This window comes from Rhinoderma darwinii, chromosome 8, assembly GCF_050947455.1.
Source record: "Rhinoderma darwinii isolate aRhiDar2 chromosome 8, aRhiDar2.hap1, whole genome shotgun sequence".
NCBI classification, from domain to species: Eukaryota; Metazoa; Chordata; class Amphibia; order Anura; family Rhinodermatidae; genus Rhinoderma; species Rhinoderma darwinii.
The window spans coordinates 25,583,590-25,655,678 of NC_134694.1; positions in this window are offsets into that span (position 1 = coordinate 25,583,590).

Below are 72,089 nucleotides of genomic sequence, written 5' to 3' on the forward strand. Positions count from 1 at the left end.
TCACAGGTACAGGGGGTAGACCATTATATATACAATATCTACGTAGACATTACTCTGCAATCCATTTATGTTCATTTACAGATAAATAATTAAATCAAGTGAAGTGGAGCTAGAATACTTTGTCAGATTTGGGTGAAACATTTTGGGATGAGGACCATAGCGGACCCTAGGACTCATTGAACTAGAAAACAATAATAGTACCTTACTTTTACTTACATACATAATAAGCACAAAATAATAGTAGAAGACTTATGAGTAACCATTAATGGATGTTTTTTTTGTTTTTTTTTTAAGTGAGACGGCTGACTGACTGGGAAAGTCAGTCGCCCTTCTCACTTAAAAAACAAACAAGCCATCCATTAAATGTACTGTTTTTTTTGAGTGGTCGGAGGTCTATCTTTATGTTGATTAATTTCTTAGAAAATATGCACTCTTTAGCCATAACATTAATACCACTGAGAGATTAAGTGAATAACGTTGGTTATCTTGTTGCAATGGCGCCTGTCAAGGGTGGGATATAAAAGACAAGTGAATGGTCAGTCCTTGACGTTGATGTGTTGGAAGCAGGGAAATGGGTAAGTGTAAGGATCTGAGCGGCTCTGACAAGGGACAAATTGTGATGGCTAGATGACTGGGTCAGAGCATCTCCAAAACGGCAGGTCTTGTGGGGTGTTTTCTGGTATGCAGTGATAGGTACCTACCAAAAACGGTCCAAAGAAGGACAACCGGTGAACCGGTGACAGGGTCATGGGTGCCTAAGGCTCATTTATGCACGTGGGGAGCAAAGTCTATCTCGCCTTGTCTAATCCCACTGCAGCATTAATTAGCTGAAAAAGTTAATGCTGGCTATGATAGATAGGCATTCGTACACACAGTGCATCAAAGCTTGCTGCATACGGGGCTGCGTAGATGCGTAGTGCACACTATTAGGCAGTTGATTTTAATGTTATGGCTGATCGGTTAATATAAATTGAGTGTATACTGAGGAAGGAATTATTCTATAGATAAATTAAGATGTCCCCCACTTTCCTGGTGTCTGTCCACAATCCATCCACCAATTCACCTACACTCCATCCAACTTGTAACACTTTTGGCACATGGCAGTGGAAGGGGCCAATGTTAAAATATACTCATCCAATTGCGGATTCAAGAATTTGAGGATGCTGCTGATCCTGCCACATCTCTCATTGGCATGGCCTAGTTCATTGGTACAATTTGAAGAAAGGAACTGCAGCACTCAAGATGATCCAAATAAGTGTATTTGTTTTTATTCACCAAGCATAAAAACACTTGCAACATTTCTACCCAAGATGGGTCTTTCTCAAATATACTTATTTGGATGATGTTGAGTGCTGCAGTTCCTTTCTTCGAATTGTGTACTATTTGTTTCCCTTGGACCTGGGATACCTTCTAGCCAGGATTGGGGAGTTGTCCTTTCCTGCTGGTAAAACCTACTTGGCCGTGCTGCTGATTTCTTGAATATCTAGTTCATTGGCAGCCGCACCACTGGCTGCAGACATGCTTACACATAGTGTATGTAGCATATACCTGCAGACAGCATAAGACCTAAAAACTCCCAATACAATAAAACCCAATATAACACCTGAAAACATTGATGTTCTTTTAAAGCACCTGCATATTCAAGAAGCAAAATAAATGACACTGTCACTAGAAATAATACAGATTAGTACTAGAATAGAACTAGATGGAAAATTTTTAACAATTTGGCCTAGAGGCTCTGGGTTGCTTCAGGCATCTTTTGCTGTTGATGTATGTATGACATTGTAAGCTCTAATAGTCCCTAGGCTGTCCGTTTTATGTTTTCATATATTATTTAAGACATACATAACTCTATATTAGAAAATGTTGTCCTCTTTAGTAAGTAAACTTTTGTTATTTTGTTGTTAATCATTATAACAAGACTAACGTACGGAGGCCTGCCCACACTTGCGAATAAGCAACTCAAAAGTAAATGGGTATCATGCATGCTGGTGGCATAAATTTAAAGCACAAGGTAGCTGAACAAATGTACTTGTCTAGTAGTCTCTTTTGTAGACACATGAAAATGACCACCCTGTTAAGGGGGGCTTTGGATCCTGACCAAATCTAGAGATTATATTTTTACCTGCGATTTTCATTTATTTTGTTTTTTAATTTTTGTGCAATTTGGAAAATATTACCATTATGCATATAGGGGAACCACCACTACTTTCTTCTTGTAAAGCTGCCCATACGCTTCAAAAAGAAATGGCAATATAGAAAAATGCGCATAATGGGGAATGGACTTCTAGGTATCTTGATTCCTGTAAATGCATTTGCCTTTATGCCCATTTCTATATATTAGAAATACTACACAAGTTGTGGGTCTCTCTCTTTTATTCCCCCGATTCAAGATATACCGACACACCGGGCAGTCGTAAACTGCTATCTGTGCCTCTCAAGGTCAATTAAGTCTTATTCTAGCACAGATCCCCCTACTTTATTATTGTTTCGGACAGATGTTGACTTTTTATCTGGTGTTCAGTAGTACATTCAGGGGCCTTGTTCATGGTGTGTCAGGTCTTGGGGAACGCTGGTGGTGAAGTGCTATAGTCAGCATCTGTTATCTAGAAGTAAGTGATATAGTCAACATATGCTAAGTGGGTCATCCAGTGGTCATCGTCATTGTTCCCTCTAAGCATTGTGCTCTGGAAGTGATAGAGTTAAAAATATCACACCTTAGGCCCCATTCACACGAGCGTGAATCACGTCCGTGTGCTGTGCATTGAAACAACGCACAGCACACAGACCCATTGATTTCAATTGGGCCATTCACACATGCGTGATTTTTCACACAACGAGAGTCCGCTGCGTGAAACTCACTGCAAGTCCTATATTGGTGCGTTATCATTCACCTACGTGCCCATTGAAGTTAATTGGTGCGTGAAAACCACGAACCGCACAGGGATGCACATGCGCGTGCGGTGCGTGATTTTCCCATCAATTCAGTTGAAAAAAATAAAAAAAAGATGTGCTTTGCGAGCACGTGAATAACGGATGCAACACACACGGACCCGATTCACGCGCTTTTTTCACGTGTGTAAATCAGACACGCTCGTCTAGATGGGGCCTTACAGAAGGGTAGAGCTCTTATTTTGCAAAGCTTAGAGGGAACACTGGTTTTGGTCTTTGACATATTGACACTGTCAAACACTCAAGTGTTATTCCCTTTAAGCTTCCATTTTTTTATTTTAATGAAAACATTTTTATAGTATATATAATATATGATGTGTTATCTAATTCATTAATTCATTATATGCCATTTCTGTTGCATGCTCCTAAATTGTATGTGTGTTTTCTTCTTGAACAGAACTTGACCTTAAAACAGTAAAAGAAAAGAAAAATGACATCCACTAAGAATTCTGTATAAAAAAACCCCCAAAAAACGACTTCATCTGGAAAGCATTTATTATATTGACATACCCCAGATATAAATGTCAGCCTAGGGCACGACAAGAAGTGACTACTCAAAATGTGCGGCTACAAAGGTTACAATTGCAACAGTGTTCTTAAATACCTACATTATACCTATGATGGGCACATGATAGAAAAGTGTCAACACTAATCTCCTAGTGACTGCGGCATCCTGGGAGTCTGAAGTTAGTGCTGTGAACCAGAAAATCAGTTGCTGACTCTTTATGGTCTAGAAACTGCATTTATACTTCTTAGAACTGCATCCTAAAAAATGTAAAATAAAATAAAGTGAGATAGTAATACAATCCTTAGTTTAACCTAGTTTGACATGGAAGCATAGCCTGGATTGAAGGGGTTATAAAAAGAATGCTGAAATTGCTGTTATCCCCCCCTCCCCCCCCCCCCCAATTTTTTTTAATAAAAGTTATTTAATACATTATATGTACTCCAGAATGGTGCTATTAAAAAACTATACTCATACGGCTATGGCGAAGAGGGGGGAAAAAAAAGATGACCTTTGGAATGCGGAGATGAAAAAGCAAAAGAAAATTGCTGCGTTCTTTTTTTTTTTAAATATCCTTTTTATTGTCAGTTTTCACATTTTCTTACAAACATTTCACGTAAGAGTTACATCATGAGTGCGCAGCACTCAACTGTCATGGGATTAACTTTTAAATTAAATTCAACATAACATATAAACACACCAACATAGAAACATGGCATAATTGTCGATCTTCAGATGGACCAAACAAACATGACTCCCCCAACTCCAACACCACCTAGATCATCAATGAGTTTCCACTCATCCTTTCTCCCCCAGCTGGTTCACAGTTGCATCCTCCCTAAAACGCCTGCCAAGAGCTGCGTGCAGTACCACTTTGTGTACTGGAAAGGCCTAACAATTTCCGCTATTTCGGCTGTTGTACATTGCGTTTCTATAAATACTTGCCACTTATCAAATAGCTTCTTGGTTCCCGTTTCCTTCCGCCTTTCCACCTCCACCCTCTCAAGAACCAATAACTGTTTCAGCCGTGACACAATCAATTCTAACCCCGGCGTGTCTGCCTCTAACCAGTGACTCAGGAGGCATCTCAAAGCTACCAGTAGAATCGTGTGCACCAACACGGGAGGTGATCTTACTCCTCGAGCACCCTCTTCCTCTGGCGGCCGCGCTTGATGGAATAGTAGCGCTTGAGGCGTCATTGGGAGATTCGTTTTCCAATGGTCCTTAATATATTTCTGTACCATCCCCCAAAATCGTTTCGTATGTACACACCCCCACACTCCATGCCACAAATTCGTCAGTGGTCTATTGCACTTGGGACAACTTGTAATGCGATCAGGGAAAGATTGTGAGGGCAAGATATTAAAGCCATATATAGCTGCATGCATCAACTTAAAATATGTTTCCCTCCAGCTCTCATTTATCACACTCTTCCGTACCGTCTCCCAACCTCCCAGTATGGTCTCTCCTATATCTGGATCCTGAGTCCACCGTTCCCAGCTTTTAAAACTAATCCTTAATTGCGGACGAACAAAACCCTCTCTCAATGCTCTATACATTCCTGAAATGGTCGCCCGCCCAGTTGTTGGACCTATGACCTCATCCAGAGTGTGCGTAGTAGCTTCCTTACTCAAATCCCTGAGCCTGGAGGTACAAAATGTTCGTACCTGAAGTACTTGCAAAAAATTGACTCTATCTACTATGGGTCTGAGTTTAGCGGTGATTTCCTCCCCAGTTAACCACCTCTTTTCCTCTGTATGCATAAGATCCCCTGCGCTACCAATGCCTACCCTCCCCCATGAGGCAATTCCGTCCACCTTGTCCATTCCCGGTAAAAACTCCGGATGACCGCTCAACGGCATATACTTCGATACCAGGTGGGGTAACCCAAACTGCTTACGTACCACTTTCCAAGCTAGAACTGTATCTCTCAATACAATGGAGGTTTTGAGACGGCACGGAAGAGAAGCGATTCTACAATGTAACAAAGCTTTCAGGTTCCAAGGTGAAGCATACTCCCCTTCCAGATCTAAATTGGAATAATTACTTGTTTCATGAAGCCAATCTACTACATGACGCATAAGACAGACCACGTTATAACCCCTGACATTCGGAAAGTTCACACCCCCTTCTTGTTTGCCCATCATGAACTTGGTGAGTGCTATGCACGGCCTTTTTCCTGCCCATATAAATTTAGTGAATGAAGCCGGCAATTTCGAGACATCCACATGCTTCAATAAGAGAGGTAGCGTTTGAAAGGGGTATAGCAATTTAGGAAAACTAACCATCTTGATCAGATGACATCTTCCCAAGAGGGACAACGGCAATTGGCCCCATCTAGTGAGTTCCGCTTGTATTTTTTTTAATTAACGGGGGATAATTTAAGCCATACAGAGTGTCTGGTACCCTCCCTATTTTGATACCCAGATAGGTAATGCAGTGTTCCACCGGTGATATCCCGCAACCCAAGGATTGCCAAAAGGTCTTTGGCAATGGCCTGCCCAACTCCAGCAGTTCGCTCTTAGCTATATTGACTTTGTATCCCGAGCATTGCCCAAATTCCTTCAAAAATTGAAAAACCTTCCCTAAATGCTCCTGAGGGTTTGACATAAAAAGTATGACATCATCAGCGAACAGGGCTAATTTCACTGCACAAGATCCCACTTGAATGCCTCTGAACATATCCGATTCCTCCAAGAATCTGGCCATAGGTTCCAGTGCTAGATTGAATAGCAGGGGCGACAAGGGGCAACCCTGTCGTGTTCCTTTATGTAATTGGAAGGGATCTGATAGGAACCCCGAGGAATGAACGCGTGCTTGCGGGCTAGTGTAGACTCCCTTCAGGAAGACCCGGAAATCTCCCTGAATGTTCATTTTGTCTAGCACCATCCCCAGCCATTCCCATTGTATGTTATCAAAGGCTTTCTCTGCGTCTAGCGCTAAAAGTGCTGGCCTGGTACCTGGCTGGGGATCGTGCCTGACTGTTTCTAGCACCGTCAATACCTTACGTAAATTTGTCACTGCAGCCCTGCCCTTTACAAAGCCTACCTGAGATTTTCCCACCAGTATGGGTAGATACATAGCCAGTCGATTGGCCAAAATTTTTGTGAGCAATTTCTGATCTTGATCTATCAGCGAGATGGGGCGGTACGACCCCGGGTCAAGAGGATTCTTCCCCTTCTTGGGTAACACCTTTATATGCGCTACCTTGGCCTCTGCTGGTAGAGCTCCCGTTCCTAGTAAAGTATTATAATATGCCACCAAGGTAGGGCTGATTTCTTCTCTCAGAGATTTGAAAAACTCCCCTGTGAATCCATCCGGACCCGGGGCCTTCCCGTTAGATAATGTTTTAATGGCGCTCCAAACTTCCTCTAGTGTAATCTCCGCGCTCAAATGACCATTCTGCTCCTGGGTGAGCCCTGGCAACTTCACCTTCTCCAAAAATTCCCTCCCTTTTTGGAGATCTATGGGTGTTTCTGAGTAAAGGGCTTGGTAATATTTACTTAATATGGTATTGATTTTTTTGGGGTCCGAGGTAGGAGTTCCGTTTGATTCTTTAAGTGTTGAAATATGTGCCGGTGCATACCTCCCCTTTGCTAACCGCGCTAATAATTTGCCCGCCTTATTGCCGAAACGCATTAAATCAGCATCAAATTGGGACCGGTAAATACTCTCTCTTTTGTCTAACCATTGATCAAACTGTCGCTTGGCTTCCTTCCATTCCTCCCCCAATAGCATTGATGGCGAATGTAGGAATGCTGTGTACGCACGCCGTAATCTGTCGCTCGCTGCCTTGTATCCTTCGGTCGTCTTACGTTTAAGATTAGACATATACTGCATGATTTTCACTCTTATTACCGCCTTGGCTGTACGCCAATACAATGACGGTTCCGAACGATGCGCTACATTATCCCCATCGAATTCCATCCACCACCCCTTAAGCTTCTGTGTAAAGCCCTCATCCTTTGCCAGAAAAGCGGGAAACCTCCAGATAAAATCCGTTCCTCTAGCTACTGTGTCAGCCAATGTAATGGTAACCGGAGCATGGTCCGAAATAACGAAATCTTCAATTGCCGCTTCACGTAAACGTCGCGCCATTGCGTCACTAACTAACAAATAATCAATACGCGACCATGACTGATGAACATGAGAGAAATGTGTATATTCCCGCGCATCTGGGTGTAAACTCCTCCACGCATCTATTAGGGCCGTGTGTCTTAAAAAGTCGGGCAAGATCTTATCTCTATTTCTCTGAGAAATAGTCCCTGCGCTCCTATCCTCCTTTGAAGACCTTACAGTGTTAAGGTCTCCCCCTAAAATCAAAAACCTAGTGCGATCCTGCTGGAGTTGGGTTTCCAAGTGACCAAAAAAACCAGTGTTAACCATATTTGGGCCATACACATTATGAATACTGATGGTTTCCCCTGCATGCTCCATCACTAGATGGATCCAACGGCCCTCGTCATCCCGCTCCTGGGACACCAGCGTAAACACAAAGTTTTTATGTACCAGAATTATAACTCCCGCCTTACCCTCCCTTGCCGACGAGCCAAAAACCTGACCCACCCAGAACTTTTGCAAATACTTAAACTCCGGCTCGGTTAGGTGAGTTTCCTGCAATAGGGCCACATCAGGATGCAATCGTTTCATGTGCCTTAAACGTTTGGTCCGTTTCTGTGGGGATCTCAGCCCTTTAACGTTCCAAGAAACTATTTTCATGTTATTGGACCGTGTTTAAGATGAGCTAAAGTGCCTAAAAGTCGTGTGGAGTCCAGGGAGTCAGATCCGTCTTTTCCCAAGAGCCATGTACAAACATTAACATTATCATTAACATCATAACCAAACCCTGGCTTGTAAGCCAGAACCAACAAGGCCAACCATCCCTTACCTAACAAAATCATAAAATCACCTGCGGCAAGGGTTAGCAGTCCCTTAATACCCACTGGTGTATGCGACTTCACTTTTTTCTGTTATGCCAGAACGCGCACCTCCCTCCCCCTCCCCCCCAGCCTGCCTATATGGCTCCTTCCATGAGGAAGTAATACCTGCCCTTGCCCCCTCAGTACCTCTTTGTCGCCTGCGCACCCTTGTGTACCTTCCCTTATCATTACTTTAACAGCCTAGAGTCCGTTAGGATTGCATCCTCACATTTCCCTATGAACCTTGCTTCGCTTCAAGGTTTCCCTACCTCCGTGCCCCCTATCTCCTACCACAATTTCCCTCAGTCTGCCATTGTAACAGATAACACTAATCCCTTGCGTGGGGGAGGCATTGTATAACTCCCGTTCAATCCCGCCCACCAGGGACAATCTCAGATCCTGATCTAACTCCCTCACAAATATCTTGCATTGAAAAAGCAGGGAAATATCAGAATGCATATACTTCAACCTTGATAACATTGTAGCATTGTAACAATAGGTCAACTATTGACCGATACATAGTGCTGTATAAGACCGCAAAATATCCCCCTCAATAACTTTCAGATTATCTGTAAACTTATCTGTATCTGGTCGGAATCTGCAATTGGTCTACAGCGTCCACAAAATCACATCAGCTTAAATAAAATGCGCCAAAAAGGACTTCGTCCGTCAATCAGGAGACGTGGATCGGGTGCGGTCCCGTGTTCGCCTCTGCGGCTTCGGAGAGTCCCCTTTATTTCCGGCTCGACCCCCCCGGGATCTTCCAGGTGTGGGCATTAAGGCTTCTGCCCAGGTACGCTCCATATTTAGCCGGTTCCTTTTGTCTTCTCTTGACTTGCGCTGCGGACTATGTACTGGACTGTGACGCTCCTCTTGCTGTGATCTGTTCCCACAAAGCTCCGCAAGTGCGTCCTCCGCTTCCTGTGGAGTGGTGAAAACCTTGTTCCGCCCGTTCTCTTGAAACACCCGCAGGGTGGCTGGGTACTGCAGGCTAAAGCGTATTCTCGCTTGGAACAGCGCGGTGCAGATCTTGCTGAAAGCCCGCCTTCGTTTTGCAACCTCCGCCGAGAAATCCTCAAATAGTAGCACTTTCATGCCCATTATTTCCAAAGGACGCGATCTGCTGCGGAAAGCTTTCATGAGTGCCACCTTGTCATTGTAATCCAACAGTTTGAAGATCACTTGTCTGGGACGATGTGAATTATGGTCAGCTGTTGCTGGGAGGTTTCTGGGGTCCGGCCCCACTCTATGCGCCCTCTCCACCCGGCAGGGACGGGGGAGACCTAAGGCTTCTGGCAATGTCCTCTCACACACTCGCTGCAAATCGTCAGATATCACCGCTTCTTTCAGCCCCACCAGTCGCAGGTTGCTCCTCCTGGAGCGGTTTTCCAGATCCTCCACCTTGTCCCCCAACTGCGCAGTAACAGACAGCACCCCTTTGAGTTTGGATTGCAGGCGTTCATTTTCATCCTCCAGCAGCGTCATACGCTGTTCTAACTCATCAGCTCTGATAGTGACTTGTGCCAGCTCCGCATGCACGTGGTTTAGAGAATCTTGCACCGTTTTTTCCAGCGCCTTTTGCAGGTTTGGCGCTATCTGTTTGGCTACTTCACGGGCCAGGGTTACATAGTCAATGGCTACTGGAAGAGCGGACAGTACATGCTCTGCCGGGCTTGAAAGCTGGGACTGATGGTGCTGCAGCTCATCTTCCTGTGTGTATAGCAGGGTCGCAGTGGCGGGAAGCGCCGCCATCTTACCTCCCTTTACCACGGCCGCGGCTGATTCCTCCATGGCTGGCTTCTGCGCGCTTCTGAGGAGGTACCTGTCCATACAGGCACCACCGATGATGTTGCCGTGTGCAAGGCTGGTGACTTCCCCGCTGATTATCGTCGCCGTAGCGACTATTGCGAGCTTACAGGCTGGACGGGAGCGGGAGCTCAGTCACTCGCGTCCTGCATCCCCAGCGCCGGAACCGGAAGTCCTTGCTGCGTTCTTAAAGAGTTATTCCCAACACAGTCATTTATGGCATTATCAGTTGAATATGACCAGGGGCGTAGATTCATATGAATGGAGCATAGTGCAGAAATATTCTTAATGAAATCCTGATCCAGAGTGCTCTGGACTTCAGACTGGGCTGAAGGTTCACCTTCCAACAGTACAATGACCCTAAGCACACAGCCAAGACAACACAGGAGTGGCTTAAAGAGGATACATCACTAGCTTATTAATTCCCTATCTCCTAACTAATCTAATCGGTGCTATGATGCTGATAACTACAGTGTGATTTTCATTCAAAAACATTTATTATTTGCAAAGTTATGAGCACTTTTCTGAATATGCTAATTTGGTTATACTTGCCAAATAGGAGGTGACTCCATTTTCACTCTGGACTGTTGAATGTTTTCTGTATGACGCTGTCCAATCATCATACAGTTCTCCCCCTTCCCTGCCCAGCAACACAGTGTGATCTTATAGTACAAGGTGGGCCATTTATATGGATACACCTAAATAAAATGGGAATGGTTGGTGATATTAACTTCCTGTTTGTGGCACATTAGTATATGGGAGGGGGGAAACTTTTCAATCTGGGTGTTGACCATGGCGGCCATTTTGAAGTCGGCCATTTTGTATCCAACTTTAGTTTTTTCAATGGGAAGAGGGTCATGTGACACATCAAACTTATCGAGAATTTCACAAGAAAAACAATGGTGTGCTTGGTTTTAACGTTACTTTATTCTTTCATGAGTTATTTACAAGTTTCTGACCACTTATAAAATGTGTTCAAAGTGCTGCCCATTGTGTTGGATTGTCAATGCAACCCTCTTCTCCCACTCTTCACACACTGATAGCAACACCGCAGAAGAAATGCTAGCACAGGCTTCCAGTATCCGTAGTTTCAGTTGCTGCACATCTCGTATCTTCACAGCATAAACAATTGCCTTCAGATGACTCCAAAGATAAAAGTCTAAGGGGGTCAGATCGGGAGACCTAGGGGGCCATTCAACTGGCCCACGACGACCAATCCACTTTCCAGGAAACTGTTCATCTAGGAATGCTCGGGCCTGACACCCATAATGACATAAATAACTCATGAAAGAATAAAGTAACGTTAAAACCAAGCGCACCATTGTTTTTCTTGTGAAATTCTCGATAAGTTTGATGTGTCACATGACCCTCTTCCCATTGAAAAAACTAAAGTTGGATACAAAATGGCTGACTTCAAAACGGCCGCCATGGTCAACACCCAGCTTGAAAAGTTTCCCCACTCCCATATTCCCATATACTAATGTGCCACAAACAGGAAGTTAATATCACCAACCATTCCCATTTTATTTAGGTGTATCCATATAAATGGCCCACCCTGTATACAGCTTCCATTTCCGACTGTGTTTTCAACTGGTAATATCTCTGGTTGTTTCACAGCTAGAACTGAACTAGAATCCTGGTGCCATATGAAAGATTAGAATATCATCTTTCATATGACACCAGAACCACTGTTCTAGTTGGTCCACAGCCCGAGATATGGCTGTTTTAAGTGATCCCCCTTCCCTCCAGCCCCCGTCTCTCACACTGTGTGAAGCAGCTTCATGCTAATAGGACAGCGTCAGAGGCTGTGAGGAAGCTCCACCTCAGTAGAATCGCTGCTGTTGAAACCCATTTGTCAAGTATAGGCTCATTTACATATTTAGAAAAAAGATCATAACTTTTAAAATAATAACAATTTTGGGACACAATTTTCACTGGGATTATCAGTGTGACAGCGCCTATTAGATTATGTAGGAGATAAGGCATTACTGAACTAGTGACAGCCTTTTTAAGAACAGCTTTGTGAACGTCCTTGACTGGCCCAGCCAGAGCCCTGACTTGAACCCAATCGAACATCTCTGGAGAGACCTGAAACTGGCTGTCCGCCGATGGTCTCCATCCAACCTGACAGAGCTTGAGAGGATCAGCAGAGCAGAATGGCAGAAAATCCCCAAATCCAGGAGTACAAACCTTGTGGCATCATCCCCAAAAGACTGGAGGCTGTTATCACTGCCAAAGGTGCTGCAACTAAGTCCTGAGTAAAGGGTCTGAACACTTATGTCAATGTAATATTTTAGTTTTTCCTTTTCAATAAATTAGCAAAGATTACTAACATTCTGTTTTCACTTTGTCATTATGGGGTATTGAGTGCAAAATGATTGGGGGAAAAACTTGATTTTGTTTTTATTTTAGCGAAAGACCTAAACATAACAAAATGTGAAAAAAGTGGAAGGGTCTGAAGACTTTCCGAATAAATTATATATTAAGACCGGGGGTCACCACACCCCTATTTTTCCTGGGGAAGCGGCCGCTGACTGCCGATTCCAGACGGGCACTGAGTGGAGAGGTGGCTCTCTCCATTATGTTCTATGGCAGTTACGGAAACAGCCGAGCAGCGCTACTCTGGATAAACATATTTTATGCTTGTCAAGCCGGGGATGAGCTAGACAGGAGTCCAACTGGAAATATAGGCCTACATACACCTGGAGCTGGACCTGACTGTGACATAACCATTATTCCAGTGCGGTTACTTCCCTGTGGTCATCATCCCTCTGCTGTGACAATATCTTTATTATGACTGTGCAGATATATCAGTGTTTACTCTCTATGCACTGTGACATCACTGAATTTATTATACCATAACTGTGACATCTCCGTGTTTATTATACCTGTACTCTGACCAAGGCCTCATGCACACGGCCGTGCCTGTAATCGTGGTCCACTATAACGGGCACAGCCGGCCGCGGACAGCCACCCGTGAAAAGCAAAAAATAGGACATGTCCTATCTTTTGCGGAGGCTTTCTATGGCCCGGACACCTTCCCGTAAATATAGGAGGTGTCCATGGTCAATAGAAATGAATGGGTCCGTAATTGCGGACCATAAATACAGTCCGCAATTATGGACAAATTCTACGGTCGTTCGCATAGGGCCTTAACTGCGAATTTATCATGTGCATTATCCAGGTTCTTTGACATAACTAAGAATTACTCCTGTGCCCGTTACATCACCGTGTGCATTTTCTTGGCCATGAGTGTATAAGGTGCAAGAGTGGTAGTGGTACCAGGAAACATAAAAGGAGACCAGTACTATAAATTACTTGTAAAATTGTTACAGGCTTAGGAACATCAAGTATCTTTTTCCCATGCACAACTCTTCATAAATAACATTCACTTTACATTATATTGATTTTATTACTGTTTGTCTATCTGGTGAAGGACAATCTTAAATGGAATAGGAGAGGACTATTAGAACCCATCCCTTGTAATAGCAAATCCTGATATATTTTAACGTCTCTGATTTTATGTGTTAGGAGTAGGACATTGCCATAGCTAGTTATTACTAACACCACTTAATGTCACTGTGATTTGTAAAAAACTGCAATACTCACAGCCAGAGCTTATACATTTCTTCTTAGCAGCAGCAGCAGCAGCAGCCATCCAATCACTATTATTGACACAATGAAATAAGTATTGTTTTTTTTTTAAACTCCTGGCGGAGAACTAGTGGGCACAGTAATTCAAGGTCTGCAGAAGGGTTAACCACTATAATCATTATAAAAGTTGAGTTCTGCTTTAAATATGACAACAGGTTTTGGTTGCAACCATTAGGACTGTTGGTACAACTAGTAAAATGTTTTTGTTTTTTTTAAATATATAAAAGCACTTCTTGCTCTGTGTACTCTTTTGTATAATACTAGTATAAACTAGGCGGGATGTATGGAAGAATTATGAATTGAGGCAAAAGAGAAAACTGAGTCAATAAGTGGTTCCTTTCATGATCTGTCCAGTTAAACTTTTTCTTTAATAAAGATTGTCTAGTCTGTGGAGTTGCGTTTACTCAGAAACAGCCAGTGATCATAGTATAAAGAATATATATATATATATATATATATATATATATATATATATATATTTCGTGACAACTTGGGGACCACTTAGCTAAGAGGATCGCCATCTCCCGGGTGAGATGGTTGGCCACACATAGAAAGTTCACTCCAACTCATGGAATAAGAGTTTAAACCAGCCGCAGCTAGTATTTAGCTTTATTGTCTTCACCACAGCAAGCAGTGTTACAACAAAAACATACAAAATAAACCCTAGGCCGTCCAGCAACGAACACATTCAGTGTTCCTCACTATGAGACACTGAGCCTTGTGCCCAGCACCTCACAACATAGGCAGCTTTACCTTACACGTTGGTGACTCTCACAGGCTAGCATGCCTGTCTTCCCCAGAATGAGAGGCCTGTGTGAACAGCACACACCTCAATTACAGAGCCACCTCAGGTGAAGCCTAACTAAGCTCATCAGACAGCCCATGACATGGACTGTCTGTATGGAGTGGAAGCCCACCCTTCTTCTTCACACTCCAGCAAACCAGGCCCTATTCTGGGCTTTACACCCAAGCAACAGCAGAGAAAACCCTCTCTGCTCTACATGTTCCCTGGTTGCTTAAAACCTGACAGTTTCTGCACTGTCCATTAACTGCACTGCTACAATATATATATATATATATATATCCAAGAAAAAGAGACTGGAAGCAGCACTCAGCAAAAAAAATGTGAATTTATTCACCCAACACAGCAACGTTTCACTTCCTCCATGGAAGCATTTTCAAGCAATAAATGAAAACCACACATTGACATATATAGACAGAGCCGCAGCCCAATTAACAGGTGTAATGAATCGTAGTAGTTATACAATGTATCAAAAAATACGATATATTATAAAAGTGTAGCAAAATTTCTGGACAGAGGTTACCCGGATAGACTTTTAAAAAAACATATCCAGAGAGTACAACAAACTGATAGGATCCAATTGAGACAGGATAGTAGGAGGGATCGACAGACTGCTGTCAGATTCCCTATGACCTCTACATTCAGTATCTATAGTTCTAATGTTGCAGGCATCATTAGGAGACATTGGAGGATTTTGTCCAATTACTATGATGGAGTGGTAGAATTTCAGTCACCCCCCCTCTTCTCATATAGAAGACCTCGGAACTTGAGCGATAAACTTGTGAAGACAGATGTCTGTGCAGTTAACAGTCGGGCTAGAGGTGGACTACATGATGTGACACGCCATGGGTGTTTCCCTTGTCTGTCGTGTGACAGTTGCGCTATCATGTTAAAGGGTAGTTCTTTCATACATCCCACCACTGGTAGAGCGTACAGAATCACTTCACATTACACATGTCGAAGTGATTTTGTCATTTACATTTTACAATGCCCGTGTAATCTGATTTATGTGGGTGAAACTACAACTGAATGCCGGTTGCGACTGAATAACCATAAATCTAGCATTCGGACGAAGAAAGTTGAACTTCCTGTACCTAGACACTTCGTAGAGTTGGGACATAGCGTGCAACAGCTTAGATTCTGTATTATTGATAGGGTTCCCCCCCTTAAACGTGGGGGCAATAGGGAACTGGTCCTCAAACAACGGGAGGTTCAATGGATTCATAAACTTAACTCCCTTCATCCCAATGGTCTTAACATGGATTATCCTTTGAATGTATTCAAACGCTGATTGTATGTGTACAGTTAGAACTTTTGGATGTGGTTAAACTTTTGGATGTCTGTCCTTCTCTTTTTAGGGCATTTGTTTGATGTACCTTTGTGGACCCTGGGGTTCTCTTGCCTGATGGTACCATTCATTATTTAGTTGTTACTCTGAAAAATGTTATATTTTTGATGTATGGAATAGGAGTAATTATATTATAAATTGATTTTAATGTGTTTACTAATTTGATTCTCTTTTGTCTTGTAGATTGAAGACTTTGAGATGTTGAGATTAACACTGAAGGACACTTACCAACTGGTATTAGGAAGGCTACTTTTATATGTTTTGTACTTTATTCTGCCTACGAGAATGTTCAAGAGTTTCAAGAAAGGTCTCTACTGTGTAGAAGATGCTACAGCGCTGACCTGCACGGATGATATATATTGTGTACCAGAATTAATAGGGGGGTAGTTGATAGGGGAATAAGCTCTTTTTTTCTCATAACTTGAAACACGAAGTAACCTAAAATGTATCCGGGATGAGGATCTGACATATTTGCATGTCGAGATTCTTCATATGACGGTATTCCCTTGATTGATTCATTTGGGGGATACCTTGTCTTTTGGGTTTTAATAAAACTTCATTGTGATGTTATTTACTATCTTTATCTACCTACATTCTTACCACATATTTTGTGAATACTGATGTGATATATATCTCTCCGTGCAGGGTTCTTTTTCAGCCATTGCTGCGCATACATCCCGAGAATGGTATCGCATTACTGGCAAGTTTTCCAGTTTTCACTATGGCGTGGCTAAAGCGTTTTATCGCATTGCGCCTGCGCGGGACTGCGGCCCCTCTATGATGTTGTAATCAGATTGCGATGTACAGGGTCATAGTGCTTTGTTTTGCACGTGTTGGCAGCAGCCAATAGACGGTGTGAGTTGGGGCATGCGCAATATGGCGATTATGGCGCCGAAATTCTTTTTCTTTTTTCTTTTTTCACTGACTTCTCGTGGACAGATGGTCCTTGTTTACCTAGATTGGTGAGTGCCAGCTTCTGTGTATCATACTGTGATTGTTGATTAATCTGTGATTAATATGTTTTCACTATTATATGCACATACATGTCACTTAATACAGTTGTGATTATCTACATCTAAATGTCAGTGATTGACTCATATGTTTCTGCACTATACTTTTTGCTACACTTTTATAATATATCGTATTTTTTGATACATTGTATAACTACTACGATTCATTACACCTGTTAATTGGGCTGCGGCTCTGTCTATATATGTCAATGTGTGGTTTTCATTTATTGCTTGAAAATGCTTCCATGGAGGAAGTGAAACGTTGCTGTGTTGGGTGAATAAATTCACATTTTTTTGCTGAGTGCTGCTTCCAGTCTCTTTTTCTTGGATATATGCATGAGGAGCTCGTCACTCCTTGATATTTTGAAGCTAGCACCAACCGTTTCTGGCTATTGACACAGTGCTGCTCCTATGTTTGGATCTTCTATATATATATATATATAGATACACATATATGCACACACACACACACACACACACACACACGTATATATCTTCAGTTACAGAACCCACTTCTTTCCCTTTATGAAAGACTCAAGTTAGTCTTATTCCTTAAAGGGACAGACCTTATTGTCACGGTTTGTGGGTATGTGGACCCACTAGTTCGCACCGCCGTAGCGGGGAGGCAGCTGGCCAAACAACAGAGCACCCAAGTAATAAAAAGTCCCGCACTAGGATACCTGGATAGTCCAGACAGTGGGTGCAGCAGGTAACGGCAGATGTGGCGGATGACAGCAGGTGCCGCAGGTTGCGCCAGACGTGGCGAATAACACTGGAAGTGGAAGATGACACAGGACGTGGCAAACAACAGCAGGTGCAGTAGACACGACTCCAATACTAGTAGGCACAGGTACAAGAACACAGCACGTGATACAGGAACCGGTAACAGGGTACGGGTAACAGCAGGAACGGGAGACACTAAGCGACCATTTGCAAGAATAACTTGGGATACACGAACAACGCTCAGGCAAGGATCAGAAGGGCAGGGACCTTCTTATAGTCCAGGTAATCATGTGAGTTGATGATGATTGTTTTCATGTGCGCGCACTGGCCCTTTAAGAGCGGGCACGAGTGTGCGCACGCACCCTACGGGACACAGCGGACCGGAGCGGAAGTGAACGCTGGCGTCTCCTAGGAAGGTGATGGGGACCAGAGCTCACTGATCCATGGCTGCGGGCGTCAGGAGGTGAGTAAACCCGACGGCCCACGGCCATGGACGCTACTCTTATATTAATCTTAAACGAATGTTATAGAAAAACCTCGTTCACTACCTGCACTTATTTGGATGTTGTCTAAGGCCTCATGCCCACTTCAGTTTTTTTCGTCAGGGTACTATCCGGTTTTTTAACTGATAGCACCCTGACACATTCATTTCAATGGTGCCATGCACACTTCCGTTGTTTTAACGGAACCGTGTGGCCGTTCTGTCAAAAATAGGACAGGTCCTACTCCTGTCCGTTTTTGACGGAACAGTCTCGGCCATTTCATTGATTTGGTCCGTGAAACAACGGACTACACACAGAAACCATCCGTGTGCGGTCTGTGCTTCACGGACCCGTCATTAGCGGCCGTACAACGGCCGACGGAAGTATGCATGAGGCCTTAATCTTTGTGCTGCCAGGGGTTTCTGCATTTTGCACCTCTGTTAAGTGGGAAAATTTCCACTCTTAATACAAACAAAACCAGAATTATAAAAATGCTAAATTCATTATTTTCCACAATAGGAATATATTTTTTGAGCATTTTACACTAAGGGTATGTTCACACGCAAAGTCAAAAACGGCTTTTGAAGATAAAAACTTTTTCTAGGCGGTTTTTGGAGCCGTTCTTTTATTGACACAATAAAAAACAGCTCCAAAAAAGTCTCAAGAAGTGACATGCTCCTTTTTATGCAGCATTATTTTATGCGCCGTTTTTTAAAATGGCGGCGTAAAAAAATTCCCTGTCTGAACGAAACACAGTTTTTTTCCATTGAATTCAATGGGCAGATGTTTGTAGGCATTTAGTTACCGATTTTTCAGGCGTATTTCGAGGCGTTTATGCCTCGAAATATGCCAGAAAGCACAGCGTGTGAACATACCCTTACACTGCCCTATTATTGTACTTTTTTTGCTTACACTCACAATGTCTTCATGAAGTTATTGTACTTTTTGTAACACCTAGCAATGTCTAAACCACAACACATCTTAAAAACAAAATTTAAAACAAAGTGTACAGTTCATTGTATAATCTTGAAAATGAAATATTTTCAAAAGCTCAAACTCTATATACTTTCTGAAATCAGACAACCTATAGAATGTAAAAGTCCTACCAAGTAGTTTACATTCATGAAAATAATAATGCAACTTTCAAGTGTCTGAATAAAAAAGCTAATAAACAGGGGTTGAAAGATGGGTAGGGGGCGGTATCGCTATGGATAATAGTAATGACTAGTTGCCATATGTCCACTGCCCCACATACCCCTGAAGACACTGTATCTACGGTGAAATATGTCAGGGGCATTAAAAGTTTTTTGAATAATTGCCAAGTTGGCTCAGGCTTAGGGTATGTTCACACGCTTAGCAAAAAACATCTGAAATTACGGAGCTGTTTTCAGGCGAAAACAGCTCCTGAATTTCAGACGTTTTTGCAAGTACTCACGTTTTTTGCGGCGTCTTTTACGGACGTTATTGGAGCTGTTTTTCAATGGAGTCAATGAAAAACGGCTCCAAAAACGTCCCAAGAAGTGACATGCACTTCTTTGACGCGGGCGTTTTTTTACGCACCGTCTTTTGACAGCGACGCGTAAAATTACACCTCGTCTGAACAGAGCATCGTAAAACCCATTGCAAGCAATGGGCAGATGTTTGTAGGCGTAATGGAGCCATTTTTTCAGGCATAATTCGAGGCGTAAAACGCCCGAATTACGTCTGAAAACACTGAGTGTGAACATACCCTCATATGGTGGGCTGCGATCTGCAGACACATCCAGAATAAATATTCACCTTATGACAGGCAACAGTCATAATGTCCTATTGCCCTAGTGCAAGGATTGACTCATCTACTGTAGAGCCTATTGGCAACTCATTTTAAATGTGTTTTTATTCCAATATAAATAATAAAGTTTATAATTTCTCAATGGGATATAGAGAATTACTCTTTTAGTAGAGTGGGAAAATGTTTTTTTTTTTTTGCTATATAGCAATAAAAATTTGACCCAAGCAGACCTTTTATCAAAAGGCCAACATTGTTTAAAGTAATATACAGGTCAAATAATGCGAAAATCATAGGAATGCAATGTTTGATTTTAAGGGAAAAATTTGGGTGAAGTAATAATAATTATATCCAGGGCCGCCATCAGGGGGGTACTGGGGGTACTGCAGTGAGGGGCCCGGGCATAAATTTAAAAAAAAAGGGGCCCGCACTCTGCCGCTGGAATTAATAGACTCACGGCAGTGTGGCTCTTACGATTTCATTTCAGTGAAAGGAACAGGTCCCATCACGAAGCAGGGGCCCATTCCTTACATCAGAATAAAACCGTAAGGGCCCGCTGGAGAGTGAGATGTGCCCGCCCCTCCTCCTCCACAACAGCGTGACAGCGTGTGGGGAGGAGACAAGGGGTGGAGACATCACAGCAGCGGGAGTTATGAGCTCAGCCTCGGAGGATACGTCCAGCAGCAGCAGCAGCAATCGTCGTCGTCGTCTTCTACTTCAGACACAGTGAGTACTAAGTTATGTCTGTGTCCGGCTGCTGCTGCCCGGAGCCTCCTGAAAAAATCTCCTCCTGCCCCCATAGAAAGTAAATATTTTACCCACCTCTGTATTATGTTAACACTGCAGCATAGGATTGTATCAGCTCTACGGCTCTTATCTCCCGTCCTGTGTAACATGTGGCAATAAACCTGTCTTCTCCCTCTGTTTACACAGGACAGGTGATAAAGAGCCGTCCTGGAGCTGATAGTGATACAATCCTATGCTGCAGTGTAAACTAATACAGACGTGGGGAAGATTTTTGCTTTCTATGGGGATGGGGTAGATGATAATGGGGGCAGGGAGATGATAATGGGGGCAGGGAGATGATAATGGGGGCAGGGAGATGATAATGGGGGCAGGGAGATGATAATGGGGGCAGGGAGATGATAATGGGGGCAGGGAGATGATAATGGGGCAGGGAGATGATAATGGGGGCAGGGAGATGATAATGGGGGCAGGGAGATGATAATGGGGGCAGGGAGATAATGGGGGCAGGGAGATGATAATGGGGGCTTGGAGACGATAATGGGGGCAGGGAGACGATAATGGGGGCAGGGAGACGATAATGGGGGCAGGGAGACGATAATGGGGGCAGGGAGACGATAATGGGGGCAGGGAGACGATAATGGGGGCAGGGAGACGATAATGGGGGCAGGGAGACGATAATGGGGGCAGGGAGATGATAATGGGGGCAGGGAGATGATAATGGGGGCAGGGAGATGATAATGGGGGCAGGGAGATGATAATGGGGGCAGGGAGATGATAATGGGGGCAGGGAGATGATAATGGGGGCAGGGAGATGGCATTGGGTAGGGAGGGAAATGATGCTAGAGTGGGAAGGAGATAATAATGGAGGGAGGATGGCACTTGAGTAGGGATGCACGATGCATCAAAACTTCGATACGGTTTCGATACCGTGCACCCCCAAACGGTTCGATACCGTTATTTCATGTATTTCGATACTAAGCTGTGCGGCCGCACAGCTCAATATTTTAATACATGAATGTATGAGAACGGAGCTGCGGCTGTGTAATAGTCACGGCCCTGCTCCGGATTCCTGACATGTGCGCGCCGCCAGGATTATGTGATGCGGCCAGCACTGCACTAATGAGCGGCGGCACTGAAAACAGAACATGGCGGGCGCACTACAAAACACCCCCATGTTCTGTCTTCAGTGCCTGAACCGCCACTCATTAGTGCAGCGCCGCCCGCATCACCTCGTGCTGACCACGGGCGGGGCAATGGTTGTATTACTCAGCCGCAGTCCCACTCTATAAAGGCAGAGATCAAAGAAACCTCTCATCTCCGCCGCTATTCCCCTGAATGCTGCGATCAAAGCTGACTGCAGCATTCAGGGGAAAATAAGAAGGTGGGATGCCCCTTGGATCACGTCACAGGAATCCCTGTGACGCGATTGAGGGACATACCATATATGGGCAGACAGCCCAAGGTCCAATGAAGGACCCCAGGGCTGTCTTACCATATTTCCTGTTAGGGCATACTCAGGTCTGTCCTAACAACTGCCTGTGTACTATCCGTATATAGATATATACCAGTATATTAAAGTTTAAAAAATAAAGTAAAAACATAAAGTAATGTTAAATAAAAAAAAAATACACATACACCTTTTTTACAAAACACATTAAAATAAGTCTCAATACATAAAATATACGCATTCGGTATTGGCGCGGCCGTAATAACCTGAACAACAATTTTTTTGCGTCATTTATGTGTACGCTCTAAAAAATAAAATAAAAACTTCTTTCACTTAATAATGAGGGGCACGAGGTGTGATAAATTTAACCTCCATGTGCCTCACATTAATAGTAATTAACCCCATCATGTACCTTACACATTAACCCATTATAATTGAGGAACATGATGGGGTTAATTACTATTAATGTGAGGCACATGGAGGTTAAATTTACCATCACACCTCACGAGTCACATAAGAAATGGAAGAACTGTTTTGTTTTTTTATTACTGTTGGCAAAGTATCGCTTTGTTATCGAAATCGCAATACTACACAAAGCATCGGTACCGAAGTCCATATTCTGGTATCGTGACATCCCTCCACCGGAGGAGGTATTATACAATGGGGGGGGGGGGTAATAATTGGGTGAAAAGTGATGCATACATGGGGAGGGGTAGAGGAAGGAGAGAGTATACCTGGGTAGGGGGAGAAAGCTTATGCCGGAGGCATAGTTAGCAACAGTCCTGAATTTGCAGGGACTGTCCTGAATCTACAGAGGCAGTCCCGGCAAATTACTGTCCCAGACGTGTCTCAGCCACTGCCATATTCAATTGTATCTGCGTCCACAGGATGCAGATACAATTGAATACTATGGCAGAGCAGGAAAGTATCAGCTTCCTGCTCTGCCATTCACCCATCCAGGAGCGGAATCCCCGGCCAGAGAGTTGCCGACACTCTGGCCGGGGATTCCTCTCCTAGAGGTAGCCCCTGAGGTCACTGTCCATATATGGACAGTGAGGTCAGGGTCTCCTCCTGGACTGGAATCCCCTGTAGAGAGTGCCACACACTCCCCTGTAGTTAGTGCCGAACATACCCCCTGTAGATAGCGCCACACACACACACTCCCCTGTAGATAGTGCCACACACTGCCCCCTGTAGATAGCACCACACAATCCCATGTAGATAGCGCCACACCCACCCTGTAGATAGCGCCACACACCCCCTGTAGATAGCGCTACACACAGCCCCCTGTAGATAGCGCCACACACACCTGCCTGTACATAGCGCCACACACACCTGCCTGTACATAGCGCCACACACACCCGCCTGTACATAGCGCCACACACACCCCAGTACATGGTGCCACACACCCCCCTGTAGATAGTGCCACACCCCCCCCTGTAGATAGTGCCACACACCTCCCCTGTAGATAGTGCCACACACCTCCCCTGTAGATAGTGCCACACACCTCCCCTGTAGATAGCGCCACACACAGCCCCCTGTAGATAGCGCCACACACACCCCCCTGTAGATAGTGCCACACACACCCCCCAGTAGATAGTGCCACACACACCCCCCTGTAGATAGTGCCACACACACCCCCCTGTAGATAGTGCCACACACACCCCCCTGTAGATAGTGCCACACACACCCCCCTGTAGATAGTGCCACACACACCCCCCTGTAGATAGTGCCACACACACCCCCCTCTTGTAGATAGTGCCACACACACCCCCCTGTAGATAGTGCCACACACCCCCCCCTGTAAATAGCTCCACACACTGCCCCCTGTAGATAGCGCCACACACACTCCCCTGTAGATAAAAGTCTAAATGCTAAACTCTGGCCACAGGTAGGGGTCTGGTGGAAAGGTGTCTGAATTACCTAACAGGTCTGGTCTAGGATCTGAATTTTTTTCTGGTTTGGTGTCTGAATTAATTTTGTTGTGTGGTTTTTACACAGATAACGTGTGTGCAGCGTGTGAAGAGAATGCAAAAGCATCATCCAGGCATGCCCGTGGCCGGTGGGAGATCTTAGGGACTACATTTTGGTGAGTGACTCTGCTGTGTATAGGGCTTCAGTGCAATGATTTTTGTTTATATTGCCCTCCTACACCCTGACAGATTCTATACGCACGCACGCACGCACGCACACTTTCCCTTTTTGCCCCCCACAGAGCCGCTGTCTCTGGTCTCTTCCCTGTCACTCCACAGAGCCCCTGTGAGGTTGCGTCTCCCCCCTGGCTACCACTGCTACCTTCAGTTCTCCCAGCCCTGGCACTTAGTCTCTCCCCTTTGCCCTCCGACACCCACCTCCTGTCTCTGCCCTGCTCCTCCAAAGAGTTTTCTTTTTAATGTGCCCTACCTCCCGCCCCTTTACATTTCACCCAACGAGGGGGGCGGGGGCCCAGACTCATTGGCAGTATGGGGCCCAGAAATTCCTGATGGCAGCCCTGATTATATCAATAGAACAGGGATTAAACTACTCAAAAAGCGATTCTATCCCCAACCCTATATATTTCCTAAAGGCAGACAACTTGACAGTCTTACACAACTGTTTGTAACTTTGACCAAACTTGGATCCAGGCAGGGGCCAAAACACAAAATACACTGTAAAGATTAGAGATCAAGGTATGCAATGGTCGTATATACCACACATTTCTGCATTTACAAGAGCCTGTTCTCACAAGCACGCTGAATCATTGGGCACAAAGTATCAGTTCTTCACCTGCAAATTTCATAAAACTATATAGTACACACCATAAACAGCAACTCCACTACCACAATCTAGCTTTTTTTCAGAAAGCACACAGCATGCCATCTCTAAAAATACAACAATAATTTACACTCACAACTGTCTTATGTAAGTGTAACAGGATGTGTTTGTTTGACAAACTAAAGTATGTTATAGACGGGATACGAAGGGGTTACATTCTCTTACTAGACATTAAATGTAAGGAAGATTCATTACATTACTTTGATGTGTATATATGTATGTAAACTTTCTTACTTGGCCATCTCTGGTCATACGGTGTCATGATCAGTTTGTGTCCTTTATTATATGTTTGTGTCCTTATAGTTAAAGTCTAACTAAACTTAAGTCATGTGAGCGCTCAGCCGCTTCGTTTATGTTCGGCTTTTTCTGGAAAGCCGATGTATTAGAGTACGGGCTCATAGACCCGTACTTCAATTGATTGATTTCCGGAAAAAGCTGAACAGACACGAAGCGGCTGAGCGCTCGACGAGCGCTTCTGCCACTTTGTTTGAGCGATTGGTGGGAGTCTCAGTGCTCGGACCCCCACCAATCAAAACTTCTCGCACTATGACATGTCAGAAGTTTGTTAAACGTTTAGTTACCGTTTAGAGAGATTTTCCCACAAATATATGTATCCCCTAGCCACAGGTTAGGAGATACATGTGAATACTCGACTAGTGCTCCATTCGTTTCTATGGAGGTGCCGGAGACAGTGGTCCCAGAAGTCTGATAGAAATTAATGGAATGCTGGCGAGCATTCGCACCAGTGCTCCATTCTCATGGAGCATTTCGGGGGACTATCAGTCCCCCATTCTCCACATGTACCCTCTATCATGTGGATAGGGGATATATGTGTGTTGTGGGGAAAACCCTTTAACTACTCATGGTAAGTTTGTATAAACATTCCTTTGTTCATTATATGTACATTATTTTGCTCCTCATCCATTCATGTTTTTTTTTGTACTTTTCGAGCTACACAGACAGTACTGAAAGCCCCCACTAAAAAGGTGTATAAAGACTTAGGGTATGTTGTATCTAATTAGCCTTTAACTGGGACTAGAGATGAGCGAACCGGGACAACCGAACCCGGTTTCGGTCCGAACTTCAGGAAAAGTTCGGTTCGCAGCGAATCCGAACTTTACCGGGTTCGGCCGAACCCGTTTTGACCGAACCCGGCTACATTTTGGCGCCTGCCACATGTTACATCTAAAATGGAGGATTACAGAAGATCACCTGACATCAGGCTACCCCATAATGCCTTGCAAACGGCTCTCCCAGCCTATCGGGAGGCAGCATAGGGGCGGGCTCAAGCCTGCAATAAAAGTCTATGCACGGAGCTCAGCGGCCATTTTACAGACAGGAGCTGTAGGAATAGCATCTCTGTGCAGTAAGGGAAAGCTTTAGGAATCTAAAAGGCAGGAATTCAGAAATCGAAGGGGCTCATCCACTACTCACTACTCAGCCAGTGTGTGAATACGCTTTTATAAGGGGCTCATCCCCGTTGCATCCAACTTGCAATACAGGCAGCCTAGTAGTACTATAAGGCCCAGCATTCCCTGAGTGCACTGCAGCGAGGCTGATTGAAATTCTCATTCATTGCCATTTGCCAAGCCAGTGTCCGTGTGTGAATACGCTTTTAAAAGGGGCTCATCCCTGGAATAACAATCCAACTTGCCATACAGGCAGCCTAGAAGTACTACAACGCCCAGCATTCCCTGAGTGCACTGCAGCGAGGCTGATTGAAATTCTCATTCATTGCCATTTGCCAAGCCAGTGTCCGTGTGTGAATACGCTTTTAGAAGGGGCTCATCCCCATTGCATCCAACTTGCAATACAGGCAGCCTTTGTAGTAGTGGTAGTAGTAGTACTACAAGGCCCAGCATTCCCTGAGTGCACTGCAGCGAGGCTGATTGAAATTCTCATTCATTGCCATTTGCCAAGCCAGTGTCCGTGTGTGAATACGCTTTTAAAAGGGGCTCATCCCTGGCCGTTATTAACAGGATAACAATCCAACTTGCCATACAGGCAGCCTAGAAGTACTACAACGCCCAGCATTCCCTGAGTGCACTGCAGCGAGGCTGATTGAAATTCTCATTCATTGCCATTTGCCAAGCCAGTGTCCGTGTGTGAATACGCTTTTAAAAGGGGCTCATCCCTGGAATAACAATCCAACTTGCCATACAGGCAGCCTAGAAGTACTACAACGCCCAGCATTCCCTGAGTGCACTGCAGCGAGGCTGATTGAAATTCTCATTCATTGCCATTTGCCAAGCCAGTGTCCGTGTGTGAATACGCTTTTAGAAGGGGCTCATCCCCATTGCATCCAACTTGCAATACAGGCAGCCTTTGTAGTAGTGGTAGTAGTACTACAAGGCCCAGCATTCCCTGAGTGCACTGCAGCGAGGCTGATTGAAATTCTCATTCATTGCCATTTGCCAAGCCAGTGTCCGTGTGTGAATACGCTTTTAGAAGGGGCTCATCCCCATTGCATCCAACTTGCAATACAGGCAGCCTTTGTAGTAGTGGTAGTAGTAGTACTACAAGGCCCAGCATTCCCTGAGTGCACTGCAGCGAGGCTGATTGAAATTCTCATTCATTGCCATTTGCCAAGCCAGTGTCCGTGTGTGAATACGCTTTTAAAAGGGGCTCATCCCTGGAATAACAATCCAACTTGCCATACAGGCAGCCTAGAAGTACTACAACGCCCAGCATTCCCTGAGTGCACTGCAGCGAGGCTGATTGAAATTCTCATTCATTGCCATTTGCCAAGCCAGTGTCCGTGTGTGAATACGCTTTTAAAAGGGGCTCATCCCTGGAATAACAATCCAACTTGCCATACAGGCAGCCTAGTAGTACTACAAGGCCCAGCATTCCCTGAGTGCACTGCAGCGAGGCTGATTGAAATTCTCATTCATTGCCATTTGCCAAGCCAGTGTCCGTGTGTGAATACGCTTTTAGAAGGGGCTCATCCCCATTGCATCCAACTTGCAATACAGGCAGCCTTTGTAGTAGTGGTAGTAGTAGTACTACAAGGCCCAGCATTCCCTGAGTGCACTGCAGCGAGGCTGATTGAAATTCTCATTCATTGCCATTTGCCAAGCCAGTGTCCGTGTGTGAATACGCTTTTAAAAGGGGCTCATCCCTGGAATAACAATCCAACTTGCCATACAGGCAGCCTAGTAGTACTACAAGGCCCAGCATTCCCTGAGTGCACTGCAGCGAGGCTGATTGAAATTCTCATTCATTGCCATTTGCCAAGCCAGTGTCCGTGTGTGAATACGCTTTTAAAAGGGGCTCTGAAATGTCTGGGAAAAAAAAGGTTGTGAAAGGACGGGGTAGAGGAAGAAACACCCATGCCGTCTCCTCTTCCAGTCCAAATGTTGGATCTGTTGGTGCCAGACCCAGTAGCAGCATTTGTGGCACAAGACATGTGCCCAGTTCCACTAGTAGCAGCTGCCATGTGCCTGCTAGTAGTAGTATCAGCAAGCCAGACTTGTCCATCTCCTCCGGTGGGCGGGTTACTTTAGACAATACGGCCATTGTGGACTGGTTGGCTGGCTCGCGGTCATCTCAGCAGGAAGACTCTGACGATCTGGCTTCAAGCCAGGTTTCGTTGGATTCCAGATCCTCTACAGTTCCTTGGCACGGTGACAGTAGTAATATAGGTATTTCTAGCGTTTCCATTCCATCATCTATGTCTTCGCTCCCCCTTCCTAGCGGGAAGCCATCTTTCCTGAGAGTCCTAAGAGACATCTCCTCGGGTGCGAAGGAAGATACTGAACAACATAGTGATGATGATGATTTGTTTTCCGCGAGTCAGCCAACGGAGTGTGTTGCGGCGGTGGTGGAGGTGGAAGCGGTGACCGAGACGCATAGCTGCGGTAGTGGGGGTGTTGGTGGTGGTAGCCGTGGTGGCAGACGCAGTAATGAGGGGGGGCATGGAGCCCGCCATGATGTCACATCACATTCACAACACAGTGACAGAAGTGGCGGGGATGATGAGGAAGGCTATGATGATGATGTTGTTTTAGACAGGACGTGGGAACCAGGTGACGAGGTGATGACGGCGTCAGAGGAGGAGGGTAGTAGTGGCGGCACTGGATGTGATAAACAGCCAAGCCGAGGTAGGGGCAGAAGTCAATCTGCAAAACGTTGCAGCGGTAGGGTCAGCTCAGGAGCCGGTGACGGCGACACAGATGCTGGTGTAGGTTCCCGAAAAAAGCCTGCCAGACAAGGGGCAAGCTCGGGTGGTTGTGGTGGTGGTGGTGGTGGTGGACGTGGTACTACCTCTTTACGGTACTCTGCCGTGTGGCAATTTTTCTGTACCTTCCCAGAGGAGGAAAACATGGCACAGTGCCGTATCTGCAAGCAGAAAGTAAGGCGTGGGCAGGGCAGCAATGTAGGAACTACTGCTCTACGTAAACACATGGAACGGCATCACAAGGCCATGTGGGACAATCAACATGCCCCACCATCATGTACATCTAATGAAGACCCCTCTTCCGCTGCTGCTGCTGCTCCGAGTCCCTGTCATCTAAGTAGTAGCCAGGCCTTATCCACCATGTCGTTGTCATCATCATCATCACTGTCATCTAGTGCTCCTCCTATGTCCCGTCAGTTATCCATTACGGAATCGTTGTCCAATAAGCAACAATATATACCCAGTCATCCACTTGTCGTGCGGCTTAATTCACACCTGGCAAAGTTGTTGGTGGTGCAGTCGCTGCCATACCACCTGGTCGACTCCGCCGGCTTCAAGCAATTGATGGCGTGCGCTCAGCCTAGGTGGCGAATACCTAGCCGACATTACTTCTCCAAAACAGCTGTCCCTGCCTTGCACAAGCATGTGGAGGAAAAGGTGTCCAAGTCCTTGCAATTATCCGTGTGCAGCAGGGTACATGCCACCGTCGACACGTGGAGCAGCAACTATGGGCAGGGACAGTACATGTCTTTCACGGCCCACTGGGTCAATATTTTGCAGTCCGATGCACCACCGCAGCAATGCCAGGCATTACCACCTCCACGCTTGTATGTTTCTAGTTCAACTCCGGACACCAGGCGCCTACCATCCTTCTCCTCCTACTCCTCCTCCTCCTCCTTGCCTTCCTCCTTGGAGGTCTTCCCGTCCCCGACAGGACACAGCGTATCTTCCACTCCTCCTCCCTCCTCTTTTCATAGGTGCAAGGTGAAGCGCCACAACGCTGTCTTACACCTGCTGAGCCTGGGCGAGAAAAGCCACACAGGGCAGGAGCTGCTGCTGTGCATCAAGGAGGAAATCGCACGCTGGCTGTCTCCTCTGAAACTCACACTGGGCAATGTTGTCTCTGATAACGGCAAGAACGTTGTGGCTGCACTGCGTCTAGGTCACCTGACACACGCTCCTTGCATGGCACATGTGATCAATCTGGTCATAACACGCTTCTTAAAGTCATATGTTGGTTTGAAGGGTGTGCTGGCCATGTCCAGGAGGGTTTGCGTTCGCTTTAGACGTTCGTATGCATTTAAGCACGCCCTCCTGGACTTGCAGCGTCAAAACAATCTCCCAGAACACAGCCTGATTTGCGACGTTCCAACACGATGGAATTCCACCCTGCACATGTTGGACCGTCTGTACGAACAGCGGAAAGCCGTGAATGATTTCCTGATGCAGCAGACGGGCAGCGTTTGGAGCCAGTGTAATTTCGAGCTCAGGCACTGGCAGCTGGTTAGAGACGCATGTCGCGTTTTGAGGCCCTTTGAAGAGGCCACACGATTTGTGAGCCGTGACGCTAGCGGAATGAACGATGTTATGCCGCTGATATTCATTATGGAGCAAACGCTCACAGCGATGATTCAGCAAAGGATGGAGGAAGGATCACATCTGGCTATGGATGTTGAGGAGGAGGAGGAGGATGAGGAAACAGGACCTGAAGAGGAGCTGGATTTGGAGATGGAATCACAGGAAGGGATAGGGGACGAGGCAGCCGCACAACATGACAGTGATGGTGGTGATGACGAGTCTGACGACGACCTTGATGATGGACAACCATGGCAGTATGGGGCGGAGATGGAACCAACCGGGCCCTCTGAAACGCTGGCCAGGATGGCGAGCTGTATGCTTCGTTACTTGCGCGCTGACTGTCGTATTGTTAGCATGAAGCAAAGAGATGACTACTGGATAGCCACACTTTTAGACCCTCGGTATAAAGCCAGAATGGGGGAGTTTTTTGCGCCTTCCGAGAGGGAGGCAAAATTGGCTTATTATAGAGAGAAGCTATGCAGCCAGCTTGTCATGGCTTTCAAACGGCAGACACCCGCTGCAAGCATGTCTGACCGGGGGGCCACTCTCCGCTCCCCACTGTCTCATCGTTCCACCGCCTCTGGCAGAGCTACCTCTGCAATAGGCGGCAGCCGTGGCAGCAGCGGCAGCAGCAGCAGCAGCAGCAGCCAATTCAGTTTGGAAAATATGATGACAACATTTTTACATCCAATACCCCGACCTGACACACATCGTAGCACTAGTCACCAAAGGGATGTTCACCATCTCCAGGTGCAGCACCTAAACAACCAGGTTCACTCGTACTTGGACTGTGCCCTTTCTCCGTCAGAAATGCTGATCCCAGACCCCATGGACTTCTGGGTCAGCAGATTGGATCATTGGCAAGAACTGGCCCAGTTTGCCATGGGTGTACTGTCTTGTCCACCCTCCAGTGTAGCGTCAGAGAGGGTATTCAGCGCAGCAGGGGGCTTCGTCACCCCTAAGCGAACAAGATTGTCCGCCAACAGCTTGGAAAATCTCACGTTTCTGAAAATGAATCAAGCGTGGATCGGTGAGGATTTTAAAACCCCTGTGCCTGATGCCACTGATTAGATCTTACATTGCTGCTGCTGCTGCCGCCTGCTACTGCCGCCTGCTACTATGGGATTCTGTCCTGTCCACTCTTTTTTTAATGTGCCGCTGTTGGTGCTGCAGCTGCTACTACTTCTACCACCAATCCACCCCAGTGCCGTCTGCTACAAGCAGGCCTGCCCCACCAGAGGGCTTTGTCCTGTGACTCTCCAGTCTCTTTTTTTAATGTGCTGCTACTACTGCTACTACTGCTTGCACCCTTGCTGTCTGTGTTGGCTAGTACCTCTACTACCACCAATACACCTACACTGCCATCTGCTACAAGCAGGCCTGAGGCCTGCCCCACTACAGGGCTTTGTCCTCCTGTGACTGTCCAGTCTCTTTTTTTAATGTGCTGCTACTACTGCTACTACTGCTTGCACCCTTGCTGTCTGTGTTGGCTACCTCGACTACTACCACCAATACACCTCCACTGCCGCCCGTCTGCTACAAGCAGGCCTGAGGCCTGCCCCACCACAGGGCTTTGTCCTCCTGTGACTGTCCAGTCTCTCTTTTTTTTAATGTGCTGCTACTACTGCTACTACTGCTTGCACCCTTGCTGTCTGTGTTGGCTACCTCTAATACCACCAATACACCTACACTGCCGCCCGTCTGCTACAAGCAGGCCTACCCCACCACAGGGCTATGTCCTGTGACTGTCGTCCAGTCTCTTTTTTTAATGTGCTGCTGCTACTACCAGTCCTACCACCCTTGCTGTCTGTGTTGGCTAGTCTACCTCTACTACCACCAATACACCTCCACTGCCGTCTGCTACAAGCAGGCCTGAGGCCTGCCCCACCACAGGGCTTTGCCCTCCTCTGACTGTCCAGTCTCTTTTTTTAATGTGCTGCTACTACTGCTACTACTGCTTGCACCCTTGCTGTCTGTGTTGGCTACCTCGGCTACTACCAGTCTACCACCAATACACCTCCACTGCCGCCCGTCTGCTACAAGCAGGCCTGAGGCCTGCCCCACCACAGGGCTTTGCCCTCCTCTGACTGTCCAGTCTCTTTTTTTAATGTGCTGCTACTACTGCTACTACTGCTTGCACCCTTGCTGTCTGTGTTGGCTACCTCGACTACTACCACCAATACACCTCCACTGCCGCCCGTCTGCTACAAGCAGGCCTGAGGCCTGCCCCACCACAGGGCTTTGCCCTCCTCTGACTGTCCAGTCTCTTTTTTTAATGTGCTGCTACTACTGCTACTACTGCTTGCACCCTTGCTGTCTGTGTTGGCTACCTCGACTACTACCACCAATACACCTCCACTGCCGCCCGTCTGCTACAAGCAGGCCTGAGGCCTGCCCCACCACAGGGCTTTGCCCTCCTCTGACTGTCCAGTCTCTTTTTTTAATGTGCTGCTACTACTGCTACTACTGCTTGCACCCTTGCTGTCTGTGTTGGCTACCTCGGCTACTACCAGTCTACCACCAATACACCTCCACTGCCGCCCGTCTGCTACAAGCAGGCCTGAGGCCTGCCCCACCACAGGGCTTTGTCCTCCTGTGACTGTCCAGTCTCTCTTTTTTTTAATGTGCTGCTACTACTGCTACTACTGCTTGCACCCTTGCTGTCTGTGTTGGCTACCTCTAATACCACCAATACACCTACACTGCCGCCCGTCTGCTACAAGCAGGCCTACCCCACCACAGGGCTATGTCCTGTGACTGTCGTCCAGTCTCTTTTTTTAATGTGCTGCTGCTACTACCAGTCCTACCACCCTTGCTGTCTGTGTTGGCTAGTCTACCTCTACTACCACCAATACACCTCCACTGCCGTCTGCTACAAGCAGGCCTGAGGCCTGCCCCACCACAGGGCTTTGCCCTCCTCTGACTGTCCAGTCTCTTTTTTTAATGTGCTGCTACTACTGCTACTACTGCTTGCACCCTTGCTGTCTGTGTTGGCTACCTCGACTACTACCACCAATACACCTCCACTGCCGCCCGTCTGCTACAAGCAGGCCTGAGGCCTGCCCCACCACAGGGCTTTGTCCTCCTCTGACTGTCCAGTCTCTTTTTTTAATGTGCTGCTACTACTGCTACTACTGCTTGCACCCTTGCTGTCTGTGTTGGCTACCTCGACTACTACCACCAATAAACCTCCACTGCCGCCCGTCTGCTACAAGCAGGCCTGCCCCACCACAGGGCTTTGTCCTGTGACTGTCGTCCAGTGTCTTTTAATGTGCTGCTACTACTCACCCTTGCCAATAAAAAGGGTCAATTTTTGGAGGGCTTGTGAAAAGCCATTGCTTGTTGCTTTTACATCCATGTATGGAAGAACCCCGGCAGGCATCTGCCAATAAAAAGGGTCAATTTTTGGAGGGCTTGTGAAAAGCCATTGCTTGTTGCTTTAATGCTTTTACATCCATGTATGGAAGAACCCCGGCAGGCATCTGCCAATAAAAAGGGTCAATTTTTGGAGGGCTTGTGAAAAGCCATTGCTTGTTGCTTTAATGCTTTTACATCAATGTATGGAAGAACCCCGGCAGGCATCTGCCAATAAAAAGGGTCAATTTTTGGAGGGCTTGTGAAAAGCCATTGCTTGTTGCTTTAATGCTTTTACATCCATGTATGGAAGAACCCCGGCAGGCATCTGCCAATAAAAAGGGTCAATTTTTGGAGGGCTTGTGAAAAGCCATTGCTTGTTGCTTTAATGCTTTTACATCCATGTATGGAAGAACCCCGGCAGGCATCTGCCAATAAAAAGGGTCAATTTTTGGAGGGCTTGTGAAAAGCCATTGCTTGTTGCTTTAATGCTATTACATCCATGTATGGAAGAACCCCGGCAGGCATCTGCCAATAAAAAGGGTCAATTTTTGGAGGGCTTGTGAAAAGCCATTGCTTGTTGCTTTAATGCTTTTACATCCATGTATGGAAGAACCCCGGCAGGCATCTGCCAATAAAAAGGGTCAATTTTTGGAGGGCTTGTCAAAAGCCATTGCTTGTTGCTTTTACATCAATGTATGGAAGAACCCCGGCAGGCATCTGCCAATAAAAAGGGTCAATTTTTGGAGGGCTTGTGAAAAGCCATTGCTTGTTGCTTTTACATCCATGTATGGAAGAACCTCGGCAGGCATCTGCCAATAAAAAGGGTCAATTTTTGGAGGGCTTGTGAAAAGCCATTGCTTGTTGCTTTTACATCCATGTATGGATGAACCCCGGCAGGCATCTGCCAATAAAAAGGGTCAATTTTTGGAGGGCTTGTCAAAAGCCATTGCTTCTTCTTTTACCACCTTATATGTATGAACCCTGGCAGGCATCAGCCGCCTAAAATGGTAAATTTTTGTACCTTTTTTAACAATGCATTAAGCATACAACATGCACAAGTGCAGTGGTTTCTGTTAGTTATCTCCGTGTCCCATCCGTTTTCCTAGAGCCATACATGTTGGCGTAACTTTGACACCAACTTTGCATTAAAGACAGCTCAAAAGTACTTGGATACACTCATGGGTGACCTAAGAGTGTTATACAGGGCTTCTAGGGCTTTAAAACAGTGTTATACACGATTTTTAGGGGCTTTCTTGTATTACAGGTTCGGTCAGAACTAGTTCGGTCCGAATCGAACTTTTGCACGAAATTCGGCGAACTTGCCGAACCGAACTTTTCATAAGTTCGCTCATCTCTAACTGGGACCATGAACTGGATAGATGCCCAGCAAATCTTTTGTCGCAATCAAAAGTAGTGGGTGTATATTAGTGCATAATATACAATGGGACTTCACATTTCATTGCGTAAAACGACTAATCTGTAACTGCAGCCAAGAACCATTTTATGTATTTAACTAGTTTGTTTTATTATATTTGTGTGTACTTTGTTATACTTCGACCATCAAAAATAAAACTATTACAGCAACTTTCCATCAAACGGTGATTTTAGGCATAAATAGCTCTAGCAGATCCATTACACATAAAACCCCTTCATAAAATACATGCACGGTGTATGAAATTTAGACATGCGGTATCATACATGCCTAAGTCTGCACACGTAGGTTTCCAAAAATCAATTAAATCTGATTTTATTTCCTTGCAAAAATGTGAATTATATCATTTAAAGCGATTGTATAACCGAAATCAACTTTTTTCATTTTCTTTTTTTTAAAGAAAGAATGGCCTATGAACATAGTAAAAATAACATACCTAATGGTTTAGACCTGGCCACACCTTCCTGCAACTTTACATCTAACAGGGATTTTCAACATAAATTACACAACAATTCTACTTTGCAACTAAAACATTCACTCAAGCAGAACCCTTTAAAAATGTATATGCTGTACAAAAATCTGTAAGGGTCTGTTCACATCAGCGTTGCCCATCCGTTGTGGGGTTCCGTCGGAGGTTTCCGTCAGGTTAACCCCTCAACAGAAAGGCAAACTCAAACCTTGCTCTCAATGGTGACTGAAATGTTGCTAAAGGTTTCTGTTTGTCACCGTTGTGATGGTTCCGTTGTTCTGGACGGAACCAATAGCGCAAACGACGGAACCGTGACAACGGTGATAAACAGAAACCTTTAGCAACATTTTCGTCACCATTGAGATCAATGGTGAGGGAAACGGAAGCTAAAGCTTCCATTGAGGGGTTAACCCGACGGAAACCTCCGACGGAACACCTCAACGGAAGGGCAACGCTGATGTGAACACAGCCTAAGATGTGACGCGTTCATACATACCACACGTTTGGCAAACATGCATTACAGATGTCTGTGGAAACAATTGTTCATTGTGACAATCAGAATATGTAAATTACATTTCAGACTAACAGAAAATTATTGAACATATAGGTTAATACTCGAGGACAGGTATAATGTACAATGTATGAACTTGTGTATGTGATATGAGTGGGTACAAGTAAACACCCGGGTGTTGGTGTTCGACCTAATTAGGTGCAGAGGGTGATTAAATGTGCCACTGCTCAACTTCTCACGCCTTCAGTAGATAAAAAAAAAAGGAGCCTATATATGTGACAATCAGAGATCACTTATGCGATCTGATTGGTTAAAGGGTATAATAATATGAACATAAGTTCATAGGATCAAACCCTTGGTCATTTAGAGGCTAGGCTATACAGTTTCAGGGTCACGTCTGTGATCCATCTCCCTGTTTTCACTTGCAGCTTTCCCCGCCAGATTGCAATTTTAACATTTCAGATATATTTCTGTTACCATATCGCAAGAAAAACCAAGCCCAGAACTGTTAATGTACTATTTAATTAGTTTATCAATTAAGGATAATTATTAATATTTATTATAACAATATTTCAAAGGCATAAAAAGATGTTTGGACTAAAAAAAAAGATTGTAGATTTAATGTTGGCAGTTGAATTGCAGATCTGCATATTGTCCACATCTAATAAGCTGTATCGGTTTCCTTCCTAGGACAGCTGACATGGAGACAGATCTTTGTCACTCGGTAAGTCAGCGGCTGACAACATGCCATTGTGAGGATAATTTTATAGACAGCTGACAAACTGAGGCGTTGGAAAAGGAATACATTGATTTCATGATTTCAAAAAGACTAAAATAGTAACAGCTTTTTTAAAAGCGGCCCACATTTGTTCCTTTTTCTATCGTTGAAAAGTAAAAATTGAGTATCTTAAATGCAATAATTTAAGATTTCTATTTGATACATTACACCGTAGATCTGTATGTAGGATTCAAATGTATGGCCCGGAATTACTTTGTCTTTTAACCCTTACCAGACACTTGACATACCTGTACCTTATAGTCAGGGGGGGAGGGGGAAGTGGGTGCGGGGTATGGAGCTAACTCAGAAGCTGCTCTAACCACCGGGATCAGAGATAAATAGCGACAACAGCATTTAAGCTTCTAGATGGAGGGGGGCCAATTCTGTCACGCCATCGCCGACCCTGCGAGATTTTATATATATACATATAGATATATACAAATTCCAGCAGCACCGGCAGCGTGAGGGTGCAGGCTCTGAGGGACAGACCGAGTCCCAGGTACATCAAAAAATGAGCAGCAACTCCAATAGTAAAGGTGAAAAAGTGGCCATTAAAGTACCCACTGTTTCACCTTTACTATTGGAGTTGCTGCTAATTTTTTGATTTTTATATATATATATATATATATATATATATATATATATATATATATATATATATATATATATACACACACACACACAGACACACACGTGTGTATGTGTGTGTATATATATATATATATATATATATATATATATATATAGCAGAAACTGAAGAATTTGATCCAGCTCGGTCGTTTAAAGAAAATCCGCTTACTCCTTACTCCTAGCGGATTTTACTCCTGTCTGAAATAAAGTTGGAATATTACTTCCTTTTAACAAAACCGCGCTGGATCAATTCTTCCGTTTCTGCTGTGTTTGTACCGTGTGCCGCAACGTGGATCCGTGCGCATTCCAAATCTAGACATACATATTGGTGAGCTGGAGGATTCCTCCTATATTTTTTCACCCACACACACATATATACATATATATACAAACATATGCATACATACATACACACACTAAAAGCTAAAACAAATCTTTATCCTTTTTTAACGTAAAGTAATATAAACAATAAAAAAAAATACACATAATTGGTTTTGCCATGTTTTTCCGTAACAATACGAACTATTGAAATATTAGGTTATTTATCCCGCATGGTTAACATCGTACAATAACAAAAATAAAAAAATAGCATAATTGCTGTCTTTTGGTCACTTCCACTTAAAAAAATTACAGTATATGGTACATTGAATGATGCCATTAAAAAATGCAACATGCCTCGCAAAAAAAACAAAATAAGCCCTCAAAAGGATACGTCAGAAAATAAAAAGTTATGGCTCTTGCAAGGTGGGGGTGAAACAACAAGGACTAAAAAACTAAAGCTGTCTGCGGTGGAAAGGGGTTAATTCTACACTCTTAGATTTGTTTATAAATATTATATGGTCCACTTTTTACATTCATTTTTAATGTACTGTGTCCTTGTGTGTTAATTTTTCATTTGTACTACCCAAGTACATTAATATCTTATTCCATCTTTTCTGCTCTTTTAAGTTTGGTCAAAATATTGGTCAGTATATAAGGGCTCTTTTACAACCAGAGCCATAATACAGTACCCATCGAAGGCTATGCCTCGTATTTCATTTGAGGGCATACATAAGTTTTCCTATGTTGCATTCCGTATAAATCCTTCTCTAATTGTATTAATGACTTTGTGGGCTGAAGAGTAAACTTTCCATGTTTGCAGATGACATTACAGAAAAAACATGTGTCATCCTCATAGATGTGTCTGATGTGGAAAATATATAATTGGTAAAGATCGATGGAGCTGGAAACTACAATAGGTTGAGCAGGTGGGCCGTGCCTATTTTATACTTTATGAGCTACAAAGTCAGAGTGGTGGGACCATTAGAAAGAGTCTTCGAAAGGAGAGATATGATCATGTCACGAAGAAAAAGAACTGAAATGATACAAAACTTATTTACTAAATGCTTCATAATTGGCAAGGCATTTAGGCAAGGCAAATAAATATTGGAAAACATGAAAAAGTCAAGTATGTGCAGAAGCTATAAGCCAAAGGGTTGTGTCTTGAAGAGCATAAGGACATCATACTTGACACCCCTTGTGACCCAACTCTATTAGCCAGAGCGGATAGTTGCTAACAAAAGCAGTGGCTCTCGCTCTGGTGTACCCAGTCAGTCCATGTATTACATGATCATTCATTGGAATTGCCAGCATGTAATGCTCTGTTTAAAGTTGTTTTTATGCGGAGAAACCCTTAGGCCCCATGCACACGAATGTGCTTTTATGGCCGCAATTCCCCCGAAAATCCACGGGAGAATTGTGGCCCCATTCATTCCTATGGGCCCATGCATGGCCCAGGAGCCTGGACCGCAGAAAGAACGGACATGTCTTATTACGGCCGTGTTCTGCGGTCCAGGCTCATAGGAAATAAAGGACGCGGGCGGCTTGCGGGTGACACTCCGCGGCCGGCTGACGCGAAAATCACGGCGGTGCACAAGGCTACGGTCATGTGCATGAGGACTTAGAGGAATAGAATAGCAAAAGTCTACCAATCGGAAATGTATGCACATAGAGTTATTTCCTGTTCTGTTACCAGGTAGTTCATGAAAACTGCTGTTCGAGACCTGGACAGGCAGTCATGGTGAAGGAGACACCTGTGTGAAGACCCCCATGGACATTCAGAATGGTAGAGTCCAGGTAAGTATAAACTTGAGGGTAGGTTGGGCCCTTTGCCTTCAGGAAAATGCAATATTTTCGGCTTTATCTCATAGGGTCAATTTAAATCTAACCCAGCGACATGCATATGCAATTTATCTTTGACTTTTTGAGGTAGCCACTTGTGAATTGTACTTTATCTATTCTAAATAATTAATAAGTAATTTATTTTTTGAATATCCATTTGAACAATTTTTCTCATCATAAATAATAAAAAGATGAGCGGTACTCATTCCTATTCCTAATTTTCTGTAGACTTAGAATATATGCACAGTGCAGTATCAAAGCAAGAACTGAACTGGGATCACAGCCCTGGCACAACTTTATATAACCAAGTGTAACATCACATAATACACTGCAGTATAATTCTTTCCAATGATTATTTGCCTAATTAAAGCCTAAATGAAAGGAGACAAAACAAAATTACTACTGTTCGTAACAGATACAACGTGCCATGTAAAATTATTGCAGTCATTTTCTGGAGTGATGCCACTTTGTTCCAAATGATGCCCTTCTGTCGGCATCTGTAAATAGAAATGACAACTTCCTGTCTAAGTGACCACGTTGTTTCATATTTTAACAAACCTCAATGTTGTGGTCACAGACAAGAATTCACACAGGGGCCTGAGAAGCTGCACCCATGAAGCCGGAAGCAGTTGGGGAAGATGGCTTCTAGTCCTGTAATTCATTTTAGTTTTATGAATTAAATGTAAGTCTCTAGCAGAGAAATATTGTGTTTGCTCTTTGTTATGTTTCAATAATTTTTATTGAAGGTTTCCAAGAAAGAGTAAACTGTACATCAAACAATGCAAGTAGCAGCCGGGGGCATTCCCCATAAATCAAATCATGACAGACAAATATATTCCAAATATTGGCACATGTCAAAAAAACAAAAAGGAAAGAAGGAATAAAAGGGAAGGGAGAAAAAGGGAAAGGGGGGAAGAAGAACAAGGGTCAAGTGTCTCCTAGGCAAAATGGATCTAAGAGCTCGTCCCAAGGTATCTGAACCAAGGCTGCCAAACTTGAAGGAAGAGTTCTTCCTTATTTGAGACCATACAGTGTAATCGATCAGTCACCATAATCCAATTCAGTTTAGTCTTTAACAAATGAAGAGGAATCACAGGACTTTTCCAAGATGTAGCTATAGCAATGTTTGCTGCCAGGAAAAGATAGGATAAAAGTTTATGAGAGGCTTTAGACAATTCAGGGACGGTGCCCATTAAGTAATGCCTTTGACGGAGACAATTTCAAGTTAATCGGAGTTATAGAATATAACATATTAAAGATACGTCGCACGAACCGGCGTACCTTCGGGCAACCCCACCATATATGCAGAGGGTCTCCCACACATCCACATTGTCTGAAGGAAGAAGGGAACATCTTGGCTAGTCTAGGGGGAACCAAGTACCATCGTAACAATACTTTATAATTGGCTTCGATCACTAAAGCGTTAATGGAAATTTTCGCAGTACGTTCTGCCATATCTTGCCATTCCCTAACAGTAAAGATTGTATGCAAGTCCCTCTCCCACATAGAGATATATGACAGCTTGTCCCATGGAGAAACCAAAATTGAGTGAATATTAGACAGGAGATGATGACCACTGGAATTATTCAAACATAAATTATGATATACTGAAGTATTCTGCAGAACCGAAGTAGGTTTAAAAGAGGACATACAATGGTGAATCTGGCAAAAACAAAAATTCTCAGAGTCCGGCATGTGGTAGATGGACTGATAAAAATGACATGGTTTTACGCCTAGTCTATCACAGAAGTGTCCAATTCGGTATAGAGTTTTATCCAGCCACCATTGAAATGCTGACGGTTGCATTCCAGGAGTAAAAATAGGATTAGCAAATAATCTGGCTGCAGGCGCATGTGTACGGAACAGATCCAGAACCTGTGACTCAGCCTATACCACAGCGCCAAGGAAGAAGGGAGGAGTGGACATAACACAGGTGGTCTGTGTTTGGGTTTCAGCCATAACAACTGGTCTACACAAACAACAGGAATAGCTGCCGGTTCAATAGAAATCCAACGTGTTTGGTTACTTACACTGTGGAGTGAGACTAAGGGTGTTTGCGCTTTTTTAAATGTTGTTACTATTTTCTTTTTAAAGAAAACTTTCCTGGTGCAGCCATATTGCAGACACATACTTCCTTTCTTTATTGTTTGCATAGACAGTACAGAAGGGTGTGTGCAGTGGCATAACTATCACTGTAGCAGCCATAGTGGCTGGTACGGGGCCCGCATCATAAGGGGGCCCATCCCGCCCGCCGGCACGGCCCCCCCATGCCGGCGGCTCCGCTAGCACTTGCTATGGCTTGCTCAGCGGTAGCAACGCCACATTTAATAGTATCTGCGTCCTTAGGATGCAGATACTATTTAACACTATTGCAGAGTACGGAGACATCTCCCAGCTCTGCCATAGGCTACAGGCCATGTTTGGCGATATATGGCTCTATTTACAAGGGGTTGTATGGCACTATCTACAAGTGGGGGCTGTATAGCACTGTCTACACGGGGGCTGTATAACACTGCCTACAGGGGGCTGTATAGCCTAATCTAAAGGGTTGAGGTATCGCACAATCTACAGGGTGGCACCATCTACCAAAGTGTGTAACACCCAGGGGAGGGTAGGGGGGCCCAGTCAAAAGTTTGCCAGTGTTTCCTAGTTATGCCCCAGGGTGTGTGTACTTAATGGCAGCTGATATTAATGGGAGTTGATTGACAGAGAAGTGTCATAGATTATTACAGTCTTCAGGAAGTGACGGAGTATAGCCCCCTCCCCCAGAGACCAGGGAAATGTAATTCGGAGCCTTATCTATGTGTATAGTGTATATTGTTGCTATACTGACTTATCCAAGTCTCCAGCAGTACAATAGAGCGGTCATTAAATCCACCGCCCTCTGCTCATCTTGTCCCAGTTTACCCTGCAAAGCTGGAAAGCGAGCTGCAGAAAACAGAATTTCCCAGCCTATTATGACTGATCTAGTGGCCAGTGTGAAAACTGGAATATTTAAATTTTTCTTATATGGATAATCACATTAAAGGAACACCAAAAAGTAAAAAAAAAAAAATGGCTATAATAAAAACCGGATTTAAATAATATATGTTTTTTTCTGATGATACCTTCTCTTTAGGTTATGAAGACATGTGCATGAACTAGGGGGTAGGAAACCAGATTAGTAGAATAAAGAAGGTGGCAAAGTAAATACAGCAATGGGCTGTAAAGGATCTGCCAGGCACAGCTTCGGGGTTAACGCCCATAGATAATCAGAACCTATCACAGCCTGGCCAGACGGAGCTAGCTCCCGCCCTCTGTCTATTTATACCTGCCTTTCCTGTTCCTCCTTTGCTTGTGATTCTTCCCGTTTGGTTTCCTGGCCCTGCTGCAGCTTCTTGTACTATTGTCCTTGCTTCATATTGACCCCGGCTTGCTGACTACTCTCCTGCTCTGCGTTTGGTACCTCGTACACTCCTGGTTTGACTCGGCTGGTTTACTTCTCTTGTTGCTCACGTTGTTGCCGTGGGCAACTGCCCCTTTCTCCCCCTAGCTCTGTGTACCCTTGTCTGTTTGTCTGTCGTGCACTTATTGAGCGTAGGGACCGTCGCCCAGTTGTACCCCGTCGCCTAGGGTGGGTCGTTGCAAGTAGGCAGGGACTGAGTGGCGAGTAGATTAGGGCTCACTTGTCTGTCTCCCCACCCCCCGTCATTACATGGGCTTTGTTAGACTAGTAAAGGGGTGTTTTCGTGCTGGAATTAGGCTTTAAGTGCCCAAACCCTACATGCACATTACATGTCCAGAAAGCTTCTTTTGTGTAGTCAAATATTTAAATACCTTCTGTGCACATGGGACGGATAAAGCCTAGTTACAATTGGTATTTCAATGTAAGAAATGTTAAGGCCATGCACACTTTTGCAACAATTTTTTGCATTTCTCCAGTGCATATAAAATAAAAAGTAATGCAACTTTGCAAATAGTTTTGACTAAAAACATCCTATCATTTTGTGTACACAGTTGCTATTCAGACCTATGTGTCTCCATGGTTACAGACTGCAAACAAACACTGTAGTCTGACATTGCTGTCATGTGTTACTTCTCTGCCCCTTCACCTACTGCCAGTAGGTTCAAAAGCAGGGGTAGAATACTAAAATGTCATATAAACAAACAAATAATTTTTTACTTTATATGACAAAGTCAAAAATTATCTTCTAATACATGGCAAAATATTTTGACTCTTTGATTTCAGACCACTACTAATTTCCATCACAATTTCAATAGCCATTAATTTAGAATATGGTGTCAGAGATTTCTAGGTCAATTTCTAATCATTATCAAAAGTGTTACTTCTGGCAAAGTGTTATATTGTTATTTCTTGCATTAGATTCAGGTGTTTGGTGTAAACTCATCTACATTATAGTGCCTTTTACGAAGGTTATTGCAGTAGACGTAGGTTTGGAACAATTTACTAGGCTGTCATGACGTCCTGTCAGCTCATCTTTGATGGCCCCTGGGACATAGTGTAGGACTGGATGATTTAGTATGTCCTAAAAAAAAAAGTACAGAGCAGTTTAATAGGGATTACATTTCCCATTAATGTGAAGTTCTAGTGACCGTGAGATAAATGGCAGAAGTGACTTATAATTGGCATTCATTGCTCACTCCTCCAAAGTTCCTCCTAAAAACCAGTGTAAAGTGTCTCCTCAAACCTCTTGAGTAGACGTCTATTCACTTCTCTCATTACTACTACACATGAGCTGCTGGCGAGTCTCTGAAGATCACATTACATATCGCATCACTCTCCTTGATTCAGCTAAATTTCCTATCAGTCTCCTTCCAGCATCCCTGTTTATCAGCGCTAATTACAGTTTAGCATTTGACAACTTCATAACTCATTGTAAACATTTAATTCATAAGACGTCATGCCAACGCCGTCGTCTGTTTCTTTGCCAAGTATATTTGGACTGTCACGCAAGATCTTGTGAAAACTACAATAGCTTCAATATCAAATGTGCTCTAAATATCTTCTTACGAATAATTATATAGTTACATAGGTAGTACGGTTGAAAAAATGCATATGTCCATCAAATCTGCCTTTTACAAGTTCTATACAACTTTATTGATGGCTAAAAAAAAAGCGTAATGACCGGGCCTGAAAAGGTCCTAATGACCAGCTACATTTTTCTGTTTTTGCCTCTCTGCATTTCAGCAGCCATCATTTTTTTATTTTTCCATTGACGTGGCTGTATGAGGCCTTGTTTTATGCGGGAGAAATAGTATTTTTTTTCATGGTTTGGTGGTAGAAAAAAAATATTTTTTTACAGTGTGAACATAGGAAAAAGCGATTCTCTGCATCGTTTTTCTTGTTTATTTTTTATCCCGTTCACGATTCATGCTAAATAGCCCATTAAATTAAGTCTTCAGGTTATTATGGTCGTGTAGATGCCCAATATGTGTAGGTTTTTTGTTTTTATATAATGTAGGGGCAATAAAATATATTATATGCAAAATAATGACTTTTTTGGGGACTTTATTTTATTTATTCAGTTACTTCTTTAATCTAATTAAGAGAGAAGTTTACTTACAACATTATCTTTTACTTGTAATATATTTGCATACTCCTGTATGCTAATACATTATCCTGTGTCACTATGACACAGACTGCTGTTAGGGAAGCACATAGTGTGCCCTAACAGCAGGCAAACTGGACAGCACTGGGGTCCTTTCTAGGTCCCCAGGGCTGACTACAGAGGGATTCCCCAGTCTTTTATCACGCCACTGAGTTTTCAATGACGCGATCAAAGAGGGGAGTTCCCTTTGATCATGCCGCGGTCACTGACCGCGGCAATCAAAGGGTTAAACTGCTGGGGTTGGAATGTTTTCCGACCCCAGCTGTATTTAGGAGGCTGCTCTAAGATCAGGAGCTATAATTTACAGCTCCTGCTTAGAGGATGAGCTCTCACAGGAGCGCTCATCAGCCTCTTCTACAGAGACGCCAAAAGACGTTGCTGTAGACAAAGCACCGCCTGCCATCAAAAGACGGTGGGGGGTCGTTAAAGAGCTAAAGGCCATCAATACTTTTGAAGGCAAATTTTTTAAATAACTCAATGTTTTATTTTATTTTGAACCACTATTTTTTTTATAAAAAATCGTTTTTGTTTTTGAGATACAGCTTCTATGTATCCAGTATACATAGAAGCTGCATCTTGCAGTCAAAGCCGAATCCGTCAGGTCAGCAGTACGGACTGCTTCAGTGAATTTAAGTTCATCAATCACATCTACGTTCTAGCATTATTTAAAGGACCTGCATACTCCCGTATGCTTATTTTATAGGGAATACACTTTAATTAATGGGGGCTAAAACATAATGAAACGCACGGGCCACAATATGCTATGTGCTTATTTTCAGGCATAAAAAAGAATGGACCTGCTGAAGGATGACAGAAGCGCTTGTGCATGGTCCGTCTTTATGACCTTGACCGTGCCCTTGTTCAAAAGAAAATATTCTCGCTTGCTGTTTTATTGCAGGTTCATTTACTATATGTTTCCAGTAGGCCATTGAGAATGGAAATTACATTCAAGGCTATAGGAAATATAATTAAAACCTGAGAAAGATAACCGCACACATCAATAGTGTTCACTTGCTATGAGTGGTCCGGCTCAGCATGGAAGCTCCGTTCTCTGTATTTTTCTAAAACACTTTTAACTATGTCACTGCTGCAGCCTGTTTAGTTACAGAAACAGATAATTATTATTGGTTTCAACCACTATTGACTTTGCTTACACATATATTGCAATCTTTGTATAAATGTGTAAAACCAGTGCCACTAAGGCCTCATGAACACGACCGTATTGGTTTTTACTGTCCGCAAATACAGATGTTTAACCGTAGCAGTCTGCAAAAGCGTAAGCGTTCATAGACTTCTATGGGAAAGTCTGTGCCGCAATTGTAGACAAGAATAGGACATGTTCTATATTTTGCAGATAATTTCTACGACGCAGACACACATCCGTAAATATACGGAAAAGGTCTGCAATTTCATCCGTAATTATGGATTCTGTAAAAATATGTGTAGAGATAATCATATGTTCTCATAGACTTAGGGCTTGTTGACATCTGCGTTCAGTGTTTCCAGTGCTCTGCTCTGTCAGAGAAGCAATACAAAGAAAATACCGGATGCGCATTGCATGATGGACACCATTGGCGCCCGTCGGAACCAATTGACTATAATGGGTTCCTCCAATAGCATGTTGTGCTATTGTTTCTGGTATTTTGGTCCTGATCTGTGACGCAGGCCGGACTCCTAGCATCATAGTTATGTACGACGCTAGGAGTCCCTGCCTCGCTGTGGGACAACTGTCCCGTACTGTAATCATGTTTTCAGTATTGGACAGTAGTTCCACGGAGAGGCAGGGACTCCTAGCGTCGTACATAACTATGATGCTAGGAGCCCGGCTCCCTGCAGTGTGTTTGGTCCGGGACTTGCGGCCGAAATACGTTCCGTCCTTTACGGACCGAACATGCTCGTGTGAATCCAGCCTTACCAACGCAGATCTGAACAGGCCCTAAAAGCAAAAATCAATATACAGCGTTTGTGGGATCGAGAAATGGCACAAAAGAATTCTGGTGAAATGCGTGAATCCGTGCCTTAAATGGGATTAGAAAAGCATGGCTTTCCTCCAGAAATAGCACCACACCTGTATGTGGATTGTATCTGGTAGTGCACCTCAGCTTCATTGAAGTGAATGGGGCTGAGCTGCACTATTACAAACGATCTATGGACAGGTGTGTCACTGTTTTTAGAAAAAAGCAGCCATGTTTTTCTAAATCATAGACATCCCAATAGATCCAAATTTCTCTCATTTCTATATATACCTAATAGCAGACGGAGCTCCATTTTCCAGATACAGAGCTCCAAATCTCCTGCATAGATATAGATTTAAAAGATAACATTCTAGCTGCCTGCAGCCGCCATAGAGGGATCTTAGGAGCTTACAACATATTGTTTATACATTGACTAAAATAATAAAAAGAAAAGTATGCAGTTCGCTCCCATGCTTCCCCTAGTGGTGACTGTAGGCAATCAGAATGTGTTTTTTTTTTAAATCTCTATGTCTATGCAGTGGATAAGGAGATCTGTGTCAGAAAATCAGACCGCAATAAAGATATATTAAAGGCCCTATTACACCGGCCGAAATTTCGGCCGGTGCAACGAGCGCCGATCTACGAGACAACTCGTTGATCGGCGCTTCTTTGATCCGGTCACAAGGGGGACGAGAGGTCGTTGCTCCGATCGCTCATCCCCATACATTATCATGTCGGCAGTGCGTCTCAGATGAACGAGCGTTTGCTCATTCATCTGCTGATCGCTGCCCTATTTACACAGGGCAATTATCGGCAACGAGCGTTATATGAACGCTCGTCTGCCAGATAATTGTCCAGTGTAAAAGGGCCTTAAGAAATTTATTAGCACAGATCTAAAAACTACAAGATGATAAAAGGCGGGGATTCGATGTAAGAAATCATTGACTGCAGTCTCACCTGGTTTCACGTGGGTATAAACTATGCTAGTACAAATTCCAAAGAAATGTTATAAAAAAAAAATCTTATTTTTGTTTTCAACAAATGACATGTTTTCATTTATATTACGATCTTATTGTTGATGACTAGAGTAAAATCCTCTGTCCTGATCCCAATGTCCCCTGAGATACTTGTTACAGTGTTGATATCATAAAACAACCTTGACAAAGTCCTGCTAAGACTTATTAAGGGATGACATTTAGCAATACTCTTCATCTCTTTCATTAGTACCCGTAACACATTGTTAGGATTCCTCATTGAATGTTTGCGTGTCTTTTTATTGACATAGTCGCCTGCTCTAGATTGTGATGTGATATGATCCATTACACAGCAATTCATTATTTTAATGAAATACTTCATCTGGCATGAGCCATAACTCTTTCTAATGGCTAAAGATCTAAAAGACTACCGAAGCTCTACTAGCAACATGAGATGCATGGGTTGTTCAGGCTTAGGAAACCACATCTGTCGGATATTGTAGCTCACATTGAATAACATACACAGCCCATGGACAAGTGTAGCGCCGTTTCTGGGGTAAAAAAAAAGCAGACAATTTTTCTAATCCTCGACAACCCCTAGAACAGCATCACATAAGAACTTAGGGCCCGTTCACATCAGCATTCGGGTTCCGTTCATCGATTTCGTTCAACCTTTCCATCAGAGGAACCGATGAACGGAAAGCTGAACAGAAACTATCGCTTCCGTTTGCATTACCATTGATTTCAATAGTAATGCTGCCGTCTCAGTGTGTTTCAGTTTGTTCCGTTAAGTTTCAGTTTTTTTCATGGAGACAATAGTGCTGTTGACTACTCTATAGTTTGCATGGAAAAAAACAAACTTTACGGAATGGAAACAAACTGAAACGGAAGCATTACCATTGAAATCAATGGTAATGCAAACGAAGCGATCGTTTCCGCTCGGCTTTCCGTTCATCAGTTCCCCTGACGCTTAAGTGAACAGGCCCTTAGAGTTGTTAGCTAGACTTGGCCTTTCCCTACAGCTAAACCTCTGATGGGATTGTAATACGTTTTCTGGAGCTGAAGAGTGGTATAAATATTTATACAATAAAGGCAGTGTAAGGCTATGTTCACACGGAGTATTTTGGGGGAGCAATATCTGCCTCAAAATTCCGTTTGGAACTTTGAGGCAGATATTCCTCTCCCTGCACGCCGATTTTCGCAGCAATTATCGCGCCGTTTTTCGCCCGCGGCCATTGAGCGCCGCGGGCATAAAACAGCGAGATATACGCTTTCTCCTGCCTCCCATTGAAGTCAATGGGAGGTCAGAGGCGGAAGCGCCCGAAGATAGGGCATGTCGCTTCTTTTTCCCGCGAGGCAGTTTTACTGCTCGCGGGAAAAAGACGCCGACGCCTCCCATTGAAATCAATGGGAGGCGTTCTCGGGCCGTTTATGCCGAGCTTTGCGACGCGGTTTCCGCGTCAAAAAACTCGGCAAAATACCCCGTGTGAACATAGCCTTAATTATCAGAAATGATGGATTTTTGGCTACACGCTTTACAAGTAAATTTAGACGATCTCCAGAATGTTTCTCATACTAGTCTGTTCTTAGCCAAAATTCAGTCTATTTTCCATAAAAGAATACCTCATGTTGGTGATAGAAGATTAATAATAAACATTAAATCATATTTTATGTAGAACAGCCGAACTGGCTATAGAGTGAAAAAAAAGTTTATCTAAAATTACCTGTGCTTATCTTTATAGCTACAAATGGGCCAAAGAAGGGAACACTTCATCTTCAATGTAATTATTATAGTGACAGCAAATCTGTCCTGCACGTGTGCTCCGAGCAGTCGTCGTAATTATTTCCAAAGTGAATTGGAGCTTTCAGTCTTTGCAGGCTGGCACTTCTGATAGCCTATACATAAGATTATGAGATTTAATGCTAGAGCAATAAGCAGATTGTGCTTTCAATTTTGATGAAATCTCGGGTGCAGGGAAAATACTAATAGTGCTTTTAGAGTAGATTTTATGTTGAATGCTTTCTTGCAGCTCTTGACAGGGGTGTACAATAGCCTAAGGGGGTGCAAAGTATAAAGTTGCAACTGGGCTCTGGTGCTTTAGGGGGCCCAAAGGCCCTTCTGCCGCATAAGAAAACACCAGTGTTATAATTGGCACATGATAAGTAAGGGGTCCGGTTACAGATTTTACATTGGTGCCCACGAGCTATACCTCTGACTCTTAAAAGTCATTAAAGAGGTTCTCCAGGATTTTATGTTTATGTCTGATCCTTAGGGAGTCCGGTCTTAGGGACTTTTGCCAGTTAGTAGCACAAAGGGGCAGCAGCCTACGCAACACATGCACGTTGATATTGCTGCGTCAGGTGCTGTTGTACTAGGACCCCTTAATTCTGCTGACTGGTGGGGGTTCCGCTGATTTACCCCCACTGATCACACATTAATGGTTCATCCTAAGAATTATACATCAATCTAAAATCTTTCAAAACCCCTTCAAACTGTGTTAAAAAAAAACAACAAATAAGTCGTTGGATGACAATGCCATAAGTCATAAGACAATGTCATAAGCTAAAATCAATAATTGCTAATCGATCTTGAACTTGACAGATTGTTTTCCCACATATATCTGCCTTAGGTCGCCATTTGTTAGGCTAGTTCATGTCATGAAAATCGTCCATTTTTCAAACGTTACCAAATCTATTGTGTATCGCCATCTGATTGGCCATCTTAAGTCGCACCCATCATTTTGTTCTAGAGTCTATGGAGGGATGCGCGACACGCAGTAAAATAGGACATGTCCTATTTTTTCACAGACCCTTCACACGCTTCAAACAACGGTCTTGTGATCGGCCCCATTGAGATAATTGAGTCCATGTGATGGCGGTTGTTAGAACGGCCGTTACACGGACGTGATACACGCTCCCTTGAATGAGCCCTTATGGATTTAATCAGGTAAGCCTATTCAATGACAATGTCTGGTACTGTGGTCTTCTGCTTTATTCGGGTGGCCTTTGACAAAAATTGTACAGACCAGGTTTGTTTTAATGAGATATCTTTACTTATGTAAAAAACAATGTTAAGTTGATCTACCGCTAACCTTCATTTGTTTAAATTCACTGTAATGCTGATCATCTATGGCTCAATTATAGACTTGGGCCATATACAGTACGTCCGCAAGAACAAGTGCGTTCAACGAACATAAGATCTGGTAATACAAAATAGAGTTGTTTCAAAATATTGGAAAACCCCTGTACCATAAAATGAGCCTTCATAGTAAAATGATTCATGGTGCTTATTGTTCAATGACATATATGAAAAAATTGCACACAGATGGCCTGATGTCTCTTTGCCCATCACTGTTAAACATCTGTCCATTTATGATCGCATAAAGTAGGAACTTGACACACAGTTTTGGTTCAGCCATATTCATCTCCCTATATGAATATTTGTCTTATTTAAAAGCTGTACTAGTATCCTTGTGAACCCATAGCTAATCTATCATCTCGATTTCAAGGATCCTTAAAGGGAATGAGGTCAGTTTGGGGTCAAGAATACTGTTGTGCCTGGCAAATTGTCCAAAATTACGTCAATTATTGCAGTGTGCGAGACTACAATGCCGGTGGTACCATATGTGTAAATACAATTATAGTGACTGCAATTAGAATACTCCGGGATAAATGGAAAATTGAAGTACTTACTCTTGAATGTCATCCCTATAAAGATGCAGTGGAAGCTTTAATATTTTTAAGTCTATGTTTAAGAATTCTGTCCTCTATGCTTCTGAATTCTGCGCACTAATGTGGAACCGAACATAAGAAATTTAACTCAACACAAAACAATACAAGTAATCAGCAGCCGCTTTCCACAATGAACAGAAGATTGTTTCCCTATTGGTGTGTTTCATGGGTTAATGAAAGTTTGCCTAAACTAAGGAAAAAGTATATTGTAAATGTTTACGTGACATCACGATCACGCCTGATATTAGCTTGCATTGAGCTGCAACAAAACTAACTTAATACGTTGGCTATATCTTCAATAACTTGATTTTAACCCACTACATCAAGGCGGTGTATACCTTGGAGATTCTCAGAGAATATACGGGACGTTACATATATATCTTATTCACATGGCTAATGAGGTCCAGTTAACACGAACAGAATTAGCAGAGAAAGTTTTTGGTGCCAGTGGCATTCTGACTGAAAATGAATCCAACATGGAGGATCTATTCCATAGTCTTGAAAAACATTTGGCACAACAAGCCAAAATTTGGTGGGACCTTACCACCCTCAAAAACTACATTGCCAAGGATATGATACCCAGAGGTCTCAGACTACGAAGAACACCAACTTTCATTTATACTGAAGATTTCATTAAAGAGTGGAACGAAACACTATCTGACTGTTCTATCAAACTAATGAAATTGATTACTAAACAGGAAGAAACAAAACTACTGGAACTAGACATACAAATATCGGACAACAGAAAACAGTTAGAGGTTTTTTCCAGCTCACCCTCCTTCTCATTCCTCCAGTCACGCACATCATCAGCCATTGATAAACTCGATCGTTCTATAGCAGAAACGAAGAAAAATAAGTTTAAACGAGATACTAATGATTATGCACTAAATTAAATCTACACCTGGAATAAGAATAAGAATGAAAGAAATTACAATAGACCCAGACCTATCCTCAAGAAACGAAATTTCCAATACAAACAATATAAAGATCTACCCAATAGAGTAAGCTTTAGCTCGACTGATCTAGACTCAGCTGAAGGTTTATCAGAGGATGAAAATATGAGAACACGGTCTTATTCCAACCATAGACAAGATACAGCAAGTCATCAGTCAAAAAACGAGGAAGGAGGGGCGGTAGGAAACACAAACAGACAAAATCAGGAACAAAACCGCCGCCTCCGTCCCCGAAAATTCCTACATTATTAGAGTCAAATGTTACCAACTTATCTTCCACATCTCTAACCAAGGAACAAAATCAAGTATTATCATTAGGCCTAAATTTTGCACCAAAAAATAATTTCAACTTGTTTAATACAATACTTGATATTAATAAATTTATCCGTAACTTAACGGTCAAAAAACATTTCCTTGCATCAGGAATAACCAAGGAGGACTCTGACATCACGACATCTTCACCAAATACCACTAATATGACTGAAGAATCACCAACAGGTGCATCCCACGTCCAGTCTGAATTCTCATTCCAGGAACTTTCAACCATCGTGTGCCTAGAACATCTATGCGCTGAACAACCTAATCAAACAGTGATGACTGCTGCCAATTTTGAAACATCAAATCCGAAGTTTTACCCAACCAGTTCACGGACAAATTCAATGGACGAATTCCAATTGGTACTGGAAAAAGAATTACAAACTCTAGCAGATGGACTTAAAACCCAACAACAACAAACCAACATGACCATGGGTTTGAAAAAAGCAGTCAAATCCTTACAGGATAATAAAGAAATAATTATTAAGATGTCGGATAAAGGTGGCAATGTCACGGTAATGAACAAGCATGACTACAAATCATCAATCATGACTATGCTATCGGATGAAACAACTTATAAAAGTCTAGGAAAAAATCCAGTGGAAACAATTAAAACTAACATGAAAAAATTACTTAATGATGGTCTAATACAAGGATTTATTACTCAAAAACAGTTGGATTTCATTTATATCGAACAACCCATAACTCCGATAATCCACGCTTTGCCTAAAATACACAAAAAAATTCTTCCTCCACCGATGAGACCAATAGTTTCAGGCATCGGATCAATACTAGAGAGATTATCGGAATGGCTCGACACACTGTTGCAACCGCTAGTACAAAGAACACCAGGTTTTCTCAGTGATACTAAAAATGTTCTCAACTCACTGTACAACTTACGGTGGCAAGAAAATTACACATGGCTCACGTGTGATGTGGTCTCATTATATACTTCTATTCCCCATCAAATAGCCTACACTGCTTTGGAAGAATATCTATCCACACATAGCAGTTATGATAAAAAATTTCAAATATACATCTTAGAAGTCCTAGTATTCTTAATGACAAACAACTACTTCCAATTCGATGAAAAATATTATCTCCAATTAAGAGGGGTATCCATGGGGGCCAAATTTTCCCCCTCAGTGGCAAATTTGGTCATGTCGTGGTGGGAAGAGTCCCACATTTTCTCCAGTAACAACCAATATGGCATCTACATAGAATGGTACGGTAGATACATTGATGACATCTTACTTATATGGAAAGGGGACATTAATATCATCCCTGATTTTGTTGAGAGTCTAAATCACAATCAATGTAACCTCAAATTCACATATAGTCATGACACCACTGAAATTGTTTTTCTGGACCTGAAGCTAAGCGGCATAGCAGGTCAAACCATATCCACTGAAACATACCGCAAACCCACAGCATCTAACAATATACTCCATGCCAAAAGCAATCATTCTAAGCAAACCATTCGGGCCATACCAGTGGGAGAAATGCACCGCGCAAAACGAAATTGTAGCGCACATGATCAGTTCAAACTAGAAGAAGAACAAATCAAATCCAGACTCTCAAAAAGAGGATATCCCCAATGGTCACTCAAACGAGCGAGTGACATTATGTCTAAAAAATCCAGAACACAGCTACTCCAATACCATAATGAGACCCCCACCAAGCAAACCACCAAAAGTCAGCCTACATTAATCCTCCAACAGAGCAATCAATTCTCCCAAATTAAGAATTTAGTTAACCAATACTTACCGATTCTTATGGAGGACGACAGTCTGCGTACCATCTTAGCGGGAGGTATTAGGGTGGTAGCTCGCAAAGCTCCATCCCTGGGTAGCGTCCTTTCTCCATCATATTTCAGCTCTAAAGACAAAACGAAAACAACATGGTTAGAAACAAAAGGTTTTTTCAAGTGTGGCCAACACCCCTGCAAAGTTTGTACCTATGCACACCCTACAAAAAACTTTTGCAACTCCACTCAAACAGAAACATTTATCATACAAAATTACATTAATTGTAATACAGAATCTGTTATTTACATAATTGAGTGTACAGATTGCCAATTGAAATACGTGGGCTGCACAAATAGAAAACTTAAAACCAGAATATTGGAGCATCTCAGTTATGTCAGGAATCCGAATATTGTCAATATTTCAAATGCATCAAAACACTTCATACATAAACACAATAGAACAACTAAAAGTTTTTGTTGCTATGCTATTGAAAAAATCCATTTACCGAAAAGAGGAGGAGATATAATCAATAAAACCCACCTCAGAGAAGCTTTCTGGATATATAGATTAAGGACAAGATTTCCGGATGGCCATAACTTAAAAAAGGAACTTATGTTCCAATATTAAGGAACAAGTAAAGCCACCAGTGCACTATCATTCTAGAGCATATGACATCATTAACTGCATCACAATATTTTTATAATAAAAAATACATTCGATATTCTTTCCAACCAGAAAGTCTCCATTTACCCGCAATTTTAACCATCACCTTCCGTAGTGCATGTACAACATATGCTTAATGGCATGCATTATTTCCCCACATCCCCGATTTTAGCCTTCACCCCATTTCTTTCCCTTTTTCCTCACTTATGCACTCACGATCCTATGATGTAAATCAGTGATAATTGAACTACAAAGATGCTAAATATCTCCAACTGGCTCTCCCTTACTGTACCTATATTATGATACATTCCGTCACATACGGCAAATCATAATATTTACACTTCCGGTCACATTATGAATAATGTATTATAGAAAACATCATTTAATCATCAGTTATGTTCGCTATTAATGAATTAATCTCTTACCCATCATGCCAGCTGAAATGGGATGACCTCTGCTCGATCAGACGGCTCCCAGTGATTCGTCCGGCATCTTGCGTTCCATGTGACCACAAGATCTGGAACGCACACGTGACCATTAATCATGTTTATTTCTCAAAATCTTACTTATACTGTAATACTGCACAAATAAGATATTAACCTCTAATATTACCTATAAATAACAACTAGAAGTTGGTGTCATACATATAGCATATACATGAGCAGTACTTACCAGATATGCATACGGACGTCTCCCACTTCCGGATTGCGTTCCATGTGACGTATCAAACAGTGGAACGCAATCAGAACTCAGCTGTTTCTCACCGGACACAGTACAAAAAGGCTAGGGCGCCAGTTTCAAATTTTATCACAGCCAAGTCTAAGGACGTCGCTATCGTCCGAAACGCGTAGGCTTCACAGGATCTTCCTTCTATTACCCACACACCAGGACCATATCTCAATGGACTTTTTATAGAATTTAATTAAACTTGGAAATTCCTTCCGTTTTACCCCTATCCAAGCGCTGGATCCAACTTCCTTTCTATTTTTGCTTCTGCTACGTGTGCCGACACGGATAGAATCCAGGCGCAGACAGCGACACTCACAGTGTGTCAGGTGAGCTGGAGGATTCCTCCCCTTGTTTTCTACATAAGAAATTTAACTCAACACAAAACAATACAAGTAATCAGCAGCCGCTTTCCACAATGAACAGAAGATTTTAATTAGATTTTCTTTTTAAAACTGTCACCGTTTACAATCTCTATTTCTTTTAAGAGCCGGTAATCATTTGCAATTTGTCACAAAAAAGGATTTCTTTCCTTATTAGAAAAAAGGACTAAATGAAGAGGAAAAAAATTATAAAAAAAAAAATTGGAGAAAAAAGGTAAATTAATGACATTTCCACAGTTAATTCATTAAAGCACAGCACCATCATTGTTTGAAATCTTTCTTTCAACCTTTTAGTTAATTAAAATATGGAAAGTAGCTCTTTACAATACTTGTTGAGGAATGTTCTATTACAGGAAAAAGGGGGGACGGAAAGCCATTGTTTAGTGCTAACTTTGTAACATGTTGTATAGATCTCTGAGACATGAAATACCCATGCCTCGGTAGTCAAATATAGGATTAATGGTTGACCTCTCAGATTCAACCCATACCAATAAACACTCTTCAGATGTGACTTTTCCAATGTTAAAGCCAAGAGTCATCATAGACTGGTCAAAAACTGTGGAGGACATCACTATTTTTCCATTTAATCTCCAGCTGTTGGAAAGCTACAACTCGCATCATTGTCTGACAACCTACCACTGTTTTTCAAAACAGATGGAGAGCCACCAGCTGGAGACCATAGGCAGAGCATTGTCTTCATTAGCATAATCACATGAATGGGGGTTCACTAGCTTCAACCACATTAGTATATTCATTTCCTAATGTCTGGCAATATTCTGATCATGAACGTTGGCTTATTTTTCAACCCACTTCCAAATTAATAATATACTGGAGAGGTAAGAGGGGGAGGTATGATACAATTCGGTATTAAAAAAGTTAGTCTCAAGATGGAACTTGGTGGCATATCACTAAGGGGTCCAACTGTTGTGACTCCCACTGATCACTAGAACAAAGTGGCAAGGGTGGTAGGAAAGCAGAATGCCACTTTGTCTCCTGAAGGCTCCACTCTGCGGTCTTTACCTTTCACTGATTGGACATTGGTAACATATCCTACCATTATGCCAACTAGGTCTGTTCTGATCCACAAGGGAGAAAACAAAAACCTGGACCGCACATCCACTTGATCTATTGCGGCTTGGCAAAAGAAAACCTATGAACACGAGGTTCTTAGTAAACCTTTTGATCTAACTGAATAAGCCCACTTGCCACTTCACGGCGACCTGTTTCAAGTGGGTCCCTACTCTACTAAGTGTAGTATCCCATGACAACCAATGCCACTACAACACAGCACCTGCAGGGGGAGCAACTCAGGAGACCAACAGCACCAATGCTATGTCTATTCTGAGACAACCCCTTTGAAAAACAAATCCAATCCAAAGGAAGTTTAACCAGGGGGGGGCGGTTGCCAGGGCATGAGATGTTGTTAAATGGAACGATTAGGATTTTTTTCATCTTTCCAGTGCTATAATATCCCTCATCTACTGAAATAACATGCACATTTAGCTATATAATGTCTATGGTCAGCTAAAGCTCTTTTGTCCGGTGTGACCAATAAATGCATTTATGATTTTTTTTTTATTAGACAGAAGAGGCACATGCCTATTGGTGGCACTCTGGTGGAGGGGCTCTTACTGCTCAGGAATGGAATATAATGGAGTGGGAGTAGTGGGAGATGGTGTTATTGCCTCTATTCATTACTTATATACTGTGATGTGGATCTGTTTGTAGATCATTACTATATAAGTTGCATAGCATAATAGTAAAGTATTTTTGCTACAACCACTCAGATAGTGAAACATTTTGGAAAGTTTGTCTATTTCTAGTTCAATCCCATTTATGGACAGCTTTGTGCTTATTGCCATATATGTGAATATGCCTGTGCCTATTGCCAGACATGTTTAACATAAAGTATAGTGTTTTTGTATACATATGTTCAATAATACAACTGTAGGAACATGATGGGTTAACATTTATATTGATATATGCTAAAGCAATAACAGTTCTAACAAATCTTTAAGCTTCTACTTTTCATCGGTCTCCTGCTAAAAAAAACCATTCACTTTCACGTAGCTGCCAATTTCTCCTAATACAAGATACTTGAAACCAGTTAAATATTACGGCCGATGGATTCAACGCAAATGTCTAAACCAGATTGTATTGTTCTGTCCATCTCGGATTCAGTCTGATGTTTCATGCTACCAACTTCATCCTCATGATCTCACTTGCTTAGATTTTTGTGCCAAACCATTTCCCCTATAGTCTATCATTTAGCTACAGCTCTGTGTTTTTCTTGGATAAAGCTTCTGTTCTCTCGATTTCTTAAATTTTTATGGGATGCCTCATCCTCCGGCAAAATCAGAAAGCAATCTTATTAGATTTCCTTATTATATGCTCAAATAAACATTTTAGCCCTTCTATTTACATTTGGCGATCAGTTATAAACCTGAAGAAACTTGGCTGTATGGTTCACCTTTTTCATATCACGCGTTACAGGGACTTGAAAAAGTATTCCCGTTCAGATGTCCACTATTTTAGCAATGAACACATAGCACAGTTGTTGATTTATGTAGCTCTTTAAATTGAACTTATTGTAAAAAAAAAAAATATATATTATTTTATATCAAGTTTTAATGTTGAACATATTTTTATATATTTTTTCACTTTTTTTTTTCATTTTTATGTTACCATTATCATTTAAAAAATAAATAAATCATGAAATATTGCAGTTTTCATACTGGCCACTAAACTCTCACAATATGATGGCAATAGAGCCCCTGGTAGGAAAGATTGTAAATGCACTTTTTCCAGGGGTGGACATACCATATTGCAACCTGTGCAGCGTACTTCTACCTTTAAAATAATAATACAAAAATAATGTAGATTACATGTGGGATACACTCCATTCCTATCCATGTCTCTCCAGGATTGGCCGTGGATGAGGTGGTTCTCAAATTAGCAGTTAGAAAACAAGAAGTTCATATCCTGTTCTTGCACAGGGGTCTTCTCTTGTTGGTGTCTATCCTTTATCTTTGCTGTATATAGGTTTACTACTATAGCCCGATTTATGCTTTTGTTATAATTTTCTAGTGCATTAAGTGGCACAGCTTTGAGGTAACTTTCAATTCCAGCCAATAGTGTTTTGTATTTTGTAAAAAAGCAAAACTCTTATTATACTATGCGCCATCTATTGCTTTTCCAGTTTGTCCTGTCTTCTGTTTCAGTCATTAGTTAGCAATATTATGTCCGTGATTTCCGTGATAGTATGCGTCTATCTTGTTGGTGGTGGTCCTTTTTCTATTGTGCTTTAGCTATTCCAAGCATATAGCATTTTCCAATGAACATGGTTTTCTCATATGTCCAAGATAAGACGGTCTATCCTCCGCTGGCAAAAGGGCATTTCAAACATTCATGCCAGAGATTCTATTGCACGACCGCCGCTTAATTTAAAATCCTCCTCACTGCGATCATACAGTAAGGTGGAATGGGGGTCGGAACACCCATTCTAGTGATCATACATTTAATTTATCACCTGTGGAATCCATTGCTTTGTTTTTCTCTTTTTTTTCCCAAAGTAACAGTCTCTGCAATACTAACATTCCGTCAGATAATTTTCATCTCCCTGTTTTCCGGTTCGGCTTTTATATCTATAAAGAACCATAAAAAATACCATAGATATGACAATATTGATCTTTGTTTTTATAGAAATGTCATTGCATTTCAAGATCTTTTCTAGGTCTTTAATGCTTGCTCTACCAAGTGCCAGTAGGCATCATATTTCCTCTGACTGGTAGATCTTTTGTTGTTTTTATGTAATAAGTAGTAAAAAGTCTCTAGGTGAAATTTATCAACTTTTCTTTGACAGTTTTCTGACGTAAAAAAAGGCGTAAACGACTTAAAAGACCCATTTCGACTTTTGAGACGTTTCTGGTGCTCTCAGCACTTTTCTCAAAAGGTGGCGGAGCTTAGCAGGGGGGGGGGGCTCGGCCACCCATGCCACTACGTTTTTATTATCATTTACACCAGAAATGGGCTTAAAATATTGTGGAAATCTAGATTTCACTCAGTGGCGTGCGGACAGCTGAAGATGTGACAAATTTATTAAGAGGCGTGCGTTTCCTAATAAATTTGTTGCATTTTACGCAGTTTGTTTCCTATTCAGGCTGGCATATGAAACACCAGTCTTAATAAATTCCCCCTTATAACTTCTGTCTGCTAACTCTGAAGTTAGTGGTTAAAGTAGATTATTTATTCATTATACAATCCCATCTTTTAAAAAATGGACATTCCCTCTAACAATTGGAAATCAAAATAAGATACAACCTCCCTAATAGTGGGAGATTAACAATAGAGATTATATAGAGAGATATAGACATGCTGCTGGTAAGATTTCTATCTCACCCCAGTCCTGGATTCTCAGCTACAATATTCAGTACTGCTGTATAATGTACTTCATGCTGCTGCAGCTTCTATAGTTTATAGAAGACATGATAGCCGTTAGCCCCCACCCACAAGCTATAAGACAACTTAGAATTAGAGAGAGCCTGCAGAGGGGAAAACTGCTAAATATTGCAGAATACAAGTCATGTAATGCTCGGAATTAGTGTTTTTCCTCATTTTTTTACACACATATGACAGCTTAATTTGAAAACCTCCTGAAAAGTTAGGTACGCTTTAAGTGTACTTTGAAAACAAAAATTTGAATATGTAACAGAAGAGGCGATTGTGCAGCCCTTACAAATATTAATATATTCCTAGGTGTCGGAAGTCCCTTCTCCTGGTTGGGAGCTTTGATGCTCTGTCTGCAATGCTCACTAAAATAAATACAATGGCTGATTTTAGGTTTATCACCATACGGTTATGGGGATAAGCATGTGCTGACCCTTCTGACTCTGCTTATCTTAAGCAGAAAAAACGTAATAGGCATGTTGTAATACAACATGCCCAATCTTTGTTTATCCCAACAGCAGGCATTCGGGGACCGTTGTGCTGCTCCATACAAATCCCATTTTTAGCAGATCTGCTGACAGTTATTCATTGAGTAATGCCAGCTTACGTTAGCCACTCATTATATGACACTTACTAGGGGGGGGACGACCAACCAACCTTGATTATACATATATGGTCAGTATACCTTCACCTCAACTGTACTGAAAAGCATAGTCAGTTCAAGACAACGGTTTGGAAAAAAACAGTACACCCAGAGGAATACTTTGTTGGCTTTTTTTTTTTTTTTTTAGATGGGAGTCTATGACAGATTTATGTAACGTTTGACTGGGGCATATGTTTGAATAACCAATATTCCTGTAACACATTGTTAGCCCAGGTTTATAGAACGCAGTTTAGTGAAATTTTTATTGGGTTTTTTTGTTTTTTAAAACCAGGCCTTGATCTAAAGAAGAAGACCCCCTATAAAGGAAAGAATTACATCCAACGGGGCATTAAAATTGCACCATGGGAACCTGACCTAGTTTTCCCAAACTACTACTGAATGATAGATGTACCTAGTTATGTAGCAATAAAGAACAGGTTGAGGTTATAACCAGGTAGATTAAATGCAAAAAGCAAGGCTTCAAATAGCTGCGTAGCTTTAAAAACCAAAAAGTTATGGCTGATAGAATGAGAGGAAGCAACAATGAAAACATTTGGGGTTAAAAGCTATGTACACCTTTGGAGGGCAATTTTTTTAAAAAATAAATAAAAAGGTCAGTGTGATTAGTTCAACTTTCTAAATAGTTTTTATTAAAAATTAATTTTACTTTGAGATACAGCTGCTCTGTATTCTCTATACACATCAGCTGTATCTAGCGCTAAATCCTGCTCTCATAAGGTCCGTGAGACTGACTGGTTCAGTGATAGCGGGTCCACACAGAATCCACCTGTAATCTATCACATCTAAGTTATGAACTTAGATATGATAGATTACAGTTGGATCCTGCTTGTCACTGACACGCAGGATCCGCTGACACTGAAACCGACAGGTCCGCGTGACTGACGAATTCAGGTCATAGTGAACGATACAGCTGCTCTGTATAGGGAATACAGAATAGCTGTATCTCAAAGTATTTTTTTTAAATAAAAACGAATTATAAAGTTGCGTTACTCACATGGACTAACCTTTCTATTAAAAAAACAAATTGCCCACCAAAAAGGTGTACATAGCCTTTAAAAAGATACATTGAAGGGGTAGCCCAGCTTATCCACGGTCTCTGCCTCGTTCAGCAGAGTGGGTCAAGCACTACCCTCCCCCTGTGTATTACATACAGAGAGTGAGGGGGGAGGGCAGTCTTGACACTCATATAGGGAGTAAGGCCTCATGCACACGACCGTAAAAACTCCCGTTATTACGGGTCGTAATTACGACCCATAATAACGGGCTCATAGACTTCGTTTTCTCACGGGAAGGTGCCCGTGCCGTTGAAAAAGATAGAACATGTCCTATTTCAGGCCGTAATAACGGCACGGACAGTCCATAGAAGTCTATGGAGCTCTCGTAATGACGGGTGGCTACATGTGTGCACCCGTCATTACGGCAGCGTTGCTAAGCGACGTCAGTAAATAGTCACTGTCCAGGGAGCTGAAAGAGTTAACTGATCGGCAGTAACTCTTTCAGCACCCTGGACAGTGACTACCGATCAGTATAAACCTGTAAAAAATAAAAGACGTTCATACTTACCGAGAACTTCCTGCTTCCTCCAGTCCGGTCTCCCGCCCGTTGCCTTGGTGACGCGTGCCTCTCGACATCCGGCCCGACGTCCTGGATGACGTTTCAGGCCATGTGACCGCTGCAGCCAATCACAGGTCAATCACAGGCTGCAGCGGTCACATGGACTGCCGCGTCATCCAGGGATGTCGGGCTGGATGTGAAGAGAGGGACGCGTCACCAAGACAACGGCCGGGTAAGTATGAATTTCTTTAACTTTTATTACAGAAAAGGCTGTCCCTTCTCTCTATCCTGCACGGATAGAGAGAAGGGGCTGCCGATTAGTGCAGTGCTATTTTGCCGCCAAAAACGTGCCCGTAAATACGGGTGGAATACGGGTGACACCGGACCCATATTTACGGGCACGGGTTCGTAAATACTGGTGCAAAACGGGTGGAATACGTGTGACACCGGACCCGTATTTACGCCAGTATTTACGGGTGGGAAAAAATACGATCGTGTGCATGAGGCCTAATAAGAGGGGCAATCCCGGAGTACCATTAGAAGAAGCACAGGAAAGTAAATACGCAGGTACTGCCCAGCTGTGGACCAATGGAATCCAGTCATCTTGGCCAATCATTTTTCAGGGCTGACGAAGCACCCCTCTATTTATGAGCTCTCCATCAACTTGATTGTTCCCCTGTCTACTTACTATAATGACATAGCTCTAACATATCTTTTTATTATTAAACCAGCATCCATCAAAAGCCTTGACCTTGTCATCAAAAATCTAGCCATGTTTTAGGGTATGTTCACACGTAGTCAACAAAAACGTCTGAAAATCCAGAGCTGTTTTCAAGGGAAAACAGACCCTGCTTTTCAGAAGTTTTTTTACCAACTCGCATTTTTCGCTGCGTTTTCACGCCGTTTTCGCAGCGTTTTTTACGTCCGTTTTTGGAGCTGTTTTCATTGGAGTCTATGAGAAAACAGCTCCAAAAACGTCCAAAGAAGTGTCCTGCACTTCTTTTTACGAGGCGTAATTTTACGCGTCGTAATTGCCGTACGACGCGTAAAATTACGCGTCGTGTGGACAATACAGCGTTATACCCATAGAAAGTAATGGGCAGATGTTTGACGACGTATTTGAGACGTATTTCCAGACGTAAAACGAGGCAAAATACGCCTCGTATACGTCTGAAATTTGGCCGTGTGAAAATACCCTTATAATGTAAATGTAGTTTTAATATTCGCAAAGCACGCGGACTAAAGTCACTAAAGTGAAGCCTGATCACCTTAAGCAAGACTTCTATTGTCTAGTAAGACGTGTAGGGACCTTGATATTGTACTTTACAGGGTTCGTTCGTCCTCTGTCTGATCTAAGTGACAGTATAGATCAAGCAGCAGAAAATGTATGAACATGATCCAAGAGCTTCGTAGGGTATTGCGGTGATTTGAGCCCCTGCAGACCTTGCATACCACCTGAACATCTCAATATAATTTCAATTCTAAGTCAACTGAGTCCACCTTGGACCAATAATATTGCAATTTTGCAGATTGTCATCATTTGGAGCTATGTGGCAATCTGCAAAATGTCAACATACAGTGTGATTTATGTGCCTTTAGACTGCAGTTTCACATTCAGACAAATGCCAATGGACAATGTGACCCTTTTCGCTATTTGACAAAGAAATTGCAAAAAAAATTAATCAATTTTACTCCTAACAATGCGAAATTTACATAAATATGGATTTTTGATCCTGGTTTGCCATTTCAAGGAATTTCCTCTACAGATTTAAACTCTGCTGTGTTTTTAAGAACATTCTCTGATATTTTAACTGAAGGATATCTGCGCTCTGTGCAAAATATTAAAATAAAGGCGGGAATATTTGTGAATATTTGTTTATTTTGAAAACAATCATATATAAATCTTCATGTTTATTTAATGCAATTTTCTTCCTTTCTATATGACGCAATCATAATATAGAAATGTAGAGCTGGTGTATATTTAGGTCTTTATTTTACTACTTTTACAAGTAAAATACGTAACTGTAAAAAATAAAATGTATTAGTGTCGCCAAATTCTGAGAGCCATAACTTTTTTATTTTTCCTTCGATTAAGCTGTATGAGGGCATATATTTTGAGGGATAAGCTGTAGTTTTTAATGCTACCATTTTGGGGTACATGTAAGGTTTTGATGACTTTTTATTCCATTTTTTGTGGGAGATGAGGTGACCCAAAAAAACAGAGATTCTGGCGTTTTCCATTTTTTTTTTATATATATTGTAATAGTTAGGACTTTTACCGACGTGGCCATACCAATTATGTTTATTATTTTTATTTTTTTTCAATGCTTCAGGGGGAAAATGGGAAAAGAGGGTTTTTTTGAATTTTTACAAACTTTTTTTTGAACCAGCAAACGTATCGTTTGCACTATATACTGCAATACTAGTGTATTGCAGGATTTTGTCTTTCTGACAGGTTTCTACTGAAGTGCAGGTACCTAGGTCAAAATCTGACTCAAAATTCCTGAAGGAATTTTGAGGCAGATTTTTTCTTATTGTAATGGCTGGTAAGAACCAGTGCGATGATCCCCTCTCCATAGGCCCTCCAATGTGTCTGGCGATTCTGGAGATATGGGAGCACGGTCCGTAAAAAGCAAAAGAAAGGACACGTCCTATCTTTTGTGGTAGAGAATAAAAAACGGGATACTGAGGCGCTGCTTAATAATGAGTTAATACCTTTAATTGAAGTGGTATTAATAATAGATCGTCTATTATTAATACCACTTCAATTCTATTATCCCGTTTTTTATTCTCTACCAATCAATTTTGGCATCTCTTTGGAGTTTTGCGTTGGGATCGGCAGCAGCTTTGTACTTGCAGATCATTTTCTTTTTTTTAAACTCGTTTTATTGAAAAGTAAGTTTGTTTCATCACAATATGAGGCATAAAAAAAAGGGTAAAGGACAACAGTGTCCCTATCAATACAACAGAGCACTCGCAGGTGCTGTACAAATTTCAACAACATTACCACACTGTTTTCTCCGCTACACAAATGAGGCTTAAAAATCAAGGAGGATAGAGTTATCAAATAGATCATCTACATCATAAGGCTCATACAAATGTGTTTATATGTGAGCGGTCCGGGAGATCCACTACTTAATCAGACAAAATAGATCCCATCTATCTTCCCCTCCCTCCCCTCACCGCATCTACTGCTATATCTAGCTCCCCGGGGGAGTACGTTGTATCGGAGTTGTTGCACCACAGGTCCCATATCTTATGGAATTTGTCTGGCCGATCTCTATGCTTGAAAATGATACGTTCATACGATATAGTAGAATTAACCATCTGTTTCCATACTGCAACCTTAGGAGGTCGGCGATCCATCCATCTCATAGATATGCCTTTGCGGGCCAAAAATAGGGTCTCCTGCAGAAAGATTCTAGTATGACAGGACCATATATCTTCATCCAGTATTCCAAATAAACACAGTTCTGGAGACCCCGCAACAGGAAATGGCAGCATTAAGTTGAGGAATCCGATGATCTCTGACCAATAGGACCGGATGTGTGGGCACATCCACACCATATGCCAGAAGTCAGCTGGAGCATGAGAACATTTCGGGCATGCAGGTTCCGATATGTATTTCATTTAAAATAAACGCTGAGGTGTCAGATACGCCTGGTGGATATAGCACAACTGGATGAGCTTGTTATTGGCAGCAGGTGATATATGCAAGTGTGATTGCAGTAGGTCTTCAATAGTGTCCTCTGTCAGAGATGGAATTAGCTGAGACCACCTGGAAACAATCGGCAGCGGAGCCGCATTAGCCTTCTGTTCAAGCAGATGAGCGTAAATAGCAGAGATCAGACCTCTGGGGCCCTGTGACCGGACCACCCCAATGAGAGGATAGGAGGAGATGGGTTGACGCTGTCCCGGAAACTGTGTAGCAAGGAGGTGACGTCAAACTTGCAGATCATTTTCAACTCAACAGGTGAGCATTTACGATCTTTTGCTCATCTTATTCACAATTGATACACACATGTGGCGCCGTGTTTTTTTCACTCTATTTTTAGTATATCTTTTGTGGTGGCTTTCTACGGCCCGGACACCTTCCCGTAAATATACGAGAAGTTGTGCGTGGTCAATAGAAATGAATGGGTCCGTAATTGCGGACCGCAATCCCAACAAGGAGGTAAGGACTTTCCTGGTAGGATTCCCAGGTCGTGGTCTCAAGAATAGTCCCCAATAGACAGGCTGCAGATGGCAGGTGTAAATATGCCTGGGTTGGTAACAAGTGGGCAACGTCAGGTGCAGTAATCAATATCAGGATAAGGTGAGGGTCATGCCAGAGATTGGTACACGGATAAGTCAGATCAAGCAGAGTCAAGATGAAAGCCGGTTAAAACACAGGAAAACAGAGGAAACAACAGTAAAAATGAGAGAAAAATCTCCAAGTAGGTCCCCTCAAATGTTCAGGATGAGTGACGTCACGCGCTGTGCTGCATCTTGATTTTGAAACTGGAGCCAGGCAGAAGAAGAAGAGCAAAAAACCCATGGTGTCCCATCGTCAGGGGGACACCAAGCCTCTGGTCTGCCCGCTGACCAGACTGAACGCCACCGCAGTTCATGCTGGCCCGCAGCTGACAGTAATGTACTGTAATCTAGTACAGGAGATCTAGGACATCATAGAGGGGGCTTCCCAACTTGGGAACCACCTCTTTTAGTAAGAGCAGAGATGCAGAAAAGAGTGGCTCTAACTCTAGGGGTCTTGGCACAATCATGTGTTACATGGTTAGCCATTCATTTCAGTAGAAGGACCTGCAATGACTTGAGGTGGAATCTGCCCATCTAAACAAAAATTATTAACCAAAACATTTTTCTAACTGACAAGTGTTCAATGCTTCTTGACAGGGAATCTATAAGAACAAGGATCCAGGGGAAAAATAAATAAGAATCCATCTGCATCTTTAACCATTGATTCTTGTTTTGGGAGACGTAACATTTTGGTTCTGCTTTATTATGAAATAAAATGATCATCGCTGCAGTTGAAGACTAGACTAAGAACTGAATATATAGCCATATAAATCGAAATTCAGGTTGTCGCCCATTTTTCACATTGGAGTAGAGTTCAGAAGAGTTCCGCTTCATTTTATATTATGCACCTATTTGAAAAACTACTGTTTGCATGCTGTCCCTTTTTTAGTCTCACAACAAAGAAAAATTTACCATAGCGCTTGCATATGTTTATATCTCAGCACAACCAATTTCTTGAAGCTCCTGAGCCCCAATACAAAATCTAAAGCAGTCCTCCTCCCTCAACTATCATTGCCGTTTATAATACTGGTGTCTTCCTTTGTGACAGTGGAGTCTTTATTCCTCCTCAGACACCGGGGCGACTGCTACCTCTGTACCACCTACAGTATAGTTATGCCCATGGAGATATTGCTGGCAGATCTGTGCCCTCTCAAAACTCTGTTAGTGTTTCCCAACCAGAGGCACTCTGGCCCCCTGATTATGGTTCACCAGGTGTTGGCACTATTGCACATTAGTGGCACCAGGGATGTCATAAAATTACTCAATCTTGGCACTACGGTCAAAACCAGATCACTGGCAGTCGTATCGTCCAGTTTCATTATTTAATGTAGACGCTAAAATTATAGAAAAAGTTCTGCCCAATAGGTTGTTATAAAAAAAACTGATAGACAAGAACCAATGTGGTTTTATCCCAGGTGGGTCATCTATGCATAATATCAAGAGAATGTTTGGAAAAAATAGAAGAAAGGGAGAGGCGGGACTGCTCCATCCAGTCTCTAGATGCTGTTAAGGCATTTGACAGGATGGAGTGGCCCTTCCTACGGCATATATTAGAGGGATATGGCATAGGCCCAAAATCTAGTACATGGGTGTACAGGGATCCTAGAGCAGCGGTGCTGGTTAATGGGGAGCTGTCAGAAGTTTTTGACCTTTCTTGGGGGATCAGGCAGGTATGCCCCCTCATATAATATATATATATATATATATATATATATATATATATATATATAGCAAAAGAAACTTTGCAGCACTCCAAGTTGAAAAAAATGGTGGTTTATTCAATCCAAATACAACAGCAACGTTTCAATCCTACAATAGGATCTTTCTCAAGCTTGAAAGATCCTATTGTAGGATTGAAACGTTGCTGTTGTATTTGGATTGAATAAACCACTATTTTTTTCAACTTGGAGTGCTGCAAAGTTTCTTTTGCTATATCTGACATTCCGTCCAAGGATCGGGACGTTTTGCTTGGCACCTGATCAATGATTTCTTTGTGAGTGCTGCTGCCTTCTCCTCTCTCTATATATATGCAGAGAGAGAGAGAGAGAGAGAGAGAGCGCCTTTGGCGATTAAGATTAGACGGGAAAAACAAATATGGGGTTTTGGATGTGAGGGAGGGAGGATAAAATATCCCTATATACAGTTGATTTACTCATTTATTTGGGGAATACAAAAGAATTCGGAAGTATGGCGGGTCTCAGGATCAACTGGGAAAAATCAAGCCGTCTTCCCTTAGATAAGAGGATAAAACATGGTAAAATAAAAGTATTGGGAAAGAATGAATCTATTAGATATTTGGGCAAATGGGTAAAAATAGACTAAGGATATATTATGAATTGAATGTAATTCCCTTAGTGCAGAAAATAAAAGCTAAAAAGTCAAAATATGGCTTGAGCATGAAAGATAGAATAAGCCGAAGTAAGATGATTGTATTACCACAATTTATATATGTACTGGCAAATAGTCCCATGTGGTTGGGAGAGAGATTGTTTAAAATTTTGCAAAGGCATCTTGAGGTATTTGATGTGGAGAGGACGTAGGTCAAGTATTAAACTACACGTGCTTTATCAGACAGAAGATAAAGGAGCTTTGGATTTACCAGATTTCAGAACCTATTTTTTTGGCCACACAGTTACAATATTTAATTAACTGGGAGGAATTTGAGGGAATAAAAAAAAATTGTGGGTAAAAAGGAAGAGGAAGGTCAGAGATATTTGGGAATGGCTAGAATCATAGGGACAGAGGGACAGAGCTAATACACATATTAGTAATTTATTGTGGAGAGAATGGGCTAAGGTGAAAGAGGAGTTGCAGATTCAAGGGGCATTCAAATTTACTCCTCTTTTCTATAATAGAAATTTGGTGGAGATTTGGACGATTCAGGTGGGAGCCTTCTGGCATAAGTTTGGGCTGAGAGTAGTCTGGAATTTTTTTGATTAGTGTAAATTGAGGGAATTTGAAGATTTAAGTGAAAGAAATAAGATACCACATACTGCATTTTTTAGGTATAATCAATTGTTTCACGCAGTAAAAAGCACAAAGAATATGGAGGGGTTTCTGGAGACTGTCAATGTTTGTAAATATGTAAAATCACAGGAAAAATAGGAAGCAAATGAAAAAAAATTGTATTTGCATCCTTGTATTGTATTTTGAATATATTAATGGATATTTAATAAAAACAGAATAAATAAAAAATATAAAAAAAGAGAGACCACTGGTAGTTAACACTAGATTAGTCACATCGCTTGGACATATCTTCTGTAGACTTTTTCCCTTTTAAGCCTCATGCACACGACCGTGCATTACGGTTTGCATACTATCCGCAATTGCGGATAGTATAGGACACATTCTATCCTATGGGCCAATGCACACAAGTGTGGTTTCCATGGTGTGTGCATTGTCCAGGAGCCCGGACCACAAAAACCCCAAAAAATATTACAAGTAATTTTACGGCCCGGGCTCCTTAACCCCTACGTGCACCACAACATAATAGCATGTTATGGTGCAGGGGTAGTGTTTGGAGCAGGCTCACCCGCTGATCACAATCACAGCATCTAAGATGTAAGAAAGGGGGGGGGTGCCCCCTCTGACAGCTCATCGACCCCTCGTGATGAGATCGGGGGGTTCCGATGGTTGTCATGGCAGTCCAGGGCCTAATGAAGGCTCCCAGGACTGCCTTTCTTTATCTCCTGTTAAGCCCTAACTCTGCCTGTAAAAATGACAATATAGTGCAATACATTAGTATTGAGGTGTATTGTACCAGCGATCTAACGATCGCTGGTTCAAGTCCCCTAGGGGGGTCTAATGAAATGTGTAAGAAAAAAAGTTAAATAAAGTTTTTAGTAGTGTAAAAACAATATATATAATAAAAGTTTTAAAAAAAAACCTTTTCCAATTCTTCCTCTAAAATAATGTAAGGAATAAAAAAATAAACAAAATTTGTATTGCCACGTCCGTAAAAGTCCAAAGTATTACAATATACTATTATTTAACCCACAC